General features: G+C 41.4%; 1 pseudogene; it reads left to right on the top strand.

The window, feature by feature from the left end:
* The first annotated feature begins 24,778 nt into the window (after nt 1-24,778).
* Nucleotides 24,779-42,710, top strand: LOC101532755 (nascent polypeptide-associated complex subunit alpha-like; annotated as a pseudogene).
* Nucleotides 42,711-72,089: the final 29,379 nt, after the last annotated feature.

Genomic DNA, 72,089 nt, shown 5'->3' on the forward strand with positions numbered 1-72,089 from the left:
TGACAAAAGTAGAAAGGAGACCACGCAGCCTGTGAGGGAGTGTGGTCTGCATCCAGAGGTTACCAAGGTCCAGCTCCCCTGAATCCTTGGGATATTCAGTCTTCATCATGGTATCACCTGTTGTTTTATAATTCCAAGTGGTTTTCCTATTCCTATGAAACAAGTTGTGATTAAAACTAGTAAGTACTATGATTTGATATCTTTAGTGTATAGCATGTTTGGGGCCAAAAAAAAAAAAAATGTGCAAGTCACATCTTCTGTGTATGAAAAGAGATCCCAGGGTAGGCTGGAGCCCTTTAGTCATAACAAACCTGAATCTATCTGTTGAAGGCCAATCTGCCAGATACCTGTTTGTCTAACAAATTTCATTGTCTTTTGGGAAAGAATTTGTCATGAGGAAGGAGATAATTAAGGCAGAGAAGTCAGATCCAAAAATAACAGCTATGGAGGTGAAGGGGAAGAACACTTGACTTATTAGTTAAAACGTCAGTTAGGACACCCACATCCTATGTCAGAGTGTTTGTATTCAATAGCTGCATCCAGCTCATGACTCCAATGCATATCGTGGAAAGCAGCAGGTCATGGCTCAGGTAATTGAATTTTTGCAACTTGTGTGAAAGTTCTGGATTGAATTCCTGGTTCCCACCAACAGCACTTGGAGGGTGAACCATCAGATAGGAATGTGCTCACTTTATCATTTTTTCACACAAATAGATAAAAAAGGCTTAAATAAACAGATATTTATTTCAGTTGCCCCTGTAAAAAGAAAAACACTCAATAACGAGCAGAAGCTGAGCATTTTAATAAAGTATGCCATCTGCTACAGAACCAATCCAGAATCTTCTCAAGAAAATTGAAATGGAAGCCTCATTTCAAAAAAGTAATAATAAAACAAACAAACAAAAAATGCAACAAGCAGGAAAACAAACAAAAGGCTCTCCAGTTTTCAATTTTGTTATCCTAGTGAATCATCGCTACACTGAGAGGAGAGATTCTGTCCAAGTCTTTAGCATGAAACCCAGTACAGCTTAAAAGGGCCCAATCCTCAGTCACATTAGCGACAGCCACCCAGAGAGGTATTTATCAAACCTGGGGCCTAATGGCCCCATATCCACCTTGGGAGGTGTCGCTATAGTGGCAGGTGCCCCAACAATAAGGCACAAGTCATCAGCAGCCCTATCATAGACCTTGGAGAAAATAAAGAACATAATGTGGTCACTGAAAGCATGTGGCCCATAAAGCTAAGTGATGTAATCCCAGAAAAAGTCAAAAGTAGGAAAGCAATTGGAAAAGACAGCTTCAAACATTTTTTTTGAAAATTCTCTATTATGTGACAGGAGGATGGTGCTTGCATTGATCTTGTGGTAATCCCCCCTCACCTTCATGTTTAAACTACAGTTTGTGTCACCCAAGAAGAAAGATTGTATGTTGCAAGAAAATTTTCATTTTCATTATGCTTCCACTTTTGAAAAACATTCATTACCCTTCTGTTGGTCTTGGTTTCAATAAATAAGAACACCCATTGATCGTGCAATGAAATTGCTCAACTTGGGTGTCCGGGCCTTGGGGTTGGGGGCGCATGTCAGCTCCCCAGAGTGTGGCAGCTGTAGGGGGTGCTCCTGCTGGACCAGATCCAAGGCTGGGGACTCAGGCCAAACCACTGCCAAAGTGTTAGGTACCATTACCCAACTGGGTGGTGGAGTGGTCACATTTGGCAGGGTCAAGACACTATCCAGCACGCGAGAGAACTTGGTCTGGGGGTAGACTCTGTGGGGTTGTGTGGGCCCAACCCTATGGAAATGCAAGTCCCCCTGGTTAGCTCGCAAGCTGGGGTTGGGATGGACTAAGTTAGATGTGACCATGCCACCTACCATTACTCACAGATAAAGGAACCCACAACAGTCAGGGCAGGTCAAGGCAGCAGCCCCTGAATGTGCATCCTAAAACAGGATGTGGGCTGGGCCGGGCTGCCACTGGAAGGGGGCATAAAGGGCAGGGCTGAACAAACCTTAACTCACAAGAAACAACAGAAATTAAGTTGGAGCACAGGTCACGCCAAGTAGGTCCTTGCACCTATCGATCTGCATGAGACAGGGATGCTAAGCCACAGCATCTAAGGAGCCAGGACAAGTGCGGGGCTCTGCCAAGCTGAGTCAGAGCAACCACTGGCCTTCACGTGATCTAAGGCTGGGAATAAGCTCGGTTGGGGAGCTAAAGAGACACCCTAGCTTGGTTGAGTATCCCACCAAGGAGCGCATGGGCTGGAATTGGGGCTGCGTTCTGATCAGGATATGATTGTAAACTCACTTAGCACAAGTATGGACTGTGACTGGAAGCAACAAGCCGGACCAGGCTCCAACACTGTCTGGTGATCTGGAGGACCAGGGGAGACGTGGGACAGACTAGGCTGGGTCTCAGTCCTTACTGAACCATGTGTGAGCTGTATGGGGGTATGGATGAGCCGGGGCAGGGCTGAAACATCCAACAGTAAGAACCAGATTGGGTTGAAGGCCAGTCAGGAAAAGCCACTGTTCCTGCTAGGACAGGAGGTGAACTGAGTAGGGCTGGCTCATGAACCCACTGGTACATGCGAAATCTGGCACTGGGGGAGTTTCTAATGAAGGAGCCTGGGCAACTTCTCTGGCAGGACACAGTCCCTGTAGGTAAGCACAATAAGAACAACAGCAAACGGCTCAGAACAGGCCATGGAAATTACCCCACTGGCATACACATGGCATGGGTTGGGGGCAGACCAGGCTGAACCTGTTCACATCACCCGCTGGTGAATTCGAGCACCAGAAGAGAGTATGGGTCCAGCCAGGTTCGGTTGCAACACATACCAGTACACATTAAGGAATGCCAAGGTAAGGTGAGCCATACCAGATGTGACTGCAGTGCCCAAACAGCACACATGAGAACCACGGAGGGGTTGGGGGCGGGAGGCAAAGCTGGCAGGGGAATGTGGGCTCCCCTGCTAGACAACCACTCCCACTGGAGAGCATGAGTTGGGATGGAGGCAGACCAGACCAGGCAGGGTTACACAACTGTGGGACTCATGTGAGCTAGATTGGGGAAGGGCCATGGTGGGCTGACTGTTCTGACTGGTGCAAGGAAAAATTAGAGTGGGTGAGGGTTGGTGGGGCTTTGCCACATCATCAGATGGCAGAGGCTGGCACTGGGGGCTAAATCTGTTAAGTTAAATGCCTGAACCGCCTGGAGAGTGCATAACCCAGGAGTGGGAATGGCCTAGTAGGGAGATAGTGGGCACCTCCTTCTTGGGTTACCACTCCACTGGAGACCAAGGAAACCAGGACAGGGGCAGGGGTGGCTAGACAAAAAGGCACCTGCCAATATGGGTGTGGGCTGGATAGTAGGTTGGTTGAGTTGAACTAGGCTTCAATGCCCATTGACAAGTACCAGAGCTAAATATGAAGTGGGACAGGCTGAACAAGCCTGCGGTACATACTGGCATGCATGGGAACCAGGGTAGAGAGCAGGCCTGGTGGGGGTTATGGGGAGTCACCCCAACTAGACTACAGCTCCAACTGGTTTGCGTGAGGATCGAGTATGAAATGGGTAGGATAGAGCTGGACTACAACACCCATTGGTTCAAGTGGATGACAGGGTTGGAAACAGAATGGACCCAGCAATTGCAATGACTAGCATGTGCATAAGCTGATTGGGGCGATGGACTGTGCCAGACCCTGTACTGACAAGCACATACAAGAATCAGGTCTGGGATCATCTCAGGTGAATTTTCTTTGGAGATCCCTCCAACTGAACTGCTGATCTTAGAACCCCAACCATGAAGAGACTGTCAGCCAGTGGACTCTGAATAAGTTTCATTGTGATTGGAAAGGTGAGATTGGCAGCAATTCAGACCTGTTGAACTATCAAAACTGCTTGAGCAGGACCCTCGGAGATTGCCACACATTGAGGACCTGGGATGGGTGGGAGGCTGGGTGGGGCTTTTTCCTTTGTTTCTCCCCTGACCCCAGATTTAGGGGGAAAAATGGTATTAGTGTGGAAACAATGATATTACCCACTTGCCTGTAGCCCTTGACCCTTTGTACCCTAATCAATTAAGTAAGATCATTTAAAAAAATTAAATTAATTTTTTAAAATTGTTCAACTTCTGCACTCACCACACTGCTGTCTTTGAGGGCTCAAGTTCCTGATTTACTTTGTTCAAATTCAAAAGAAAAGCTATCACCATAACGGCATAATTAGTCAAAAGACCCATAAAACTGGGGTTTCATTAGTCATCTCAAAATCTCTAGATATATAATCTGTCATGGAATAGCAATATGGCAGGGGAAATCTTCAATTGATTTTAAAATGGAAATCTAAAGTTAGAGGCAAACTCAAGAGCATTTGTAATACCTTAAATATCACTCATAGTTCCAACATAGCTCAGCAAAACACTGAGACATCCACTTTCAGCAAGCAGGGTCTTTCTTGCTATGCCAAGCATATGTGGGGGCCAATGTGAAATTTGAATAATGCTTGGAAAGAATGTAGTTCATTCTGGGAAGATGAAAGCATTTCACAGACAGCATTATCTCTCTAATTCACATACATATCCTCCATGAAGGTGATAGGGAGTCAGTACTTATTCTGAGATTTGGACTCCATTCATTTTGAGTGGTTTACATATTTATGGAAGCAGAAGAACGTCTGAAAATGAGTACAGCAGAAGGAGAAAAGCCCCAAGGTGGGTCCCTATCAGAATGCTATGTTAGCCACTGGACAACACTGTCCATCCAGGGCAATGACATGAAGTAGAACACGTGGGTTTGTTTGTGAACAAACATTTCACCTTGGTTGAAGTTGTGGGTGACTATGGCTAACCAGCGTGGTATGACATAATGGATCGATGGGAGAACTGCAGCAGAGAGGAAATAAGGGCAGGGAAGGGGAAGTGAGGCCAAAATAATTTTTTAAAATTCCTTTGTGTACTAATTTGATAAACCATTGGAAGTTGATGAAGGTATTAGAATAAAGAGTTGATATGTCAAAACTAATTTTAAGGAACTTAATCTGGAAATAGTAGACAGTTTGAAGAGGAAAAGAGGCCAAGAGAGGAAGAAAGACCCAGGCAAGAACCAAGTATTCATCTTGAGTTCAAGGTTCCCGACAAACAGATAACTCCTACTTGCCAAGCAGCCCCGAGCCCAGCCCATAGCTCCTGAAGGTACTGAAGCTTTAGATCAAAAGGTTCAGAGAAGAACATGAGGCAGAGCAAGTGCCAGGGCCAGAACTGCAGGCTTTACAATTGCTAGCACATTGATGCCTTAGATTCAGTTGCCTCATGTACCTTTTGTTCAGTTATGCACATACATATCTATCTAGCAAGCTACTAACTGCTCTATTTTAATTGACTCATAGGTAAGAATGTTCATAAATGAAGATTGCTAAGCTAACATTCTTTTTGGTTCACATAACTTAAATACCTGATAGGTTAGGACTGCAGAGAAATTCCCTACCTTCTTAGGATGTTCGAGGAAATCTTTAAATATACTCCATTAGATCCTAGCTCTGTAGAGCAACAGGCAATTTATAGATGCCAGATTCTTAACTGCCCTGGGCATTAGGAAAAAGTTCCTGAGACTTACAGTGGGACCGGAGAGCACCCTGTACAACGTCTTTAAGGTGGTCACCTGGGTCTTTTATCACAGAGATCAGGAGGAGAATCCCACAGCAAAGCAGAAGGATAAGAAGAGTACTCCTGGTCCCAATGAGGCCCCCAGGAACCGCCCAAGTGCTTTTGCTGCAGAAGCGGTGGACACTTCACCAAGGATTGTCAGAAAAGGACACCCAGGGCCAAGGCTCATCTGCCTAGGAGATCATTGGAGATTTGGTTGCCTTCAAAAGCTAACAATTCTGGGGTCAGCAATTTCCTATTGGATCTCCTACACAGGACTGGACCAGCCCAAGGTACTCTATGGGTTCTGGTGATACATCAGATCAGTACCCAGGAGTCCCAGGTGGCTCTCATAGTGGAAAGGAAGCCAGGAACCCTATAAATTTCCTTCTGGACACAGGAGAGCAGCTTTCTCTGTTCATAGCTCTAGCCTTAGTCCCCTTTCCTCTGTTTCAGTGACTGTAAGAGTCTCTCAGGAGCCTCAAATAAGCTCAGGCGAAGACCACTGTTCTTATAAGCCTCCCTTTGATGGATACAGAGACTAATCCAGAAGTTTGGAACATCCAGGGGAAAGTTAGCCCTTAACTGCTAAGTCTGGTCATGCTCCCTACAGGGCTGGGATTGCCAAGCTCCTTTTTCAATTTTTTTGCTAGACTTCACTGGGATAAGATACTGATTGCTCCAATGCATATCATGCCCCCTCACTTGCTAAATTATGGAGATTTCTCTGCTTACCTATTTAAGACTCTTCTGTTCTCCAGTTGTCAATACATGGCTTGTTAGAACTATAGAACGATTTGATTATTTGCCACTGTCTGTCTTAAAGTGTATAAAGTTCTGTGAGATCGTGCTAGAATGTTATAATCTGCTATGTTACTATAAATCACAGCTAGTTAAAATCCTTTGTGATCTACAATATGATTCATAAAATTCTTGTAACAGTGTTTGAGGTGCTGTGCTCTGTGTTGTAGGGTAAATGTCTTCCTGAGAGTTTTAGGGTTTACAAAAGTTGGTAAAGTATAATTATGTTAGAGAATCTAACTCTTGCCTATTTCCTGCCTAGATGCAAAAGCTATTATAGTCTTTTCAAAATTTAAATAAATTTAAATGATTATGGTTTAAAATTCTATATGTTTTCCCAAACTTTGAAGTTAAATATGTCCTATGTAATAGGACAACCTAATGTAAATGCCAATCCTTTCATTGTTTTTGTTCCTTCTAACCAATCTAGTCTAACAATTTTGTGCAACTCAGAAAAGTTTTTGCATATTCCATTTTCTTTATTGAGTTTAATTACGTCAAAACTTTGAGCCTTAAAACAGTAAAGTTAAACTGACATAAATCTACTCCACAGTCTTAAACTGAAGTGCTCAGGTCTAACATGTACTCTGACAAAAGTTTAATCTTTTTTTCATATTTTTTTTCTTTATTTTTGGCATTCTTTACATAGCTAATTAGAGCACAAAGGTTCAATGGATACAGAAAAGTGGGTAAGACTATTATTTCCACATTGTTTTTGTCATGTATCAGGGGTAAAAGAGGAGTTAAAGGGAGAAGCCCCACCCAGTCTCCCACCCATCCCAGGTCCCTGATGTGGGCATGCTCTGAGGGTCTTGATCAAGTGGTTTTGATAGTTCAACAGTTATGAACTGCTGCCAATCTCGCCATTTTAAGAATGATGAGGTCGTTGAAAAATTCACTGATTGACATAGTCCATCATAGAGTCTCCGTTTGCCCAGTTTTTCACTTGCAACATATGGCTGATGTAGTTGACTGGCAAGTTCTGTCCTCTGTCTGTTCATGGTTAGGGTTCTGAGTCCAGCAGTTCGATTGGGGAGATCCCAAAAGAAGCTTTGTCTGAGGTGATCCCAGAACAGATTCTTGTGTGTACATGCAAGTACAGGGTCCTATACAGTCCATTGACCCAATCAGCTGGTGGCTGCGATTGCTGGCTTGGTTCTATTTCCAGCCCTGTCTTTCACGTGAACCAATGGGTATTGCAGTCCAGCCTACTTCTGCCCAGCACACACTCGGCCTTCACATAAACCAGTGTGAGCTGCAGCCTAGTCAGAACGACCCACAATAACCCCCTTTACAGCAGTTAGGGTTTATTCTTTTGGGGAAGTGACTGTGAGGAGTTAGTAGGTATTTAGGGTCTCTGATCCCTTGTGAGGTTACCTTTTAAAATATAAAATCTTGCTTTTCCCCATTTCTTACCCTTCAAGGAGCATATCTCCCTAGCTTCATCCCACCACCAAATCCCCTTAAGGAAAAAGAAAGGGACAGAATCGACATATCAATTCCCATCTCTTAGAGTTGTTCTCATGACAAAAGCCAAGGAGACAACCTCCATCTCTGTGTTACTATCAAAGAGAAGGTAGGAGGATTTTTAGCTTATTGTAAAAAATGGGAAGAGGAAGACACCAGTCACACCTTTATGATGTCCTTTTTGTCCTGAACATAGTGCCATGTTCCCTCCCCTCTTTTCTCTCTACCCTTTATCCCTGTCCCTGACATGGCGCATAAAAGACACCACTTGCCCCATTTCCTTGAGTCTTTCCTTCCCTGGAGCCCCCGCCTGTCACTCTGGCAGGAGACTTCTCTCTCAGTTTCTTAAATAAACCTTGGCTCTGCACACTGAAAAAATATATATCTAGATGTCTTGACAGGCCATCTTATGAAGATCTACAGCCCAAATGACCTCCTGTCTCTGTCTACCCTTAAATTCCTTGACATGATGTGTCCTTGTCTCCTGTTTCTTGGGTGGTTAGCAGAGTTGGTCTCCTAATACAGACATTACAGCCACAAGTGAACTACTGAATTTAGCAAAGATGTATGAAACACACTAGGCACCAGTCATAGCAGCACAAACATACAAAAGCACAGTAAACAGACTCAGATGCCCTAGGCTTCTAGTAGTTGTAACCCACAGGTCTGCAGATGCAAGCTGTTTGACCCACTTGATGCTCAAAACTACTGCATCCAGCAAATCTAAACAAATTATACTCTATCAGGTCTTCTCATGACACTTTCTTTGCTTTACTCATCCTAAAGAGGTATCCTGCCCACTGTAGCAAATGTTTTAACATTCTTGGTCTCTACTTATCTGTGTCTATGGAACAACCCTGCCTCCATTTTAACAACAAAGAATGTTTCCAGACATTGCTAAACGTCCCATGAGGAACTTGGGTAGGGGAAACAAAGTTACCTATGAATAAGAAACTGTTTTAGTACAGCCACGGAATTTTATAAATATAGTCTTCATGGGATCTTGGCCACCAAGGTAAGGCTGGAGACATGGAAGATAATGTCTGTAGACCCTGGACATTGCTTCCTAACCTAGACTGGGAAAGAAGAATTTGGGGAAGCATACCTTGATGAGAGCTGTCAGTCATCTTCTGCCCTTTCCTCCTGACTGGATCTCAACCCTCATGGCTGAAACTGTTCTTGTCATCACTTTCTGTAAGTAGAAACAGTCTTGACTGGCAGGAAAGAATTGACTTTCCTCATCTACTAGGAAGAAGGACCTCTAGAGGCTATCACATCTTTTTTTTTTCTTTCATTTTAAAATTTCCTAAGGTTCTTTACACAAATTATGTCAGCAAAATCTTACAGAGTGCTTTTTATGTGTCAGGTTCTGTGCTAGTAAACAAACTAACAAAAAAGTATCAGGGAGTTGCAGCTCCTTGACTCCAAGGCAGAAGTGAAATGATGGGGAATGAGGATAGCACATCCAAAAGCCACTGCCATTTGCATCCTAAGGTGAGCATGTTGTCTTTCAGTTAGAAGACATATTAGTGATGCTTTGGTTCCTCGGAGACTCATATAGGTATCAAGGCCCATGATCTCTGTTCCACTTTACAGACTGAAAAAATACACATGTCAGGACTCCTGATGTGGCTGCAACCAGAAGCACCAATAATAATTAAACTCACCAGTGAAAGATGCATGAACAAGGTCAACACATTTATTTGTATCTAAATAAAATGAGGATTGTGCATTCTAGGACCTGGAACATTTTTGTCTGTTCTCCAGGCTACCATTTCTTTACATTTAAATTTTTAAGTATCTTCACACAAATTCTATCAGCAAATTCTCAGTGCCTTTCCTGTGCCAGGTTCTGTGCTTGGAAAAAATGATTGAAACAAATTTAACTCTGACAGAAGTTTATTCTACTTAATAATTATAAGCTTCCTTATTGACTAGCAATTCAGAGAAAAAAAAGCGAAATAGCTTTAAGAAATAATTTGACTAAAAGGTCTAGCACCATAGCCTAGCAGCTGAGGTCCTTGCCTTGCACATGCCAGGATCCCATAGGGGGCCAGTTCTAATCTCGGTAGTCCTGTTTCTCATCTATCTCCCTGCTTGTGGCCTGGGAAAGCAGTCGAGGGCAGCCCAAAGCCTTGGGACCCTGAACCCACCTAGGAGACCTCAAGAGACTCTGGGCTCTAGCTTTCCAATTGGCGCAGCTCCAGCCATTGAACCCCTTGGGGAGTGAATCAACAGGCGGAAGAGCTTCTGCTTTGTCTCTCCTCCTCTCTGTGTATCTAACTTTGCAATAAATATTTTAAAACTTTTCAAGAAATAATTTCAGTTTAAAGGAAATGTTGATAGGGCCCGAAGCAATAGCATAGTAGTTAAAGTTCTTGCCTTGCACTCCCTGGATCCCATATGGGCGCCAGTTCTAATCCTGGCTGCTCTACTTCCCATCCAGCTCCCTGCTTGTGGCCTGGGAAAGCAATCGAGGGCAGCTCAAAGCTTTGGGACACTACACCCGCATGGGAGACCTGGAGGAGGTTCCTGGGTCCTGGCTTAGGATTGGCACAGCCCCAGCCGTTGCGGCCGCTTGGGGAGTGAACCATCGGACGGAAGATCTTCCTCTCTGTCTCTCCTCCTCTCTGTATATCTGCCTTTCCAATAAAATTAAATAAATCTTTTTAAAAAAAATGTTGATAAGCTATTTTAAACTCACAATTGGAGAGACTTGCTATCTGTCTTTGAATAGTAATTTTTAAGCTTTAATAAAGTCTAGCATCACCATTTTCTTGCTTGTGAATAAAGGCAAGTTGTCATGCCTTTGGCAACGGCAGCTTCTTCATTCCCACAATAAGGTGGAAGCATCTTTTTGTGTACTCTCTAGCAGAAGGTTATTGTACATATGGATGAAAGTACATTAAACTAATAAAGGGGCTGTTGGTAATAACGGTGATGGTCAGTAGCTGCCAATGTTCCGTTTACTTTCATTCAATGGATGATTTTTAAGTGCCTGCTCTGTCCACTGGCAGCTTTAAAAGGAAACTGGACTAATGCAAATATTGCAGGCCAGCACCGATTTCTGTGAGTCTGCTGATGTAAAAGATAGCAGCAATTTATCATAGCACTCTAAAGCGCCATTTATTTTATAAGGGCACACTGAGGATCTACCAGTATAACGTATTTGTTTACAGAGTATAAATAAAAAATCTAGGCATTACTTCCATGGATCCAGTAGCAACAAGCCTTGGTCCTTCTGCATGGTTTGCATAGATTTAATTGCTTATAAATTCTTTCTTGATTTATTGAGTGTATATATTGATATTTATACATATATACATATGAGTTTATTGATGAACTCTTAAGTGTTTGGAAAGTTTTGAGACAATATTCAGTTGTTCTTCACTAAGAATAGTTTAAGAAAGGGGCAAAAATACTATCAGATTACACACTTCCTAAAATAGCAGAGAAAACATTTTTAGCAAACAAAAATAAACCCCTCTCTCCTCTCAAATTCCATTTATTTCCAACTCATTTTAAAGGGATATTAGTAAACTTCAGAAAGTCTTACAATATTACCCTGTATTAAATTTCAAAGATCTTTAAGTGCCATTTTGCTGCAATAAAAGGCAGAGTGGATTAATTCAAAAAGGAACATAAACTAAGAAATTATTTTTACAGTTCAGTTTTTCTTAAGAAAAAGGCTGAAAACCTTCCACAAGAAGAGGTGGCTTGGCATCCAGTAGGTTTATTTTCTTCTCCTGAATGTTCAGAGAGAGATGCTGATGTTTAGCAGGACATGGGTAGGTCACAATGATTTAAAGATATGTCACACAGTGCATTCTCATACGCTGCCAACTACCTTCAACCTTATGTCTAAGTATCATGTTCCCTGTCAAGCAGGTCATTGGGAAGGGGATAATATAGGACATAAAGGGGGCCATAAATCAATTGTTATTTACTGTACTGCATTGGATTCCAATTGAAATGGGGAGGGGCACAATTTTATTCCCCAGTAGGTGTTGGTAATGCCTAGAATCATTTTTGAATGTCACAATATGAGAGATACTATTGGCACTTGATCAGTAGAGGTCTGGAATGCTGCTAAGTGCTGTAATATAAGGCTAAACTTAGTCTCCATGATGAAGAACTATTCAGCCTCTGTAATACACTGAACTGACACTCAGAAAACCTGCTAGAGGGTGCTTCTTTTTTCTATTCCAAGCCCTGCCCTCCTGACAATGAGCTCATATGTTAGTGTTTGCATGACACATTAAACTCAAGCCCTTTAACAAAAAAATTCTCATTAGTTTGTTATTTTTTCCAAAATATATTCTTTAGTTATCTTGAGTGAAGGCATCAGTAACAGCATATGGATATCTTACAGCCACCAGCTCACATGAAGGAGAGTAAGAAGTAGCCATGCTGTCTGGAGTGCAGTCCAATCAAATTTCAGTATCTTCCATGGCATTCTCATTGTCTCACTTTGCCAGGCATGATAGGGCCGAAAAACAAGTCCCAGTGGAATTTTATCAAATAGATCTTACCACTTGAGAAAAATCACAGAGACATGGATGATACAATATTAATTGTTATTTAGGAAAAGAAAATGAGAATGTCCACCAAATAATTCAGCTCAAGAGCAGCAAAGGAAGAGAAAATGATGAGAGAGTTGACAAGGTAAATGAAGACATCAAGATGCGTGAAGTGGAGATCACAACACTACAGTGGCATCTGGAGTAATTACATCCATCTTTTTCAGAGCAGGACAGACTTTCCCCCCGCAAAGTCCCAATCTGTAAATCACTCTCTTCTGCTGATCATCTTTGTTTTCAAGTGTGCAGCTACTGTCTAGCAACATGGCTTGAGCCAGAACAATGCTTTGCAGCTTTCCTGCAGTTAACTAAGCAGGCTTTATTTCTCTTCCGTGAATTCCATCTGGTCAAATAAACATTTCCATTGTAAGCCACATTTGTTGAAGAGGAAAAGGGGCCAATATGAATGTGCAACAGCTTCTCTGCTACCTGTTTTGTTGTATTTTGTGCACAGATGTTTTTAACTGCTTTACCTCTAAGAAGTGCTGTTTAAAGGCAATTTCCGAGTGTACTACAAGTCTCTTTCTTCTTCAGCACATTCTTGCTGCATGATTTGTTTCCATCCAATCCCCTGTTGATATTTTCATGGAGAGGAGACAGGCAAGGAGGGAATGCAGCTAACTTGCTGCATCTAATGCTGAATTTATTTACAGCTGAGTAAGTAACTGAGTTCTGAGAGTCGGAAGCCAGTGCAAGGATCCACATTTGAAGATCAGCCTATGCTGTTCTGATGTCTTCCCTTTGCTCAAACTCCTGACAACCAAACCACACGCCTATAAGCCTTGGTACTCATTAAGTGACTGATCATGTAACACTATCTCACAATGATTCTTCCTACAATTCTATGTGAAAGTGGGTATTATTCTCACAGCAAGTCGAAAGACTACAGGCTCACTTTCACTTGTATGCCTGTGGAGTTTGCTCCACATTGGCATCACCATGCTTTTCCTGGACGTAGAATATTATTATTTTCTCCCTCTGGAATCCCAGAACCTTCCTGTGGTAAGCATGCTCCCCATGCCTGGAAGCATCAGGATTTGTATAAAGGAATCTTAAGAAAACATTTTTTTCTGCCATCGCTTCCCTGAAGGCCCTGAAATTTAACCTTGCCTCCTGGATGTTTCTTCTTTAGCCTCTGAAGCATTACTTTAGCTTTACCCTCTACTTCTGTCCTGGTAATGGAAACTCCAACCCATCCTGTTCGGTCTCCTCCATGCTGACAGCAATTAGGCATGAAATCCTTTGTGGCAATATGACTATGTATGATTTCATCGAGGCAGTCACATTTTCCAATTCCTTTTTTTTCCCCCTAGTATCGTGTCTCCAGCACAAGTGCTGCCTGATAAATACCTGGTACAAACATTTTTGTCACCCCAGAGATTCACCTCCTTTATTCTGTCATCATTAGTTAATCACCAGGTATCAATCAGCCATGTGTGTTTACAGTCAAAGTGGTCTCTAGGCACTTGGAGAACTTAAGAGAGAAGCAGACAAAGAAAGCCCACAGCCTAAAGGAAGCAGTGTCAATCAAAAATTGGATGAAAAGGTACTGAAGAATTCATCAAATTTCTTCTGCATCCCAAGCCTGGGCTGGGTCTACTATATGTTCAGGGTCATTCTATATACAACAGCCACGTAAAAGCTCATGTTTTCTTGTTTCAAGGAGCGATCAACAGACTTGCTCAGATCACCTAGCAGGAAATTGCCTGGTCAGGAACAAGCCAGGTGATGTCTATTTCAATTTTCTCAGGCTGTTTCTCATAATTAGTACATTCCAGATGGATATCAAATTCCAAAGCACAGAAAGCTTATATAGAATAGCAACAATGAGCTCTGAATAGAGCCTATACACAAAAACACCTCAGCAAGATGACCATCCATTTCTACCTCTAGATTTATCTGATGCATGTTACTACTTTTGAAGACAAAAAATCTCCTGTTTCATGCAATGAATGATGTGTTAATTTCAGATTTCCCAATAGGCAACACATTTCCTTACCTAGAGAGAAAAACACACATCCAAAAGACAAGAGATGTGCTATTTTCACCCTTATTAGGTCCCAGCAAGTTCCATGATCTTTTCAACTTTGAGTTACTCAATGGTTAAATTTAAATAGACTCAATAAATAATGGGTTTTTCCCAAACATTATATTAGATGTTGAGAATATAGCAGTGAACTAGACAAAGATGCTTCCCTACAACCCTTACATATGTTCTACAGGGCAAGAAGGGCAATGAGCAAGTAAACAAAAGTAGTGATTTCAAAGAACCATATGGTCTTCGAAACAATAGAACAAAGTGACATATAATGAAGAAGTATTCATTTGGATGACCATAAGTCATGTTTGTGCTGCTTTGGAGTGGCCAGAGAAGGCTTTTTTGAGCAGAAGGACTTGCAGTTAAGAAGACAGCCTTTGAAAAACCTTGCAGAGGAGTACTGTCTACAGGGAAGCCATTGTAAAGATCCTCCGGCAACAATCGGAGTGATGTAGTCAAGAAACAAACAAAAAATAAAAAGGTCCATGTGGATATAACCTAGAAAGCAAAGTGGGAAAGCAGGAGAAAAGTATATGATGGTAGATATTATAGCCTATAGATTTTGTGGGCCACTGTTAGAAATACTACTTCCTGATCTGACAGTATCATTGCAAGGCTTGGATTCAACACAGGTGCAGATTAGGAAAGTACTTCAACAACAACAGCCTAAACAAATTATGTACACAACCTTAGGTCCTGAAAACATGTGATATATTTCCTATTGGTTATCAAACTCTTTACCAGTGATGCTTACGTGAAATCTTTATTGAATCACTCTTACCCTTGGACTGCTTTGAGGAATGGAATTGCTTAATGGAGATTGAGCTTAGATATTCTAATGCCTTTTAATGATTCTGATACTATTTTCTGACTTGGGTGAACAGAGCAGGGACTGTGGATGCAGGGTGCAGATATGGTTCCAGTCCCCAAATCCATTACAAACAAGCAGCAATGCTAATTGCTAAACACACCACATATGATCTTGCAGGCTTCAAATGATTCATGGAAATGGAATTTTAAATTTCTGCATAAAAGATTTGAAATCCATGCATATAAGGGATTTTCAAGAAGTTCATGAAAAATGCATGTCACAGAAAAATCATGCATGGATTTCAAAAAACTTCTGCAGCAAAAAAAAAAATTCATCTCTTAATTTCATTTTCCAGTGAACATTTTGAAATCCCTTCACATATCTACTTTATTGTATTTGCAAATTGCTTACAGGTTGTTTGAGTTTTCTGATTTGGAGAATAAATAAAACATTTTGAGGAAAGAAGGAATCTCTATATCCTGTATCTTCTGTGGAATTTAAAACTCCTGTGCAGACAAGGAAATAGGTCAGCTGTCCTCTGTACCCTTGAAGGAACACAAAGCAGAACCTCGGCTCCTAGGGTACAGGAAGAACTCTGTTATTAAAAATGTAAAACAAACCCAATAAATACTTGTGGTTGTCTTTGGGACATTTTGTTCTAGACTTTGTATGTGTTGGAAAACAGTACTGCAAATTCCATAGTTATTTTAAGATACAAAATTATTTAAATTGAATAATGAATGCAGACCCTGACACCAGTCTGCATAAATCTGGATTTGTTGGTGTGCTCTTGCACAGAGAAGGGTGGGGCTTGAAATCAGCTTTATGCATTAGCAATATTATCTGCAATTTTTTTCTCCTCCTTGGCCTAGTTAAAGACATAATGTTCTAACCATATGATCATCTGCAGGCAAAACTGAAATTTGCCTTCACATATGTTAGTTTAATCCACATAACTGATAAATACATGTATATATACACTCATATATATGTGTGTGTGTATATATATATATGTATAATCTGAAAGGCTAAGTATCTTTTCTAAGATTACATGGCTAGAAATGGTTAAATACTTTCTTAAATCTAGATTTTGTGTTATCAGATTCTCCCTCCACTATTTTATGACATTGGAATGTTACCAGTTAAAACATTGTGCTAAAGTGAGGGTCAAGTAATAAGGGAGACTTTTTTTCTTCACTTTGGAGTCCAGCCATTTCCAGGAACAAAATGAAATCTAGTCAAATAGCAGCTGTACATTGAAGCCTTTCCTTATTCATCAATGTGTCAGATTAGTTTTTGCTAAGGCTTTCTCCCCTCCCTTTCCCTCTCCAACCTTTCTACTACAAACTGAGCTGGCCACACATGGTTTGCATGCTCACATTTGGCCGTCATCTCCTTCCAAGGGCAGTAGGTCTTGTGGGGGCAACAGAATTCTCCGGCAACTGTCTCATTTTGGTCCTTCAGGTTGCAGCTGCCTGGGTGAGATGCTGCCTCTGCTGCCCTCAGTTTTCACTCTAGAAATCCTTACATTATTATTATTGCTGTTTTCTAGCAGAAGGTATAGATTTTATCTACTCAGGAGAGCACATAAACTAAATTAAAAACACAAATACCCACTTATTTTTCTCCATTTCATAATCATTAACCTTATCAATTAACATTTATTTAGTACCTGCTGAGGCATAATACCAAGAGGATTTCAGATTTCATTGCTTCCGAATGGTACAAAATAGCTGGGATTCTATTCCACAGGCAGTAGAGAGCCATTGTAAGGGGTTTGCAAGAGAGTGGAGAGTAAAGCAGTCAAATTTGTGTATGAAATGGAATCTCTGCTGGTATACAGAAGGTGTGTTTAAGATGAACAAAACTAAAGACAAATTGGCATGTGTTGCCTCTCACTGAAGAAACGCATTAGAATTACCTGCAAAATATTTTGAAGTAGAGATTTTCTCACCTTATTCTATTAAAAAAGGGAAAAAAAGAAAAAAGAAAAAAAAACTTGTTTTGACTCACCACAAAAATTCTGAAATATACACTTGGCTAAAACCGCTAAGCTGGGAGATTAGATTGCAACAGCCCAGTAAGCATGAAGGAGGTTGTGCCTAGGACCATGGGGGTGGGAAGCAGATGATGTGGCAGATCTGAGAACTGTTTAGGAAGCTCAAATAGTGGAAACTAGGATTGTACTCATTGAACAAGTATGAATCAAGCACTGGCTGGGTGATAGAAATTCAATGAGGAAAAAAGCTCAACCTATGCCATTAAAGATTGTACAGTTGAGTGCAGAACTTCTTCAGTACAACACTATTCTTTTTGGCAACAGGAGAAACATTGAAAAAAAAACCCATTCCTGAGACACTGTATCCCTGATCAGCAGCAGGGGTGCTTCACACAGAGAATAGTGTTTAAGCACCAGACAGAACAAAAGCAAATCCTCCATAGAAAAGGATTTTTATACCCGAAGCCTCAAAGAGTATTTTCTAACAAAAATGAGCTGCACATAATTACAAGAATTAGAAATTACTAAATACAATGACAATGGGCACACTGAGAAGAAGCAAACCTATAGAGACTTAAATTTTAGACATGTCTACATGATTATATGTTCTGACAGCTCTTAGTGTTTAAGTATCTTCAAAAATCAAACAAATTGAAAATCTCATCATGGATAGGAGGCTATAAAACATGACCTGCTAAATTTTTACGAGTCCATTTGAAATGAAAAGTACAATAGCAAAGATAAAAAACAGTGTAACAAATTCAACAGCAGAATAAATTCGGAAGTGAGAATTTGGAAAGTTGAAGATATAACTTTTCTACAAGATAGAGGTAAACCTTTTTGTAAACAGTGAGATAGTAAATACTTTAGGTTTGTATATCATGTAGTATGCATCTTAACTACACAGCTTTGTCACTGTACTATGAAACCAGCCAAAACAATCTTTAAACAAAGCAGTACAGATGTGTTCAAATAGAACTCTATTCACAAAAGAGCGTGTGGTACAGATTTGGTTTAGTGATTCATCAACTCTTTTTAAAAAAGATTTGCTTATTTTTTTTCTTTGAAAGGCAGATTCACAAAGAGAAGGAGAAAGAGAAATCTTCCCATCCACTTGTTCACTGCCTACATTATCTCAACAGCTGGAGCTGAGCCTTTCCAAAGACAGGAACCAAGATGAAAAAGAATATCAAAAAACAAAGAGAAAATTAAGTACAAGAGCTTTTAGGAGACCTCTTCTAATGAGAGGTCCTAAAACTCAGGCTTTGTTTGCTTCATGCAACTCCTCCCCTGAAGGTACAAAGACTCACTCCTCTCTAGTGTCCTAGCTGTTGTGTCAGTCTTCCCCAACAAGGGCAGCAAGATGCCTCGCTCATGAGTGATCCTGGAGAGCCAGCCCAGTGTCCCTATTCTCCCATCCTTGCTCAGAGATCTGAATGAGCCCAGAGGGAATCCTTAAACTTGGGTCTCCATCACATCTCAAGGACCTACAATATAGTGATTTTCAGAAGTCCTGAACAAAGTATGAAGCATTTAGCACACACTCACATGTATTTTGACACTGGATCTGTGCACCCTCTGTGTGCCCAATTTGACTGACTTCTGTGACGTTTCAAGTTCCTTTGGAAAGAAAAGAACTTGAATTCTTTACACATTTCTGCATCCTCACTGCCTTCTTCCTCACCCAAGCCCTCACCGCTCCACAGTATCTAGACTTAGCAGCACATCCGGACCTCGCTCTGGATGGTACACTGCTACCAATACTTAGCATAAACCTATCCTCTATCCTCTACAAAAGGGTTTTTTTCAGTTGTCACTCAGGGGATGTAGTCATGTTTAAAAACAGTAAATGATGACCTATGTAAATGTCTCCTTTTGGATCCAAAAATGAGCTAACACTGGGACATATCCCTTGTGTCTTTGTGATCTCCAGCTCCCTGGTTACTAACAACACTTCAATGGACTCAGAAAATAATACATCCTTCACATGCATAGTTGCTGTTGCTGCTGCCACCTCTCCAAGCAAGCTGTTCTATGAAAGAGGTTCCTAATAGAAGCCACAAGTGGTTACAGCCCTGCCATAGAAATGCCTGGGGGCTCATCCTATGCTTTCTGGCACAGAGCATATCCCATCAATCACCACCAACCAGAACCTTGCCTGTTAAAAGGAGCCACTACCTCTAGTGCTATGTCCAGCACTTCATACCAATTCCTTTTCTTTCAGCACACAGTTTTGGAACCCTGCAGACTCTAGGTGCCATGTAGAACAGCCACCACTACTTCACATTTCCTCCTGAGCTCCTTCTGAGGACTCCAGTGCTCTTGGGGAATCCAGTGCTTCTATTTTTCTAGACTCGGAACTCCTGCAAGACCATCCAGATACGTCGCTGTCCTGATTGGTTAAAGCTGCACATCAGTCTATTCAAAAACAGGAAAACAGTTCTTAGTTAAAAAAAAACAAGCTCCTCTGACTGACTTTGGAGACTCCCTACTCTAACTGTACCTTCCCTTCCACCTGACCTCCCAGAAAGCTCTAGTCACCAGCAACACTGATTTTGTCCTGCATTTTTTAACACCTGACTTCTTCCTAGACTCCCTCAAGTCATCTCTCTGCCTCCCATCACTGAAAAGGCCAAACCTTTTCAGGCCTCCTCATTCCTCAGAGACCCCTGACCACTCTAACCTATCTTGACCTTGACTTTAGTTCTGAAACATTTGAAGTTCCTATTTGTGAAATGGGTTACTTCACAGTGCCCTGCTCAGTCTTCACTGGGTAATTAGTGTGTGTGTGTGTGTGTGTGTGTGTGTGTGTGTGTGTGTGTGTGTGTGTGTGTGTACCTTTAAAGATCCTTAAATTCTGGAACTTTCTGGAGTTTTGGAAAGCTCCTGAGTGATTCTGATGCACAGCCAAGGATTAGAGACACTGCTGTGGAAGCATGATGTCTTGTGATTCATGTAACGCCTTTCATGTCTAAGATGTGTTTCCCCAAATAGACTATAAATTTTTGAGTCCAGAAGTTGTGCTGCCAATTTTTCCATATCCCCCACGTAGTTTTGCCTACCAGGCATACAGCAGACACTCAGTGACAATTGGACTGGTTGACTGATTGATCAGCATGAACTTAGATAGCAAATCTTTAGTTCAGAAGTAAAACTTGAGATCTGTTCTTGACTCCGTGACCAGTAAGCCACTGTCCTCCCTATATTTCTATTTTCATACGTAAAATGAAAGTGATGATTAATTAGGTTTCCAACTCCTGGGAACTCATAAATTATTTTTCAAATCTCAAAAAGTCATTGGAAGTTATACATTTTATATCATCTTTCAGATTAATGACCTATCAAAATATATATTAATTACTGATACCCAGGAGAAATAGTAAAAAAAATCTTTTGAAAAGTTTAGAACCACTTTAAGCATTATAAGATACATGATTCCAACTGCCTGGTATTTATGATCCAGGTTCCCAGCAAGAGAGTACAACAAAATAAGAAATTTGGAATTAAACCAACCTGGGTTCATATCCCAACTCCAAAATTCTGTGTTGCCTTGAGAAAAGTATGAGTCTGTCTCAACCCATTCCTTCATCTGTAAAATGTGCATATTGATAGGACTCATCCCATGTATTTTCCAACAGGATGAAAAGATCAATACATGGGAAGCTATTAACACATTGCCTAGTGCATAGCAAGTGCTCCAAAAGTGGTAGCCATAGTGACTGTGAGTGTTCCTGTGATTAGAGACACTCAGATCTAATTAGAGACACTCAGATGTAATGATCCCACCGAAATCAGAAGCGAAAGAATAGTCAAAGTCATAAGAAGTAATTCTTGCAGCTAACAGTGTGTCTCCCAGGCTTGGAAAGGTTCATAGCAGATTCATGCTTAGGGAGTAGCTCCAGATCATAGGGCCAACATGGGTGACAGCAGTCACAGAGGAGCAACATAAATTATGGAAAATGGAACTCCCAGGGGTCACAGCGTCTCCCCTAGACCAGATTTCTTTATTTCCGGACACATCCAAACTACCTGGAGCACATGGCAAAGTGCTAATTTCCAGGTCTAATCATCAGGTATTCTGATTGAGTAATTCAAGACATTGTAGTTCTGACTTCTAATAAGCACATAAAAACATGGCTCTAAGAAAATTATCTCTAAGAAAATTTAAAGTCCATGAAAAGGTAGAACATGTATTGGTGAAAATGGTTGCGATGGCACAATTCCTACTGGAGAATAAGTGCTAGAAGTGTGTGTGTGTGTGTGTGTGTGTGTGTGTGTGTGTGTAAATGAGACCAAGAAATATCAGGGCGTTTAATGGCAAGAAGCAGAGAGACAAGGCAAGGCAGAGTGATGCAGGATGGGCAGCAGGAGCGTGGATATGGACACACAGTGGGGGGTAGGAGACAGGATGGGGACTGGCACATGTACGACTGCATTGAGAGCAGCACAGGCTGTGCTGCAGAAGTCCTGACTGGGGTGGCAGGGTGCCTGCATGATTGTTCAGAAGCCTAGAGGAGAGCAGATGAGTCACAGGGAGCCTACAGCTTTGTTTGCCTTCCATGTGGCTTTGTTTTCTTTGGGCAGATATTGTTTTCCATTACCATCATCTCAAGTAGAAGTATCTACTGATTATTTGCCCAATGGTCAGGGTATTGAGGGTGCTAATGATGTTAACTGTGATATTGTTCTGGGCCAGCATCTGTTACAGCATCATCTGCTATCAAGACCTGAAAAAGGGCAGCATGACCCAGCAAGAGGAAGCCACTGTTTTCATCTCCCTGGACTACCTTGCCTTATTTTTCTTTGTCAATCTGTTACTAACTGAAACTTTCCCCTGATAACTGATTGCTATGATCACAGGAAGACAAACATGATAGTTTCTTGATTGTTGTATGCATGACACAAACCTTGTTTGCCTCTCTAAAATGTACTTTCCCAATTGCTGTGGGCCTAGGTAATACTGAAAAACAACTCTTAGCCCCGTGTTTTACCTTCACCCCTAGCCATTAGGGCTTCTACAGTTCCCATATTTACTTTGGTGGGTACTTTTCCATGCCAGCTTGGCAAAGAAATGTCCCTGAGTTGAAATAAGAACAGAGCATTATGACTTCTGAATTCATTCTCAACTTCCATCTTCGGATCCAACTTAAGAATTTTATAAAGCCAAACAGGAAAACCAGGGATAAGCATTACAAATTTTTCATCCATGGTTCATTTTCATTTAAGGCTACCAAAATGAAGCTAGTACTGGTTAATGTTCAGATCAGTCAGATGGGCAGGGCTGTGCACTCTGTAAGTGGTAAGGGAAATGCCAAGGAGAGCATATGCCTGCAAAGACTTGCTTCCTTCTCATCCCCTGGTTTCTACTTTGACTTCACATGCAGATTTCTTCCATGCCCTTTTTCTTATTCATTAACACAGGAGAAGAGCTGTTAGTCTGTTGTCCAGAGCCTGCGTTCACATTTAAAAGTTACAGACAAGTGTAAACACCATGTCTTGTATTTGTGGATGACTTGGGAAGGGCCTACCTTCAAGGACAGGTCTGGAGTTCCTGAACTTCCTGCTGCTTTTCCAAACCCTGGGTGGTAATCAGAGCAGTCAGGACATTCTGGATTGATCAGAAAAAAATCTTTTCAATCCCCTTATGTCCTTAAACCTTAAGCCACATCTTCCCATGGAACTCAGCCAAATACACCTTGCAGGTGGAGTGGTAATGTCATGATGGGTACTGACTCAGACATAAACAAATCTAGCCAGTATTTCTCATTTTGCTATGGATCTTTTAGATACAACTCCCTCAGAAGGAGGAATGATTCTTGAGATCAATTTATCAACCTTGAGTGTTTATTATAAATCATTCCACAGTGATTGCATGTTTACTAATACTCAATTTGTAACCCTTAGATCCTATACGCTTTTTTCAAAATCTACACTCTATGGACTGACACAGTGGCTTAATAGGCTAATCCTCCACTTGCAGAGGCAACAACCCTTATGGGTGCTGGTTTGCGTCCTGGCTGCTCCATTTCTGAACCAGCTCCCAGCTTATGCACTGGGAAAGCAATGGAAGATGACTAAACCCCTGGGTTCTTGCACCCTTGTGAGAAACCTGGAAGAAGCTCCTGGCTTCAGGTGGTTTCAACTCCAGTCATTGTGTCCATGTAGAGGGTGAACCTTTCTCTCTCTCTCCCTCTCTTTCTCTCTCTTCTTTTCTCTCTAATTAAAATTAAAACGTCTCCTGCTTATCCTTTTTCTCTCAGATCCTCAGAACTGAATTAATACAGATGAATGGAGAACTCCACTTTCTGAAAAGTCTTTAAAACAATCTAGCCATCTTGGAGTGGGGGCAAAAGTAATAGGTAATTACAGGTTTAGTAGCAAAAAAATCATTTATATTTCCTTGCTCTGTCTAAATCTGCTCTTGCCCTGTACTCTAGAAATAACTGAGCATTGTCATTTTCTGTAAAAATAACTCATCAGGTACTGAATATATGTCTTTTTTTTGGCATGTATGTTTTTAAAGTGGCTGCATTATATTCAAAGTATTCTTTTCTATAAGATAGAATTCCATAGTAGTTCCAGCTAAATAATAACTGAGTGGAATGTGTGAGCATAGTGAATCTTCTAGTATTGGAAATAACTCGAGCCTACATAGGCCCCATTGTATTTTTGTTCCTCATATTTCTGACCTACCTTACTCATCATCCCAGCTGTTTATGCAACATCTGCATACTCTTCCCAGAGTACTCCTAAGCAGGTGGAATTTTTGCTTTTTCTATGAAACTTATCTCCTACTCTGTTATTTAACCAGAGCATGTTGTTTCCCTGGAGAGTTAAACTGGGATTTGCTCACCAGTGCCCCCAAGTCCCCATGAGGAGAAGAGCAGGGGCTCCCTCTGTATTCAATGGCTGATAAAACCAATGGACAGATCAAGGAATCAAACATACCAGAAACACCCAAATAACACCCTAGCCTGTGTTCAATCAAACCAGTTAAGAATATATTTAACAGCTGCTATTATTGCATTCGTCCAAATAGATGTCGCTTTATACATAATATGTCTTTATGTTTACAATCCCTGTCTACAGTAATTTGAATTAAGAAAGAAGATAAAAGATTTTTAAAATGACTGTAATGCCTTTATCTTTCAGTGTCACCTTATCTGCTTGGTCTTGTCTTCCTCCCTGCCTCCATGCCTTGTAATCACAGAAGCCCTGCGGACCATACAGATTTTTGTGGCCCTCACAGGGAGCATTTAACACACCCAGATTGGTGACCTTGCATTAAATCCTCCTCCATCCCTTTGCCCTGGGCCTAAGGCCTGTGTATTCCGGTTCCCATGTGCCACCTGCTGGTCTACAGAGTCAGTGCTTCCAAAGTGCCAACTCACATCTAAGAGGAGAGGCCCTATTTCCAGCACACATATGAAAGGAGCCCATGCCTCCAGACCAGACTCCTGCGGAGCCAATCAGTTCCTTCTTCACTCACCTCAGAAGAGGAGATGAGGAGCCAGAGACAACCAGGGAAGTAACTCCTCCTAGAACTGCAACCTGTGTTCAGAAGGTCCTAGCCCTTCTGAAAACATCCTTTACCCCAGGCATTCCCCCCATTTACTCACAACAGGAGGCCTAAAAGTGAGAAAACAGCTGTGTGAGCCACTACTCTACCCACAGCCATCTCTGCCTTCCTCACAGGCCAGGAGACTGAGAATATAGAAGAGTAGGCAGCTTTATAGGTCGATAGGTCTGGAAAAGGCAGGGAGCAAGGGCAAAAAGGCCAGATCCAACATCCTGACATGAAGACATGAGATCCACTGCCCCACTGGGGGTATAAGTACCGTGTGTGCTGTTGGAAACAGCTTCATGAAAACTCAGAGGAGGTTAAAGGGACATGGCTTTAGAGCCCCTTCTCACTGTGTTTACCATGGTAGTCCAGTGTTGGGTCTTAAGCCCAACCCTTCATGTTTTCCTCGTGACTCCGGGGGTGGCGGGGAGGTTTTGAGGCAGTGTCTGAAGTCTGTCATGTCTGGAGCCAGACTGGACTCGTACCCCTCAGGTTAAGAACTAAGTGGTGATTGCTGGTCTGGTTGGATTTGGCTTGTGGAATAAAATGAACACTTGGCACACCAGAATGTCACATAGTTTGAGAGTGAAGAGGTTTCTGATGAGAAAAATGCCTGGCGAAACAGAGAAACTGTCCCTGCTCCTGAGCAGCAGCTGCCGCAGCCTCAGGCTGAGACCAAATCTGGAACAGAATCTGACAGGGATGAGTCAGGGAGAGAGCTTGAGGAACAAAATTCCACACGATAGACTCTGCTGACCGCAGTAGCCGAAATCACTGAGGACGAACCAGTCAGTAGAGCAAAACTCAGAAGAGAAGGCATGGGAGGCTGTGTCCAAATTGGGTGTTGGACAAACCATAGGGGTTGCTAGAGTCACTACTGAGAAACCTAACAATGTCTTCTTCATCATCGCAAAACTCCATAACAGCCCAGCCTTATATTCCTTCATCATTTTGGGGCGAGGGCAAGATTGAGGATTTAACTCAGAGAAATTTAGAGTTCAAGGTGAAGCTACCTTAAACTTTCAGGAAAACACACAGACTCCAACTGTTCAGGAAGAGAGCGAAGAGGAAGAGGTTGATGAAACAGGTGTGGGAGTGAGTTGGTCACGTCACATGCACCTGTGTCAAGACAAAGGCTAATGATGCTGTAAGTGCTATTATGAAATTAAGGCAATCATATGAAAAACAAACACTTTTTGGTGTTTAAACAGAATAACTGCAACTTGGCTTGAAATTTGTTCTGTTTCTTTCATTAATATACTTATGGCTTCTTGTGGGATGTAAAAAAAAGAAAAAAGAGAAAGCAAGAAAAATGTTTGCCTTTACATCATGATAAATACATGTATGGAACAAACAGGCCAGAAAAATTGAAATCTGAACTGAACATTTGTCGAACATACACCAGTCTCTGTGGAATAAAATAAAAAACAGAGAGAAGGGAAAGAGAAAAAATATACTAATATCACCAAAATAATATTGCTTAATAAAAATTTATTACTAAGCAGTTGCTAATTAAAATGTCTAATATTATTTTTTGCTAGAACTAGCCTTTCTGGAATTTTGCATGGAAATAACAAACAATAAATATTGATTGAAAGCCTGTTAAAAACTAGATGCAACCACCAAGCTAGAAGTGTATCTAGAGACAATGGTATCAACCCAGTGACAACAATGCTTGGCTCCTCACTTTGGGCAAACAAGCTTTAGCTAGGGTCGTCTGAATGTGGACTTCCACCTTATCTAGTTCGCATTCTGGGCTCAAATACAACATTAATGATTTTGTTCAGGGTATTCTCAGGGCTCTTTCCATATATTCTTCATGTAGATAACTTGTAAGAACATTTCAAAACTTTTAAAGACATGTGCTCTTGCCTTCTGTTGGAGGAAGCATTTATTTCTTGCACCCTGTTTCTGCCAAACATCACTTTTATGTAAAATAATTTCCTTCGTGAATAGCTCCTCCTGCACTCTTTTCCTGATCCTCAGGCTCAAAACATTGTAAATGGAAGACATGTCAAGCAGTGATTAAAGAACACTTTTCATTTCTCCCTCAAAGGTCTGAGGAATTTGGAGAAACAAAATTAGCCTAAGCACTCCCCTTGCCTGGACTCCCACAAATTCCACTTGTTCAGACACAGTGCTGAGCAACATCTATAAACACAGGCCCTCAGGCAGAAGCCTCATTAGCATATTTTAAAAACTCAACCAGAAAGTGAAGATTACAGTTTTTTTCCTTGACATTATACTTGGCTTTTGAGTTATCTCAAGAGTCCTCAGATTTCTGTTTACGTTTTGGTTACTCTGTGTTTAAAATGAGTGTATGGGGTGGCGGGGGGTCGGGAGGGGTAGCAGCACAATGGCATAGCAAGCTAATCCTTCACCTGTGCTTCCTGTTTCCCATATGGGCACCATTTTGTATCCTCTTTAGTTTCCTGTTTATGATCTGGGAAAACAGCAGAGGATGGCTCAAGTCCTTGGGCTCCTGCACCCACAAAGGAGACCTGGAAGAGGCTCCTGGCTCCTGGATTTGGATTGGTCCAGGTCTGGTCATTGAGGTCACCTGGGAGGAGAGGTAGCGGTGAACCAACAGATGGAAGAGTTTCTCTCTTTCTCTCTCTCTCTCTCTCTCTGTCTCCCACTCTCCCTCCCTCTCTGTAAATCTACTTTCAAATAAAATGAAAATAAATATTGTAAAAATTAATAAAAATGAAATAAAACAGACATAAATACTGAAATTAAAATATTGATAATATTATATAGTCATGGTTGATACTGAATGATGACTGTGTTAGACATTAACAATGATTGGTTAAGTTATTCAGTTCTCATAAAAGCCTATGATACAAATACTTTTATTGTCCTCATGTTATAGGTGAGGACTGCTGACTACAATGAAATAAAGTACCTTGTTTCATGTTTCTTGAACATCCATTCTTCAATGCAAGTCAACATCTGTAATATGCTAGCAAACAGGCTGCATGCTGGAAGCTCAAGTCTAAACATAAATCTGACACTTATATTCGAGTTTTCCGAAGACTAGCAGGTACATCATCAAAACAGACCAAAAGGCTCAGTAGGGCTTTCCAGAGGCTTGGGAGAAGGATAAAACAAATTGAGTGGGAAATTTGAGAAGAAAATGGAGAAATTTTGAAAGTGGGGAAACCAGGAAAGTTCTCAAGACACCAGTATCTGAGAGAAGCCTTCAGCAGAAGAAAAACAATAAGCTACAGAAACTGAAAATCACAAGGAACCTTTCAGAGCACTCACCCAAAATGTTATGTTTCCTGATGAGTATTCTAAGACACTAGGTGGGGTTCTCAGCTGGTCATTACGCACATCTATGTCAGCAGCATGGGACTGTGTGTAGTGTTGGCAGAACAGTGAATGAAATGGCCGCTGAACTGAGCCAAGATCTTAAGACTGAAGAAGGAAGCACTAGGTAAAAATACAAGGGTTTGTCAGGACAGTGTGCTCACAGAATTCCAGCCAGAAGCACTGGATGATCTAAGCACACCAATAGCAGAGTTCATTCTGCTTGTTTCACACACCACAGTGAAAGACACAAGGTTTCATACTTCAATAAACTGGTGAGACACTGGGACTTGGGATACATATTACAACATAAGTGACGCATAAGGATGTTACTGAACTGCCTCACCTTATGAGAAAGGCTTATGATAAGTAGTGAAACTATATAGTTAGAGAGTGGTACCAGTTAGGTCGATAGCTTCCTTTCCAGAGAAAGAGAAAGTATGAAACTCAATATGGTGTTCCCATGTTTTGCTATCATATAAGGGCCAGTGTGAGAGGACATACCATGTATATTTCTATTATATAGCCTCAAACCTACCATCCCCTAAAGCCCAGAAGGAGCAATCGGGAAAATATTCAGCAGGACCTAGCTTTGAAAATTAAATGAATGATCTATATTGAACTAAGATTTGCCTGTCCTCTGAGTGACCTGAGACGGCATGTCTATGTTGAGTAGATTTTTCATAAATAATAATCTTATTTCATGCTTCTAGGGGAAAACATCAGGGAATTTCTGCAAGACATTGGCATTGACAAAGACTTCTTGGAAAATACTCCCAAAAGCTTAGGCAATAAAGACAAAAATGGGTAAGTGAGGTTACATTTACACTGCAAAGAAAAACTTAACAAAGTGAAGAAGCAACTGACAGAATAGGATAAAACATTTGCAAAATATGCAACTGATAAAGGATTCATATCCAGGTTCTATAAAGAGCTCGAAAAACTTAACAGCAACAACAGCACAAAAAAATTCAGCGAAGAAATGGCAAAACGACATGAACAGGTAATTTTCAAAGGATGAAATACAAATGGCCAGCAGACACATGAATAAATGCTCAAGTTAACTAGCCATCAGGTAAATACAAATAAAAATCACAATGAGATCTTATCTCACCCAAGTTAGAAGGACCTATCATTAGAAAAAAAAAAAAAAAAAAAAAAAGCAAATAATAGATGCAGGAGAGGAGGTGGGGAAAAGTTACCAAAATTCACTGCTGGTATGAAGAAGTGCACCCATTATAGAAGTCTGTATAGAGATTCCTCAGAAATATGAAAACAGATCTACCCCACGGCCCATGCATTACACTCCTAGGAATTTACCCCCAAAAATGAAATCATATGAAACAATCTCTTGTATTCCTATGTTTTTTCAGCTCAATTAACAATAACTAAGATCAACATCAACCAGATGTCTATCAGCTGATAATTGGATGAAGATAAGGTGGCACATACACTCTATACTATTCAACTATTTTTTAAAAAGGTTGAAATCCTGTCTTTCCTCATCCCCCCAAAAATGTAGATGCAACCGGAAATCAATATGCTTTGTGAAATAAAGCATCCTCAAAGACAAATATCATGTTTTCTCTGATATATGGCAATAAAGACAGAATGCAAAATCTCTATGCAAATAATTTGTACAAAGGACATAGTTGGTGATGGTAGAAGCTATCTTGGGAATCGGGTCTCCATCACCTCAGAGTTTGGGATTATTCTTAACTGAAATGCCTGTCTCTCTACTAAGGTCATTGGTTTCCAAATAATCCCACCAAAGATGTCAGATTTTGAGCAGAGGATAAAGAATTAAAACAGGTTCCCACTAAGAGAAAAATACTTCAAAATGCACATATTTTTTAAAGATTTACTTATTTTGGGGCCCGGCGCCGTGGCCTAGCGGCTAAAGTCCTCGCCTTGAAAGAGCCGGGATCCCATATGGGCGCCGGTTCTAATCCCGGCAGCTCCACTTCCCATCTAGCTCCCTGCTTGTGGCCTGGGAAAGCAGTCGAGGACGGCCCAAAGATTTGGGACCCTGCACCCGCGTGGGAGACCCAGAAGAGGTTCCAGGTTCCCGGCATCGGATCGGCGCATCGGCCCGCTGCGGCTCACTTGGGGAGTGAAACATCGGATGGAAGATCTTCCTCTCTGTCTCTCCTCCTCTCTGTATATCCGGCTTTCCAATAATAATAATAAAAAATCTTAAAAAAAAAAAAAAGATTTACTTATTTTTATTGAAAAGTCAGATATACAGAGAGGAAGAGAGACAGTGAGGAAGATCTTCTGTCCAATGATTCATTCCCCAAATAACTGCAATGGCAGGAGTTGTGCCAATCCTAAGCCAGGAGCCAGGAGCCTCTTCCAGGTCTCCCATGCGGGTGCAGGGTCCCAAGGCTTTGGGCCGTCCTCAACTGCTTTCCCAGGCCACAAGCAGGGAGCTGGATGGGAAGCAGGGCTGCCGGGATTAGAACTGGCACCCATATGGGATCTCAGCACATTCCAGCCGAGGACTTTAGCTGCCAGGCAAACACATCAGGCCCCCAAATGCACATCTTAATAACAGTGCCTCTGCCATATCCCTCTGTCCCTGGGGATGGTGTAATATCCTCAATAGAAGTGTAATATACTCAATTGATAATCTTTGCAGTATACCTATTTTATGCAAGACACTAAGCTGACAACTCTGTATACAAGTTTTCATTTAATCTTACCACTATCTATTATATACAAGGTTAAATAACTTACCCAAAGCCGCAGGGAGAACTGACGCATCAATCAATTCCAAAACCATGTTTAGTGACTATATTTCTAACGGATACCCTTGACTGCATCTTGTTATCTGAAACGTTCTGCCATGAGAAAGCCAAGCTTTGTGCTTTGTGAATTTTTTTGAATTCTAATTTCCAATTCTTGTTTCTGTTACCTGTGTGGGTGGTAATAGCCTGAAGTGCTGGTTTTAATAAAACAGGTCTCACATCCCCTAAGCAATCTTGAGGGCTGTGATGAACTCTAGTTAGAGCAGGGTAGACCGAACACTTTGAATTGGAACATAAAAAATTATTTGGGCGTATAATCAGAAGAGAGAAAGATGGACTTTCCGAGGGCCCACTCTCCTCCACACACCTTCACATGACAACATACCACCATAATTCTTAATGGAAAGGATTCAAATGCCAGAGTCAGGCAAACCCAGTGTGAAGCCCTGGCTCCACTCCTTGCCAGCCCCATGACCTAGCTCAGGTACCTTCCACTTACTAGACATCAATCTCCTTATTTGAAGTGTTTGACACTTGGTAAAGGATCAATTACACATTCATTTGAAAATAAAAATAAGGAACAGGCACTTAGCCTGGCATTGAGGATGTTAGAACTCCTGGGTTTCATCCCCAGCTCTGGATGTTCCTTTAAAAAAAATGTAGTTATTTAGTTATTTATTTGTTTGTTTACTCTTTATTTATTTCCATCCACTTGAAATACAGAAAGACAGAGACCAACAGATCGTCCACCCACTGTTTCACTCTCCAAACACATGAAACAGCTAACAAAGGGACAGAGCAATCCAGGAGCCTAGAACTCCACCTGAGTCTCCCATCTGTGTAGCAAGGGTTCAGCACTTGAACCATTTCTGTCTTACCCCCCAAGATGTGTTGGCAGAAAGTTGGCAGAAAGCAGTGTATCTGCACTCTAGACCGACACTCTGATACGCAATGCAGACCTCTCAAGCACCTGTTAAGCCAGCTGCACTGCAGTGCCTGTCTCCCACTCCCACTCCGACTCCTGGCTCCAGCGTCTTTCTAACGAAGACCCTGAGAAGAGTGTTGATGATCAAGTCATCGGGGCCTTCCCTCCACAGCGGTGACTGGACTGAGTTCCCAGTTTCTGATTCCGGCTCCAGCCGCAGCCACAGCCACAGGCATGTGCAAAATCAACCAGTGGATGGGAATGGTCCCCTTATCTTGCTCTCTTTTTCTCTCAAGTGAATAAATGAAATAAAAATAAAAATGAATGTGTTTCAGGGTCATCGGGGAGTCCCTGCCCACCTGGCTGTGCTTGCCTCTCCTGGGCCACCTCCAGAGCCTGCATAGTTGCCACATCCTTGGAAAAGCTACGATAGGTAGCTTTTCTTAGTCACCTCAGCAGAGAACACCAGACAGCAGGAAAATGAATCCTGGAAGCTCGTGAGAGCTGACTTTCACCATCCTAAGCGTCTCCAGGCCCTGTCTCCCTCCTGGAACTTCTGCTTCTGACTGAGAAAGCTCATTTCTCATCCATCAGTAGGATGGTCTGTGGGGAGAACGAGAGGTCGAGAACAGATAAAGCGACAGCTCTGGTCTCAGAGTTGACGGCTTCAGATCCCACAGGGGTTCAACTGCCTCTAGATTTATAGGCCCATAACAGCAGAAAACTGCTTCCTGGCCTAGCCCGACGCCTCCACAGGGCCCAGGGGGATCCTGGCTGATGCTGTTTGTGAACCTCTTTATCTCTCTAATGCCATGTTCCCTAAATCTGTGGTATTAAAATGATGAGAAAGGGCGGAGGAGGGTGATTCATGCCCCGGTTACACTGACAATGAAATTCATAGAAATCAAATTTCTGCTAAGCATGCCAACAACATCCCGGCTGGTGCCTGCCTTGGCTGTAGGACTGGGTTTGTTTGGTTTCTACAATTTTTCTTTTTAATGTCATTATTTTTATTAGTTAACCTAATGTTTTTATAATGTGCTTACTAAGGAGGTTGCTCTGAGCCAGCCAACTCTCTGGAAAAGGGGTGCACCACATGGATTGACCCCAGACTGTTGTGCGCATCCTCCCAACCACATGAGAAAGGAATCTCCACCCTCTCCCCCTCCCCAGTCAACACTGTCTGGACCGGAACAAAACAACGCTAAACATAGAAAACAGTAATCCTTCAGCCCCAGCTGAATTCCAAAATTAATGAATGAAGCAGGCAAGCCCCTTCCTCTTTCCCTCCTACTCATTCTCCAATTGCTAATGTGCATCCTTCTAGTCACAGATTCTGCCTCCATTTGCTACTGTCCTGCCCTGAAAAGTCAGCATTTGCCAATTTAAAATGTGGTATTCATCAAGGATGAATAAATTGTAGCACATTTATATTATGGAATATTATGTATGCATTTTTAAAAATACTACAGACTGACATCAGATTTTAAAACACTAGAAGTACTAGAGTACAAAAAAAAAATCCTGAATATATACCAACCTGAAAGCGATGTTATGAATCCTTAAATGAAGAAAGAAGGTTGGCGGGTAATGGAATTTTTTAGGATCTCTTCTACAAAAAAAGAAATCTTAGGCAATTCTGACAAAGACCTTATTTACATGTATATTGTTATGCTATGCCGGTATCAGCTTGAATAACAGTGTGAAATGATGCTTACCTGGTGAGGGGGATATTGGAAGAAACAATAGCATTTTTGTGAATACATCTATAATGTTCCTTTAATTGCAGTTGACCCTTGTCACTTTTTTGAAGAGACCTTCAATTAAAAAATGCAATTGACTCATCAAACTCAAACAGAAACTCATCATACATGTTTCTGTTGTTTCAAATGTGACGGAGACTTGGAGTTGTGCAGATGTGGTGGTTCTGTGCAGGGCCAGATGGGAATGACACTGTGCCTCTGTGCTTGTAGGGTAATTTGCCTGTTGGAGTTGTCATGAACCAAAAGCCCTTAGTGCTTTCATGAGAACTGCTACAAAAATGTCTCTTCCTCCCATTCTAGATATTGTCCAGACAGATTTATATGCCCCACAAGTGCAAGACCTTAAGATTTTTTTTAATTAAATTTTTCTTGTTAGTTTTGGTTTTTGTTCCACTTGTCAAGAGCTCTTTAAAATCTGCGCTTATCTAGCCTGTTAACCATTCTGGCCAGCTTTGTGCCAACTGCAAATTTGATCAGCAGGTCTTTTATGTCTTGATCCAAGTCCTTGATAAAAATGTTCAACAAGACAGAGCCAAGGACACAGTCTGTACTTGCCCATTTTAGATAAACAAATACAAATATTTTTACCCATGTTTCAATGTGTTCCTTTCAATGTGAGCAAGGTTCCTAATGAACCTTTGGATTGGGTAAATCAATAGCCATCATCATTATCTGACTTAGTGATAATAACAATAAACACTATCCACAATCCGACTTGAGCCAATCCAGAAGCACAGCCCTATTAGAGCCATGGAACATAGGGCTGCATCCACACCTGCTCTGAGGCTTCCAGGTGGAAGTGGGAGGTGGCCAGGGTCGGTGGGGAGCAGATTGTGGGGGAGGGAGGCGAGATCAGGAAGCACCAGAGGTACACAGGCTTCTGCATCAATCTCCACGATTGTGTGGTTAATGTGCAAGCAGCGCACAACAGCTGCTGATGGCTCCCATCCGTGATAGTACAACTGTATGACAAATACTTCCCGTCATACTTAGAGAGCTGTGTCTTCTGCATTTTGGTTAATGGGCTTTTGACATGCTGACTCAAATCACTTTTCACAGGCCTTATGAGTCTTTGTCACCAATGTGTGGTGATTGTTTTCCCCCTCTATGGCTGTTCCTTGGATGCTGTCGTGGAACAAGACGTGGACAGCACCACTCCCCCAGCCTTCCAGAAGCCACACTCTCCTGCCCTAGAACCTCTCTCTGTATAAAAGAATATTCACCTGACCCAGTCCTTGCTGATGGCGTGTAGTACAGCTTGAAGCAATATTTAACCTTTTCTGTGCCTCAGTTTGGCCAACTACAAAATGAATCTCATGACTATAGCATTTTTACAGGAATAAATGAGATAATGTGTGGCAAAGAGGTGGATGCTCAACAAAAATCATCTGAATCAGTCTGTCCTACAGAAGACACAGGCATGTCTTACCCCAAACCTCTAGCTTCAAATATTTGTAAATGTGGGTAGAGCTAATGAGTGGCTTTTGCAATCCTCAGTGTTTGCCTCTGCTTTTGGTCTCCTAACAATATGTGGAGGAACTTTGGCTGGATTATCAGATTTTCAATGGTTCTTTTATTCACCCAACATTTGCCCATTGTCAACTCTGCCAGACCTGGGCTGATTACAGCAAAATCTTGGCAGACAGGCAGCTCACAATGCAGCCCCTGTAACAAATACCCTCAGATCCAACACACACACACACACACACACACACAATGTTGACTCACAGTTTTAAAAACTCCACTCTGGGTTGGATGGATGCGCTAAGTTCTATTATCAACATTCACTAGTTTCTTATGGGAATGCCAACCTAGGAACTCCTGGGCTATCTGAGAGAATCAGAAGGCTGGAAGCATAGTCAGGTCTGCGCAGGGCATTTGGTGTTCCTGGAAAGAGAAATGCATGGAGAAATGAAACCATCAGCATGGAGAAAATTCACCAAGTTTTGAGTGAAGAACACAAGAAGCTCTGGGGAAAGTAAATGACAGATAAGGCTTTAGACATAGTGATATTTCTTAAACACAAAAAATTAAGAAATCAATGACAGCCAATAGCTACCTTTAAAAAAAGGGCATAGAACAAATCCTCTCTCAACCTCCAGAAGAAACCAACCTGATCAACATCTTGATTTTGGCTTCTTGTCTCCAGAAGAATAGAAGAGCTCATTTCTATTGTGTTAAGCCACTGAGCTGAGAGTAATTCTAACAGCAGCCTTACAAAATAGACAACACCCCACTTAGTTGCTTTCAGCGCAGTTGGGCAGAGGAAGTGTAAGTGGCTTTTCTTACACAAAGACAGCTTGCCTCTTCTTTCCAGTCCATTTCCGCTGGAGTAGACACCTCCTCAACTGGGTCTCTGTTCCTTACCTTTTCTTTGCTCATTTTCCATGGAAGCTGCTTTTCTTCCCAGCGTGGATGCTATTCTGAGCTCAGGATAGTAGTCAATTAAGGACTTTAATGAAGTCCTACAGTGTACAGGATGCTAATGGCAGCTTGCAACTTCAAAATGTGATAAGAGACCAGAAAAGCACAATTTTCTTAGGCATTTGGTAAAACATTGAGAGAATATTGTCAGCTTGAATTCCTTTATCCCTACCTGTCATAAAATACATGTTATCCATCTTAAATTTTCACCTACTTAATCTGCAACCCAGCTGCTACTGTAGTTACCCCTTCTTTGGAAAAATTTCTGAAGAAGGCTATAACCGAAGCCATTTGCTATCCTGTATCTTTAATTTGTCATGTAGGGACTGATACTACATAGCATGGCAATAATTGTAAGATCTGAAATGTGTCTGAAATAGCTTCTCTGGAAGCTGGAGCCCTCACCCTGTGCTAAAGCTCAGTGGGTCTGGATCATGGCAGTGCAATGCTCTTGAGATATCACAGCTTTCACATTTCCATTTGGAAATCTAATACTACACAAAGGGTAAATATGCAATGTTTCAAAAGTTCACAGTACCTATAAAACTGTCACATAATGCAATGTAATTAATTAAAAATAAATAAAGAAAAAAAGAAAAAACGTTCACAGAAAATGGAATTAAAGAAAACTTATTTGGGAGCAAAAATGAAATCTATGCATAATAATTTTATATACGGTGTATTTTTCTTAAACTTAAGCAATTTTTAAACTCATTTGAAAGGCAGATAAACAGAGAGCAAGAGACAGATTGAAATCTCCCGTCCTCTGCTTCACTTCCCACTGTCCAACAGCCAGGACCAGGACAGGCCACAGCTAAGAGTCAGGAACTCAATACAGACTTTTCATGTGATTTCCATGAACTTGGTAAAGACCCTTTCTATTTCTCAAGACTGCTTACGTTCATTGAACCTGCAATTTACAGTGAAGTTGAAAATTTTGATGATTCCTAGAATTAAAATGTGTCTTCATTTGTAGAATTAAAACTAAAATGAATGAAAGGACTAAATAAAATCCCAACATGGCTTTGACCAAGTCATTCCAACATGGCCTTGACTGTTTGTCTCAGTTTACTTATTTATGCATTATAGAGAGATGGTAAAAGGACATCTTATGAATTAATTCATTAACAACTAAAAGAGGCTTTTAAATTGCTATGCAAATTATAAGCATTATTGTAAAGCCTGTGGAAATCTGAGACAGAGCAGGGTGCCAAACTCCAAATTGAGGATTATAACCCAGAAGCAAATGTAAGCATTTTGGAATGTGAAAGAACTAGTAGTATTGGTTTTTACTAGGATGTATTCGCTTTTTCTAATCCAGATAGAGAGATGGGAAATGTTAATTTAGTTTTAAAATCCATGCAAGTCCAGACACTCTCCAAGTGGTTACAGTTCAGCAAATGCCTGCACATTAAAATAAAATCAAAAGATTGAAATAAGCAAATTGGAGAAACAGATGCATAAAATAAATGCTGTCAACATATTGTGAGCACAAACAATTCCTTGTGCCCACATACGTCATATTATTAGAATTTGCATCTATCTATATATACATGTATGTGTATGTGCATGTTTATATATACACATATGTATTAAATTCTGCAAAAATAAAGCCTCTTAAATCTACCTAACTTTAATTTTGCATTCATTTAAGATAGAAAACCTCTTTCAAATCACTAGCCTGTGGAATTCCTCTCGGCAAAGCACATTAGTTTTCTGTTTCTAGCCTTCAATGAATGGACCTCTGACTTTATAGGGCCCTGGGGTAACCATTGATCTTTATAATTGTCAAGAAAATGTGGTGTTAATTTATCCTTTAAAAATTAATTCAAATTAAGCTATTGAGATGTGACTGTTGTGTCCCCAAATGAATGAAAACCCATCTTACTAATAACAATAAAAATGAAAAAGCAACTCATTTTTATTTCATTTTAGCAACTTTTAGCCTCCGTATTTGCAGAATGATTTTGTAGATGATAAAAGCAGCCCTTAGTATCCAACTCTGATTTAACTCCTGTTTTCCTGCCTGAATGGTCCTTTAAAGTTTCCAGCATTATTTGGTCTTAAGTTTGTCAAGAGTACACATTTCTAGAGTGGCAGTCTCTCCTTTCCGAATTTCCATGGTCCAAGGGTAAGCAGCAATGATCCTGGAATTCAGGGCTATGAGTTGAACTTAGGAAGCAAGAGAGAAAGACACCAGAAACTTCTTGTCTTCCAAAACATTACCTTTTAAAATGACAACAACTTTTTGCTCTCTTACTCCTATGCTACTTTTGCTTCTGATTCCAAATTATGATAAAACAAGGATTCAGATGGTCTGGACAAACAGAGATCTACCAAAATGCAAACTACACACAAAAAGAAACCGCTGCTGTCTTTATATATTTATGTTATTAATTACATGATAACAGTACTGATTGCTCAAGAATTGCCAAAGGCTATTTAATAGACCTGTATTCTTTGGGCACAATAATTCAGTTGTAGCATTTGGCCTATAGAGGATTTTTTTTTTTGGTAGCCTACATTAGTTTGTAGAAATCTACTTCCTTGCAAAAAAAAAGGAAGAACAAACAAAACAACAAGAAAGAAAGAGGAGAGAAAAGGAAAAAAGGGGGGGAAGCAAGCAAATATGGACAGTATTTCTAACAAAAGACACTTTTTTATTATCTTATTCTATAATCTTTCCTAATTATTTTTAAACTGCTTTATATATATATAAATATATATTTATTTATTATATATATATAAAGCAGAGAAACATAGCATGCGAATTCCCTGCTTTACTCTCCTTCAGATGAAAGGAGGAAGGAAACAGGGAGAATGTCATATCATCATATTCTTAGAGTTCTTCTTATGAGCTATGTTGAACATGTCGAATCTGTTCTCTTTATAGTAACATCACTTTAACATTAAAAGCAAAGTGAAAAACAAAGATGAACTTAAAGACCCACCTATCCTTTCTGTCCCGCCATCTCACACTCCAATTCTAACACTCGAAATCAATGGTACAGAAATATTTTCCTAAGACACTCAATCACAAAGAAAGAAAATTCATATTATCATTCAGAACAGCATTAATGTCTTCCCTTTATCCTTTCTTTGGGAGCACTCCCTGCCTCCTCACCTCTACCATCATCTACAAATTTTGTCTCATTGAGCTTCCTGGAATCAGAAACTGCCAATTAGCAAGCCAGCTATCGGTTAAAAATACTTAGCCACAAAAAGATCTTGCTGAATGTTTCATTTATTTATTCATTCATTTAACAGATATTTATGTACTCCCTTTAGACACCTTGCTAGACATTCAACATTCGGTGGTGAATGCAACCACATACAGCTCCTTGACTTTTTACTGAGTTTTGATTCACCAGGGTACAACCCATTTGTTCAACAGAGTTGCTTCTCCCTTTATTCTGGGTGGACAGGAGCCCTACTTTTGTTTAAAGGCATAAAGAAAGCATTCCCTAAATGAGCTATCATATAATCAATGATTTAGATTAAGATGCCTTTAATCCCAAGTGTTTTGGGAACAGAATTGCTGTAGCATGAGACAATGAGATAGACATTCAAGGGGAGGATCTTTCAAGTTGTTTACATTCTCTAATCCAACCATCAGAATGTGAAAGTCAGAAATTATCTAGCCACACAGACATTTTACAGATGAGGAGACTGATGAGCAAAGACGGGACATGTCTAAAGTGAGACATGTTCTTGGAAGAAAAAGGCAAAGTAAGCTTAGCACACTGCCTGCTGATCTAGGCTCTCTCCACATAACCCTGCTACCATTAAAAAAAAAAAGCTTACCTTCTAATGTCTGGTTCCTAAGTGTTCAACTATGGCTATCAGTCCCCACCAGCCAATGCCAACTTAATTCGATATCCTCTGTGTATCCTTCTTTGGAGCTCTCATTCAGAAACAATCTAATAAGCATGGCACCTACAGTTGACAAGGCTCCATATGACAGAAACCAGCATCCCTCCTCTGGAGGAAAATGTGAAAATCCATAAACAGTGACTGAGGAGTTGGCATTTGGTCTAGTGGTTAAGATGTGCTTACTTCACATCAGAGTTCCTGTAGTCAGTTCCCAGTTCTAGCTCCTAATTTCAGCTTCCTGCTATGCACACCCTGGGAGGCAGCAAACATGGCTCAAGCAATTGGGTGCCTGTCACATATGTGACAGATATTGATTGCTTTCCTAGCTTCTAACCCCAAATCTACCTCAATCACTGCAGCTATCTGGAGCATGAACCACAACAAGGGAAACATTCTCTCTCTCACCCTTCTTCTCCCTTTCTCGCTGCTTCTCAAACCAGTATAAATTGCTTTCACAGAATACAAAGCAGTGTGTATAGCACACTCCTTCCAAACACACTTGCTTAAATAAAGACCAAGAGAAATAAAAGCTAGCAGAATAGTGCACTGAAACAGTCACTCACAGAATACACTTCACAAAGTACATGAAAAAATGGTAGCAAAATGTAAGTTTATTTTGTACCAGAAAAAAATCTGAAATCCATGCATTCAAAAGGGTTTTTTTTTAAGGTTCACAAGAAATGTGTATTCTTTTCTCTTCCTGTTGTTGATTCTGTTTTGTGGCTTTTCATTTAAGGGGATGTATAATAACTGTGTAACAGAGACTATCATATCCAGCGGCATGTTATTTAACTTCATGGCATTGTAAATTTCTATTTTTCTTCCTGTTATTGATTTTGTATTGCAGGTTTTCGTTTAAGGGGATGTATAGTAACTGTGTAATGGAGACTTACATATCCAGATGTGAGGATGCAATGCAGTATGCATCTCTACTTCCAGACAGAGATGGACTTAACAATGAAACTGTTTACTATATCTTTACAATAGGATGCTGGACTCTCTGCCATTGTCTGTGCCCACAATGATGGACACATGACTGTGTATGAAGAATTGTATGTTAGTAATGATTGTATGTCAGTAAGGAGGAAGGAACTGGGGAGGGGATGAGGTTAAATCCCAGGGCCTATAGAACTGTATGATAAAATGATAATAATAAAAAGAAGTAAAAATTTTTTTGAAAATGTGTATTCTTTAAAAAGCATACTGTATAAGCGTGATTGAAATCCAGCTTATCTATGAAGAAAGTACAAAAAAATAGCAAGGAAACTATAGCAGAATAGTTTCAGAAAATGTATTTTTGTATTTTTATTTACTAGCAGGAGAGGAAAGTGTACATTGTACAATGACACAAAATATGTGTCATACAAGATTATAGAAGCTGACATTTTGGCTTTCTAACATGCAGCTCTTCATTCATTAAATAATATTAGAATACACAATTTTGCATTAGAACTTTAAATTTTTACATATTTTACTGATTTATACAGCTGAGACCCATATCCCAAAATCTGCAAAAATTTAAAAAAATATTCACACCACTGTTTCATTATATAGGAGACAATTCTGAGAAAGATAACCTGGATTTGAAAGAGTTTTCTAATTCCAGTTTTGTAATTTTATTTTTTTATTTTCATTCTTGTTATCTGACTTTTAAATCCTATTCTTAAGGAGTTAGTATAGGTTAAAGATCGCTCTACCTACCAGTCTTGAAATGTGCACACACATGCTTTAAAGTTTGTATTAGGTGCTCTTTTATTACCTTTATGTTCAAATCCCTGGTGGCCGCACTCCATTTTTAATAAGCTGAAAATCCTGTAAAGTGATTGTTCAATGGTTGCATTTAACTAGCAGGCCAGTTGCTGAGCCAAAAGGTCAACCCTGAGCTCACTGAGGAAGCTGCAGAGAAAGCAAGCTGGCACAGCCTCCCCATTTTAAATGAAGGCCCTTTCATTGTGCTGCTCATTCAGAATCAAAGGGATTTCAAAGCTCATTCACCACCATGGGAGAAGGGGGCAGAGGGGAACGTGCAGTTTGCTACTTGATCTCAAGAAAACAGAAGGCCACTGAGCACACACATTCTTCTCTCTCTCTCTCTCTCTCTCTCTCTCTCTCTCTCTCTCTCTCTCTCTCTCATTATTTTGTTGGAAAGTCAGATTTACAAAGAGAAGATACAGAGAAAAAAAATCTTCCATTGGCTGAGCTGAGCCAATCCTAAATCAGGAGCCAGGAGCTTCTTTGAGGTCTCCCATGCGGGTACAGGGGCCCAAGGCTTTGGGCTGTCCTCAACTGCTTTCCCAGGCCACAAGCAGGGAAGTGGAGCAACGCAGACAGGAACCAGCACCCTTACAGGATCCAACACATGCAAGGTGAAGACTTTAGCCACTAGGCTATTACGCTGGGTCCTGAGTACACACATTCTTAAGTCTGTCTTCTGGAGTATTCTTACATTTTACTCTTGCTTTTGAATATGGAGTTTTATTCATAATAATAAACAGGTCCCTTAGCCAAGATTCCAACAAAACCCAGTAATATTTTCCCTGTTTAAGCAGAGTCTGCTCTCTATCCTGCGCTCTCTTAGTTGGCTATTCATGGAACAACCTGGACCGGAGAGTGGGCAGAGTTCAGGAGCGCCTCCCAGGGGTCCTGAACAAACCCAGGCCTTAGTGTGCCTGCCACTAGTGAAGGAGAAAGGTGGAGAAGCTTCCGATTTGGAAGTCAATGGGAAGGGACACAAAACTACTAAGCTGGAGATATACTGATCTGAATGACTGGGTCAGGGAGAACAATGATGATGGGAGATGTAACGTCAGTTCTGATTTATACTAAATGTAACCAAAATGCACCCTTCTTTGCTGAAAAGGATCCATTTCTTTTAGCACTGTGCTGCAAACATATCACTATAGCTGTTTGGGGGAAACCCTTGGATGTGGAAGATGGTGCAAATCTAGCTTAGGTAATGAGGGAATTCAAAGATAGAGTTAAGATGATGATGTGTTGGGGAGCACAGAAGAGAGAAATGCTGGTTAATTTTGGATGTGATAGGCATTGAAGATTATGTAGAACTTCTATCTTGAGGATATTTTCCAAAGCAAATAACTCTACCAACAGAATGGTCTTCAGCCATGGAGTAACATTTGAAAAAAGACAATTCTAACTTGAGAGTGGGGTGGGGTCAACCCTTCAAATTCCCCAAGGCATTTTATCATTTCTCCTGATACAATATATTACAGGAGGTAAGAGCCTTTGAGGCAGGGAGGAGAAGCATCCACTTGTACCACTTAAACTGTGAGGGATAAGAAAGGAAAAATTGGAGGAAAACAGGACACAAAACAGCAACCCTACCTGTTGCTACTCATTACTCCTCAGGAAAGCCGCTGTGTTGTGAGGTGTTCAAGCTCAGCTGGCCGGCCAGAATCTGGATACCCCTTGCGAAAACCCACAGAGTAGAGTCATAAGGAAGGATCAAGCAGTCACCAGTTGCACTGCTGTTCACCCATATGTAAACTTTTCTTCAAGCCCAGCACCATTTGTGCTCTGGGATGACTTGTCAAAAACTTCACCCATCATAATTTCCCCATTCTTCGTTTGCTGCTTCCCCTTGGGAAGTTTTTTTCAACCAAATAAATGCTACTTTTATCTTTAAGTACCACCTAAAATATTTTAATGTTTTTATTTATTTTTTGTTTTTTGAATTGGAATTACGGAGAGAGAGAGAAGCAGAGGCACACACAGAGACAGTGATTTCACTCCCCAAAATATCCACAACAGTCAGACCAAAGGCAGGATCCAGGAGTTCTATTCAAATCTCTCATATGGATGGGGGTGGTGCCCAAGCACTTCGCTCATCTTCTCTGTTCCAGGTGTACCAGCAGGGAGCTGGATAGGAAGAAGGGTTACCAGGACCTGAGCCGATGCTCATATTGGATGCATCACAAGCACCACAACATGGATTCTACCTAAGTTTTCTAACAGCATAGTTGAAATACAGTTTGTTTAAAAAAAAATATATCTTTGTCACCTATTAAAATGTATTGGTTTTTAATCTGTTTACTCAGTTGTGAAACTGTCACAAGATACCTTATGCCTATTTTTACCTTCATTGCGTTGCTTAATAAGTAGCTAGAAGTAACAGTAAGATACAAGGCAAGAGGAGTAACAAGGCTCCATGAGTGAAAGAATATCAAGAGATAAAAGATTCATGTGGCCCACAACTCCCTTGGATACCGTTTGGAGTGCATGTGAGTGGGAGCAATCGTGTACCATCCTCACTAGAAAGCTGTGCAAGAACCCGGCAGCAGTTGGGTGTAATGTGGCTGGTGATAAAGTGTAGAAGACCCCTTCTTCCAGTATGCTCCACACTTGACAATTGTATAGACACTCTTGGTGAATGCTGAAATAGATTGAGGAAAGGGCCTCCTCATGGATATTTGTCACTCAGGATACTTTCCAATTTTCTGATGGCCCTGCAGTTGCCTTCTTACTAATTGTATCACCTCACATGTGGTCTTGAAGGAATGATAATTCTAGATTTCCAAGAAACCACTCTATCGAATCTTTCTGCATCCCACCACAAAATAGTTAGGGACAAAAAAAAATGTCATTTGGATACTCTTTAAACCAATGGCACTAGGTCAGAAGGTATGATATGACATCATTCATGGCACAGCTGTCCTGACTTCACCCAGCTAGAACTTACTCTATTGTTTTCTGCCTATTGGCCTTCACAAACACCCTGTTCCCACATATTCACAAGTCCAGGTGTCCAACCTACTGCTGATTCTGACTCTTTTCAGTAGTTCTTCTTTATTATCCAGAATCACTTTCTGTTGTTTGAAATTGGGAAAACCTAAAAGCCCGCACGCCCTTCAAACCTATGGTAATGATCCTGCCATGGCTTCCACAAGATACAATTCAGGGCAAAAATCATGGGACTAAAGAGGTTAATTTTGGGCAAGCAAGTGAGAATACTCAAAAGTGACGAAAGTTTAAAATAATTTACACGTGTTTCTGCCACAGAAGGTATTCAGTTATTTGAACTTACCCAGGTGGAAGAAGAAAATTTATTGCACATTTCTTACAACTGGACCAATAGCACAGACTATTTTAAGACCTAACATATGAGGATGAATAATTTTCACATGCTTTTTGCTTTGCTGAGCGAATAACCAACACGGCTTGTCAAGCAGTTGGTCTCACTGCTCAACCTCATGCACGTGCTGCCTGGGCCAGTGATTCAGTCTCCTGTTGTACTGCTTCCTTCTGAATCAAAGATCCATGATTATGAGTCAGCTCTGCTCAGAGCCAAGAGGCATTGATTCAGTGTGATTTTCTGCTTTACCACACAAGGTTCAAAATGTCCAGTCTCTTTCCTTTGGTGCCATTGCCCACCTAATTAGAAGTCCCAGTTCAGAACTGCTTTATCAAACATTTTTTTTCTGAAAAAAAAAAAAGGAAAAAATGAGAAAGAAAAAAATCAATCAAGAAAACAGCGAAATGGCAAGTGGCACATTATAATGTGTTCATGTTAAATGCTAACTTCGTGGTTCAATGCCTTATGTATTATGATAAAAGCACTAGGCAGAAGACAGGTGTCAGATGAAATGAGGACTGAATAAATGTGCTGCTTTATGAAAACTATGAATTTCCATGCTGTCATTGAATAAAAGCTATAATCATTTGATAGATATACATTTCGTTAGTGTTCCTTCAAACTGATACTTCATCAAATTGCTATACCCCTTTTGAGTGTGAGAATCACAGAGCTTCCTTGGGGGAAACCATGGCTTACTGCACAGGAGCTGAACAACAGAAAAAAAAATTACAGAGCAACAGCTTATTACTAAAAGGCTGTGTATGAGAGACATGTAAATGCATTTCACTTGGAAAGGGTGGCTGACCTCATCCCAAGTGCAATCCCCCCAGCCAGAGCTGAGAACTTCCAGTTACAAAGCCCTCATCAGATAATGCACAATGCTATTATATCACATACTAATGCTATGGTAATTCTTCTAGTATTTCAAAGACTTGGAATCTGAGCCAAGAGCAGAAACAGATTAATAGAGTTTATTCAGTTGATGCCCGAATACTCTCTTCGCCCTCTTTAAAATGGAAATATGTCATCACAGTTCAGTTTCCGAGGTTGCAAAGATAAGACAATATCTACTTTGATTTCAAACAGAATCATTTATAGAAAAAAAGGAGGCTCCTCTGTAGAACAAAACAGCTTTTCAAATAGCCTCTCCCCACATTTAGTAATAATTTATGCTTGGTGAACAGGAAAATATGCTGAATTTATTCATTTTACAAAAGGGCAAGCTGATAAGAAAGAGTGGGGGTGGGTAACTTATTGGTATTTTCAAATCTGATATAAAAGCTTTCTGTTATTTCTCCTGACTTCAAGAGAGAGCATCAACTCTCAAAGTGGCAGAACAGAAAATTTCCATTTTTGCCAAAGCCAAAGGTTTCTGGCATGTCACCACAAAGATAATTCTAAAGGCTGTTTCTCCTTTATTCTCTAAAATAAATCTTTCTCCATTTTCAAACCCTCATCAAAAAATTACACCACCCAGATAATCTCTGCTTGCGATCCTGGAGTCTGGCCCCATTTCAAGGCCATGGTCCTGCCCCATAGTCTTTTCACAAACACCTCTCTCAGCCGGGCAGCAGCTTGCTCTCTTCCTCTGCCAACTCATCCACTGGTGTTAACCAGCACATGTTCATTCTCAACCCGAATTATTCCTGAATTGCAACTTTATTTTCTTGCATGGTGTCCGGATATGTTTTACTGTTCAGGACTGGGAGCATAGATCTTCTGGTGCTCTCTGTGCTGAGGAGGTGCTGAAACTCTTCCCATTTAAACACCACCCAGAGGATATCCATGGTGGTCTGCTTCATGTAGCAGAGAGAGCATTAGGTACAGCTTCAAGTTTAGGAAAATGATTTGAATTAAACCTCAGATAGCTATAAATTTTAACTCATGTGCCATTCTCTCATGATACCAGATAATAAAGTCATTATAACAAATTACAAGGATAGCATGAATTTGGGGCATTTTAAAGGGAAAAGATTCATTGGAGCTCAAAATTTAGCAAGTTCATTATGTAAGCCTGATATGTAATGATATGATTATTATTGAAAAACATCACCAAATTCTAGCTGAAAACAATGAGATAATATATTTAAATGATGCCATCTATTTATAGAAAGTTATAACTTGATCATGGCATGCTGTGAGAGATACAAGTTTCTTTCTGAGCCCAATTCTCCTTTTAAGCTTTAATGGAGCCCAGGTAGTGCCATCCAATGAGAATTGTTGGTGGTAGCTGAGTTAATCCTCAGATTTCATAATAATCATGCTAAGGTACAACCCAAGCACATCCCGGATCCCAAGAACCAACAAAATCCAATGATGAAAGTTTTTCTTCACTCCCCAGAAATCTTTGGTGAGAGGAGAACTGTGTTGCCATAGTTACTGATCCCTTGGGTTTGTACTTCTTCGACCTTTATTTCCCTCATGTGAAACCTCCACATGCTACCACCGCATCATGTGCAGGCTCTGTGGAGAACCAGCCCAACTGTGGGCTCCATAAAAACACTTTTTTCCAAAAACATTTCCTCTCCAGAGGCCCAGGCCTCTCTTCCCACTAAAAGACAGTCACAAAGCAGAACTAGGCTCCTAATGACATGGTTGTTAAAAAAAACCTTACAAGTAAAATGTAGGCAAGTAAACCATGATGTGGAAATACATTGCAGTATGAATCTCTACTTCTGAATAGAAGATGGACTCTCAATGAAACTGTTAAATATATCTTGACAATAGAATGCTGGAGTTTATGCCATTCACTACACCTACAACTTCATGATACACTTAAATAACAGAATGATGGACTTGTGATTCTTGTTGAGGGACTAAACTATTGTTACAACATAGGGGAAAACAGTTGGGGGAAGAGGGTAGGAGAGGGTGGAAGGGGAAATCCCTGAGCCTAAGAAACTGTATCATGAAAAATAATTTATCTTAAAAAGAAGAAAACAAGAGAAAAAAAGGAAAGGAAAAGAAGAACCTTACAAGTAGTAGAGGATGCTGAATCAGATAACATGCAAAATACCACGCACTCACGCCTTCCCAAACCCCCCTGATAGTCCATACATCAGTACCAGTCAACAAATGAAGGACTTGGAAATTTTTGTTTTTGTTTTTGTGTACTTGATTGTTTATCATCAAATGCTTACCTAGAGATGGAGCCTGGCCCTGTTATTACTCCTCCTTGCCCTTTTTTCACCATAGGTCAGAGAAATCCTCACTCCATTGACTTCCTTTTGCTATTATCTTCACTTCCTTATGAAAGATTTAGAGAAACTCCTGAGCTATCCAAGTACTTGCAGCTTACCTGTCAGGCGTAACTTGTCACAAACGAACACTTAGGGCTGGTTCTCATCCATCATCACACGTTTTCTTCACTTACTAAGGAATCATAGCATACCTGGGAAAGCTCTGGCTTCAGATAAAATTCATTTAAATCCCAGCTCCTAGATCCAAACATAGTTTGATTCAAATATCTTGAGTAAATTACTTCCATCTTTGAGTCTGTTTCCTTAATTACAAATGGCTGTTATGAAGAGGCAATGTGATATGAGCACATAACACTGACCAGGCCCAAGCTAAGCATATGAAAAATGTTAACTGTTATTATTGTAATTCTGTTCATGGAGATGTGCGCAGCATTAAATGAGACAGCATCTGTGCAAGATCTGTAAGAACTCCATAAGAGTTAGTTTCTTTCTCCCTGAGTAACAAGTAAGGGCTTTCTGAATCTGCCTGAACCCAAAGTACTTCCTGCCACCTAACAACACATACCTCACTGCCTGCCTTCAGCCTCACGGGGCACCTCACTGTGCCTTTGGACCTCATTATACCATCTTCTCCCTCCCTAAACCTTTTGGTCCAGTTCTTTCAAGTCAACTAGACCTCACTGTCTGGGCATGTCATAACACTGAGACATTTTTTCAATGTCTTCCTATCCTCTGGTTTCTAGGTAAAATCACAAACCTTGCCCATTCTACACTTGCCCTCTCTCCTCTACTACTGCTCTGTGCTCGCCCATCCATCCCTGAGGCACTCACTTCCCAAGAATCATTTACAATGACAAAGTGAACACATTTGCGTTTAGATCGATTTTGTCTTAGTCAAACTGGGGTACATTCATAAAACAGAGATGGGGCAGATTGGTCTGTTTTATCACAAGGAATTAAAGCTATTATCCACAAATCCGATGGTTGTGAGCAACCAAGTCAAATATGTTGAATGATTTCTTCACCTAAATGGTTCTGTTGCCTGAATTTTCCAGACAAGAGCCTCACATGGCAAATTCTCCAACAGAATATTATATGCATGCCAGACTTGCATTCTGTTTTGAGTATAATTTTGAAAGAAGATATCTGATTCTTGGGGAAAGAATAGTAAGTAGATAAGTATGAATAAATATCCATATTTCAGAAGAAAAATTATAAAAATGGTAACAATAATAATATAATGACTGTAGTTTTTCAACCATCTTCAGATCATAATTATAACGCTCAGACAGAAGAGATGAATTTGTTTTGCTCTTGCCTTATGGCAGAAAGAGCAAAGCATACATGATTTTTACGACCTGGCTAGTGATGGGTCCCTTCAGGGAGCTATTAACACTATCCTTGTGGATGGTGCCTGATCCCTGTCAAAATTAAAAATTGCTTAAAACCAGAATAAAAGCATTTCATTCCTAAATAGGTCATTAGTGATATTGGACAGTTTGTTATCCTGTAATGCAATATTGAGATTCCTAGAGGCAACTGATTTTCCATAGTGAATTTAAAAATCTAAAGCTAAGCTGAGTGTTTGAAGAATGAGTGAAAAGAATCTTGGGTAGCTAACATGTCAACAACTGACCTTTGGAAAATAAAATCATTAGCTTGCCCAAGACAACAAAATGCAAATGGGGATGGTATGGTCGATAGAAAAACATATGGATAAAAAAGCATGTCTATTTTGATTGGGGGTAGTGGATGAGGGAGTGTATATGAAATGAAACATCAGAATGACTGTCATCCTTGAAAGAAAGTAAGTAGATTAAAAACAGCTATGCACAGCTTTGGTCCTTGTAAATGACAAGCATTGATGCATGGCGTAATGAGAGCAGATGTGTATGGCAGGGTTTTTACTTTGAGTATGTGCCTGAATATGCTGTCCCTGCCTCACAGCACAGCTAATGCAACTTTTGACAACCTTTTTCCAGAAATGTAGCATTCAAAGACGAAAGCACATAAACAGAATCTGTCATTCCACATCCAATGGTTAGATAGAGGTTGATTTACCGGCTACATCTTAAATTACATAAAAAGAATTCCATTGTTTTCATGCCTGTCCCTATCTTCAGGCTTTAATGTAAATACTTGTTTGAAAGCCTTCAGGTAAAATCAATCAGGAAAGTTGAATGGTTCAACAAGAGCTCTAATTATGTAACTACAGCATTATATGTGCTTAAAGGCTTGTAAATATTAACTTATTCTTTCTCATTTGCATCCAAAATGCCCAGCGACTCTCCTTTTGTTTAATATACCATTGGATATTTTATTGTGGTAAAAATCATAATACTCATCCATGCATCTTTAAATTGATACTTAATTCTTTTCTTGGAGTTATGATAATTATTTCAGGAACTGAGCTTTTTGTCTACAATCTTTGTTCTCATCAGGACAAACAAACTCTCCAAGGACATTCTGATATTTCTCCTGGCTGAACTCTGGGGATGTTATCAAATGCATGGTACAACAATATTTCATCAAGGATTTAAAAAGCCAATGAATAAAACTGAGAGTGTTAAGAATCACATTTAGGTTAAAATACTAAATTCATAGGACTGTACAAATGCATAGATGACTCGGACACTATGTATAAATCACAGCCTTTCCTCTGCAACTGGTCTGATGGATTGAGTTTTCCCATTAAAATTGGCCATTCCCTTCCAAATATAGGCAATATATAATTCAAAGTTGAGATCAGGTCCCTTGAGTTTCTTTTGATTGGATAAATGTCTCAAAACATCAGCAAATAGGCCTTAAAGTGAGGTGGCAATCTATAAACCATCCTGATGACTTGTCAATAGAAGGAGGGAGACAGGATGAGACTGTAAACCAAGCAACCTTCTCATGACCTCAGCCCTCCCCCACCCTCAGAAAAGTAATAAGCAATGTTCCTTGGGCTTTTGTTTGAGAAGCTGAGAGTAAGTATTGTGAGCTTTTGTGTTCCCATAGAGACTTCAAGTAGCCACAACCCCTTCAGATAAAATTGCTTTATATTTTGTGACCTGAAGTTCAATTATATAAGATCTTGCCATGTTCAAAAATTCAGAAACAATTTACACTATCATCATTCCAAGCAAGATAACCAGCCAGGATTAGGACAGCACATGGCTGGCAGGGGCAGACAGCTCACAGAGGCACGTGTTCAAGGTAGTGGGTGGGCTGTGAAATAAAAATGACTTGAGTAATCTACAGAACTCTGAAATTCTGGCTGAAATGAATAAAGAGCACCAAAGCAATGTTTTTAGTCAGCTCTGATGCAAATTAGCTTCTTAATGTTTGCTTATTTATTTTTGTCTACTTTAAGAGAGAGTGAGAAAGAGCAGAGATCTTTTTTCTGCTGGCTCACTCTCCAACCTACCTACCACAGCCAAGCCAAAGTTAGGCCAAAACCAGCAGCCCAAATCTTCATCCAGGTCTCTCATGTGGGTGACAGTGGCCCAAGCACTTGAGCCATCACTGACTGCTTCCCATGATGCATTAGCAGGAAGCTGGATCAGAAGCAGTGACTCAAACTGGCACTCTGGTATGGGAGGCAGGCAGTCCAACAGACAGCTCAATCTGCTATACTACAGTGCCTTTCCCTGCAGTTTATTTTGCTACTTGGGACAAGTTCCTCAAATTTTTCTGTGCCTCAACTTTCCTATTGACAGAAACAATGTATAAGTTATTGTTATCTCCCAAAAGCCTACAGTTGTGCGATTGTTGCTTATAGCACAAAGATAGAAATAAACTGATGTTGGTTACTCAATTCTCTATCAATTAATTCCATAATGTTGTAAATTGTTGCTGATGTTAGGTTGGGGCTTTTAATTGATGGGGATGATACTCAGCCGGCTCTACCTTCAGACCAGAGATGATCTCTCCAACAAGCCGTTGAATTTGTCTGGACAATAGGATGCTGGAATCTATGCTTGGTATATGCTTGCAATGAAAGAATCTCAACTGATCTTGAACTGTGATAATGCAACAGGGTGGAGGAATCCACCATGGGGGGAGGGTTTGGAGAGGGAATGGGGGAATCCCAGTACCTATGAAAATGTGTCACATAATGCAATGTAATTAATAAAAAATATATACATATATACATATAAAAAGAAATAAACTGATATTAATGATAATCACCCCAGAGGAGCTTTCTCAGCTTTGCTAGTAAAACTGGAGTAAGACAGTCAGTGAGAGGCAAGGAGACAAGTCAGGATCTCAAACTACTCACAGGTGAAAGATTTCTGAGCATCACCATGGAGACCAAAGGAAGATGGCCACAGAAAAGGTTAAAGACATGGCCTGATAATAGATTTCTAACAACTCTTCTATATTGATTAGCCACTTGTAGAGTTAAAGCCTAACTGTTTTCTAAGAGAACCTCCCTGAAGAGTGGCAAGCATACACTGCTTCAGAATCACTGAGTTCCAGAGACAGAATTTTCGAACTCATACCCATAGAGTCAGAATCTTAGTAAAAAGATTCGAGAATTTACATTGCTAAGTTCACCTGATATTTCTTTCACATAAAAAAAAATTGAGAGCTGATGATCTAATTGATAAGCAGAGAAGAAATTTGGAGGAGCATTAAGAAAGAATGCTTAGGCCCCAGTCCCACCCTTCCTGGCTCCTCCCCCCAGCTCAAGCCACATGGCGAGCAGTAGGGGAGGCCCAGACTCGCTACACAGACCCCCGGGACTCACCCAGAAAAGGGCTAGCCATCGAGGTCCCGGCAAATCTGGGAGCAGCTCCATAGCACTAAGCTTTAATACCCATTGACAAGTATCAGAGCCAAATGGGATGGGGGACAGACTGGTCTTCTGCTACACATACTGGCAAACCAGGGTAGGGGGCGGTCTGATGGGGGTCGCCCCGACTAGGCTGCAGCTCCCACTGGTTGATGTAAGGGCCGAACCAGACTGGACTGCAACACCCATTGGTTCCAGTGCAACTCGGGACTGAAAACAGAACCAACACAGCAATTGAAACCACCAGCTGATCGGGGTGATGGACTGTGCCGGGCCCTGTGCTTGCTAGAACATACAAAAAACTAATCTGGGAATACCTCAAAGTGTCTTTGGAGATCTCCCCAATCGGACTGCTGGACTCAGAACTCTAACCAAAAAAAGACAGAAGACAGAACAGGACAATCATTCATCTCAGCTATGTGTTGGCAGCAAATTATGGGGCAGGCAGAGACTTTATGATGGACCGTATCAATCAGTGGACGACCTCATCTAGCGAAACTGGCAGCGATTCATAACTGGAGAACTATTAACACCACTTGAGCACATATCTCAGAGCATGCCCCACATCCGGGACTTGGGGTGGGCGGGAAACCGGGTGGGGCTTCTCCCTCAATATCCCCCTTTACCTCAGATACATGATGGAAACAATATGGACATAATAGCATTACCCACTTTCCTATCCCCCTGAACCTTTTTTTTCTTTCTTTTTTTTTTCTTTTCTTTTCTTCTTTTTCCTTTAACTGTAATTAACTATGTAAAGATTGTCAACAACAATACAATAAAAAGAAAAAAAAAAAAGAAAGAATGCTTAACATACTCAACAAATACCCATGGATATGGCAATCTACTCATAATAGTGGTTGACTCCAGGGAGGTCTGAAGCTCACGGAGAAGAAATTGATTTCTCTCTATAAACTCTGATGGTATTTGTTATCATGAGAAAATAAATACCTCTAATCTTAAAAATCTTAAAAATACAAATTAAAAGTTGGTATACTTTCCTGAGTTGGGGAAATAGAACACTCTTTTATACATAAATTTAAAGTATCAACATAAAAATTTTTGAAACAACTAATGACTTCAAAAGATTTAACCAAATGGAGCCTTAGATTGGTATTTTATCAAAAAAAGGATAGAAAAGCTTTGGAGAAGGGTAGTTAAGAAGCAGTTCCCCTTCAGTTCAGTTGATATCTGGTTGGAGTCCTTAAACAACAACCTCATATCTTACATACCATTTGTTTTCTTGGATGACATGCAGATCTTAATAATTAACTCATTAGATCTTCACAGAGTCGTTGAGTTTGGTCCCTTCGTAGTTCTCAAAGTCCTTTTCACATGGCATACTCATGGTGAAAATCTTATACTATGTTTCTTTATGTTAGCAATGTAACCCGCCTCCTCTCTCATGAAAACTCTGTAGAGTAATTCAATTAAGCATCCTTCAACGCCAAAGTAGGCCATACATTTTGAGTTCCCCCAGTTTTAAAAGGAAATATTTAAGGAGACTATGGAGAGAGGGTCAAGACCAGAGCCTAAGGACTATTTTCACATAAAACGTGCAGGACCAAGAAAATCTGCTTAAGAAATTCCTAGAACTAAGAGGCCCACAGCTGTGAATGATAATTGGAGGAGATATTCAGGATTTCCACCAAAGCAATTGCTTTAAATTAGCACCGTGCATTTACATGAAACTCATTAGTAAGTATACTACCAAGATGCAGTGGTTAAGATGATTCATTGGGAAAGCAGCCCTGCATACATATAAGAGACCCAGATGGAGTCCTGGGCTCCTGACTTCAGCCTGGCTTAGCCATGGCTATTTCAGCCATCTAGAGGAAGTGAACTAGCAAATGGAAGATATTTGTCTCTACCACCTTCTCTGTCTCCCTCTCTCTTCCTTTCTCCATACAAAGTCTTTCAAATATTTACATTTTTTGATAAAAAGTTTTAGGGAGGTGCTGTGGCATTTCAGGCTAATTCTCTGCCTGTGATGTCAGCATCCCATCTCGTCATAAGTTTGAGTCCTGGATATACTGCTTCAGACCCAGCTTCCTGCTACTAGCATGGGAAAACAGCGGAGGATGGCCCAAGACCCCCTCCCACATGGGAGGCCTGGAGGAAGCTCCTGGATTTGGACCAGTCAGGCTCTGGTTATTGTGACCATTTACTATGGAAACCATCATATGGAAGCACTCTCTCTTTCTCTCTCCCCCTTTCTCTCTTTCAGTCAAAACTGATTTTTTTTAAATGCTCCACCCCACTGTCCCACTATCAGAGGCATGAGAGAACCTTGTGAGAACAGTTGGATGGGCAATGCCTGCTATACAGTTTACACAATCAGGACTTCCCAGACTGTATCCCTAAGCGCTTCTAGAGTGATCAGCTTTCCCCTACCCCACGTCCCTGCCTAAGACAGCTGGAAACAGAGCTGTGAACACATTTGGAATGCAGGTCAGTTTTCTGATGGGAAGCAGAAGATGTCTCAGTGGTTCAACAGTAATAGATGAGGGGTTTTGCAGTGAGCATAAGGCAGCTATTTTGTGCAAACTGAGCATCTGCGCCATTGGAAAACAACTGGTGTTTCCCAAGAAAAGCACCGTTAGCAATCTTGATGATTAACCATATTCAAAATTCACAATTCTAATTTTAATGGCACATAGTTGTAAATACCTCTGGAAAGCAACTGCCCAAACAATGATTGCTTTCCCCACTCCTGTGATGTGTAAATACTTGACTTTGCATGCTTATTGCATTAACATATATGATATGAGTAGAAATTATTTGTGTCACTTCTAGATGAAGGTTTCTAAAACATTGTTGCTTCTTGTTTTGCTTTTTTTCCCCTCCCAAACTACTAACTGGATACAGAGCCACAAAATGGTAGAAACTTTGGCCAGAATCATTTCACAACAGAGACAGGTACCAGAGAGAAATCTCCATTTTGGACTGCTGTCTTATACCTATAACCTGATTCTGAATTTACAGGGCAAATATAACTTCAGATGTGCAGGTTTATGTGTATGTGTGTGTAATATAAATAAATAAACTTGAACTTCATTTTAATATGAAGCTTTTTTTCAAATTTTGGCTTAAAAATGGAATTAGGAATGAAGTTTGGTATGCTGTGGGAGCCAAATCGGTGAGCCCCAGAGGGCATCCTGTGGGTCCTTTGGCCCTCATATAAGGTGAGAGTTGGGCCATTGAGCGCCAGGAGAATCCAGCAGGGCCTGATCACCTGTCCTGGGTCCCTTTGTTCCATGTGCACTGTAGGAGATGGAACAGTGAGTCCCAGACCGGAGAAATCAGGTGGGGGAGGGAAAGTCCGGTGGGATCTGGATCACCTGACCTGGGTTTTGGACCATGTGCTTGGTTGGAGTTAAGCTGGTAATCCCCAGAGGGAATCCAGCATGGCCCACGTCTCCCCCCATTGGCACCAAGGATCACTCAGTGTCATGCTTGTGGGGGACTTGGGTTTGGTCTTGTAGAGGGTCTGGGGGATGGCATAGGTAGTGGTATGCAGGAACCTGAGGGATCACCTCTGGGTGAGGCATGACCTCTGAGAGACTTGCATCAACAAGGCTAGTAGTTCCTGCAAATCTAAGCCTCCTCGGTGTCTTAGAGCAGTGGATGGCATACCCAGAAACACAGAGAAGATATGGCAGTCAATCGGGGCCTGCAGAGAACATCTGACACCATATCAGAGGAGGGAGGACAGATTGCCCAGGGAAGGGGATGAGGAAATGTGTGGGAAGGAGGACCAGTAAGGGAGTATGTTGCAGGTGAGGAATGACTTCTTCTAATGAGAAGGCCACTGTACTTGCAGGTAAGTGAGCTGAGATTGAATGCTTTGGAGGGGGGACTTTAAGGGTCAGACTGATGAACCAGCTCTTGTGGGAGACCTGAGCTGGGCTAGTTAGTAACAACCATCACCAAATACTATTCACTGTCACACACTTAAGCTAGAGCTGGGAACCTACCCGGCAGGGTTAGATCACAATATCCTCCAATGAGAGCTGGAACAGGAGATGGGTCATGTTAGGCTGGGTCATGACACTAACCAGCACATGAAAGAATCAGGTCTGGGGATAGATTCTGTCAGGGAAGTGAGTGGACCCGCGTCTGTAGAAATGAAACTTCCATTGGTTTGCGTAAGAGCTGGGGTATTGATGGGCTGAATTAGGCATTACGGTGGAACCCTCTGATACTCTTGGATACTGGGGTTGGGTATAGCCTGAGATGGCCCAGGCTGCAGCACCCAAATACACACCCAAGAATAGAGTGTGGGACATGCCAGGCCACGACATCCACCAGCTCATACATAGGCCAATATGGAGGGGCAGACTAAGGCAGGTAAGGGTCTAGCATCCAACTGGCATATGCAAGAGCTGGGTCTGAGTGTGGGCCTGGTGACAGAACTTGGAAAATTTCCCTGGTGGACCACAGTTCCCTCTAGTGAGCATGTAATTCAGGCCTGGGTGTTGGCCAGGCTGGCTAAGGTAGCTCCACCCATTAGCAAGTGTATTGCTTGCTTCTCGAGTGGGCAGTGCAGATTAGGCAGGCTCATACCAAACCTTAGCACATGGGCATGTACAGGAGCCATGCTGGGCTAGGCTATCAACCTACCAGTTTGCATGAGCCAGGAATGGGAGCAGACTGCATAGAGCTAGGCTTCAGCACTCACAAGCAAGAGTTGGGACTGATGGGCGGCTTGGAACAGGTCAGGCTGCAGTATCCAATGGCAAAGGCCAAGATAGGGCATGGATTATGACAAGCTGAGTCAGAGCAACCACTGGCATATACAAGATATGTGACTGGAAATAGACCTAGTTGGGGAGCTAAGAGGAGAGCCTGCTGGTATGTGCTCCCCACTGGTGAGTACAGGAGCCAGAATAGGGGGTTCTGACCTGGGCTGGGCATGGCTGGGTTACCTTTGGAAGGGTGTGGACTGGGTCTTGGGTGTACCAGACTGGGCTACGCTCCAGCATCCACTGGTTCTCATGAAAGCTGTGGTGGGTGTAGGATGGGTTGAACTAGGTCTCAGCTCCTGCTGAACTATGTGAGAGCTGTGTCTAGGTGAGGACTAGTTGCAGATGGGCTGTAATACACAGCAGTAAGAACCAGAATGGGTGTGGGCTGCTTGGGCAAGGCCACTGTTCCTGCAAGGATAGGAGATGTACTAAATCAGGCTGGGCCAAGGATCCACCAGTGTGCACGAGATCTTCCACTAGGCAGTAACTTGATAGAGGAGCCTAGGGAAGCCCTCTAGCACTACACAGTTCCTGCAATTGAACACAAGAACCAAGGAAGGCAGGGAGCAACCCAGACCAGGACAGATTACAATACCCACTGGCTTACATATGGGTCAAATCTGGGGGTGAGCCAGCTGGGCCAGTACATAATACCCACTGGCAGATATGAGAACCAAGACTGGGTGAGGGACAGGCTGCTTTGGGCTACAGCAGCAGCCAATTCACATTAAGGTCGAGACTAGGGGCTGGCTGGGCTGGGCTAGGTTACAACAACACCCACAGGCAAATGCCAAGGTGAGGCAGGCCATGACAGACTGGGCCACAGCATCCACCAGTTTTCCTGATACACAAAGGGAGGGGAGAAAGCTTTATAGGGGAGCAGTGAGGATTCCCCTGATGAGCCAATGCACCCAGTGGCAAGCATGAGAACTGGGACCAAGGGGCAGTCCAGGCCGGGCAGGACTACAACACCTGTTGGTTTGCATGTGAATTGGGTGAGGGGAAGAGCTAGACTGGGCTAACTGACTGTTTCCACTGGTGCATGCATGAGCCAGAATAACTGTAGGTTTGTTGGACATTGCCACAGCATTGGCTAGCAAGTGCTGGGATTGGGGGCAAATCTTGTCAAGCTAGACTTTAGAACCACCTGGAGAGTGCAAAATCCAGAACTGGGAGTAGGGCCAGTAGTGAAATGATAGGGCATATCTCTGATAGGTTGAAACTCCCACTGGTGAGCATAAGAACCAGGGTTGATGGCAGGCCTGCCTAGACAAGCAGTGGTACCAGCTGGCATGAGAGTGGGCTGGATAGTGGGGTTGATTTGTTTGAACTAGGCTGCAATACCCATTGACATGTAAGAGAGCTAAACGGGATGTGGGACAAATTGTACCAGTCTGCTGCACACACTGGCAAGCACAGGAATCAGGGGTAGGGGCTGGCCTGGTGGAGCTTATTGAGGATCACTTCCATTATGCTGTAGTTCCCGCTGGTGTACGTGAGGGCCGAGTGTGTAGTGCTCTGGGTTGGTCTGGGTTGCAGCGTCAATTTGTTTGGTAAGGGATGGGGTTGGAGACAGAATTGACCCAGCAATTGCAATTACCAGTGTGTATGTAGGCTAATGTGGGCGACAGACTGAACCAGATCTTGTATCAGCAAGCGCACACAACAGTCAGGTTTTGCATCACCTCAGATGAGGTTTCTTCGGGGATCCCCACAACTGAACCACTAGACTCAGAAATCCAACCATGGGGAGAATCACAGTATCAGTGGACTGATCGCAGAGTGCATGTATCATAACTGGCTTTCCTCAGTGGATAAGACAGAGCAGTGGGCAGCATGTCCAGATGCACATGGAGGATGTGGAAGTCCACTGGGGCCAGCAGAGGACATCTGGTACCATAGCAGAGGAAGAAAGGCAGAACAAATTGGACAACTACCCCAGCCAAGCAATGACAGTAAATATCTGGGTGAATGGAGACTCTGTGGTGGACTGTGTCAGCCAATGGACCTTGGAAATATTTCCTCAGCCTTAGATCAAAAAGATCACATTTCAGAACTATGGAAATCACTTAAGCAGGGCCCTCAGAGTGTGCTTCACATCAGGGACCCTGGATTGATATCAGATGGTCACTTCCTATTCCTGGGTACAGGGGCAGTTGGGAGGCTGGGTGCAGCTTCCCCACTTGACTCCCCTTACTCCCCCCAAATACAAGAGGAAGAAAAAAGAAATTTAGAAAGAATGATCTCACCTGCATTCCCCAACCCTCCATCCTTCCCACCCTGATCAACTATGTTATCATCAAAAATAAAAATAAAACACTAAAAAAGAAGAGTTACATTTATTTTGATATCAAAAAGTAAAATGAGATCTGTGCATAGGAGAAAACTTCAGAATGTTCACGAAGGTTTCCTGTTGGGAAATAAATATGAATGCTTCAAATTTTTCTGCAACAAAATAAACTTTCCTTTCATTAAAGATTTATTTATTTACTTAAAGTAGGAATTACAAACAGATAGGGAAAGACTGAGAGATGTGCTGATTCACTTCCCAGATAGCCCCAATGACCACAGTTGGGTCATGGCAAAGTCAGGAGTCAAAAGTTTCATGAAGTCTTCCACATGCCAGCAGGGACATAAACACTTGAGCCATCTTCCACTGCTTTTCCCAGGATATTAACATTGAGTTGTATCCAAAGTAAAGAAGCCAAGACAAAAATCTGCACCCAAATGAGATACTGGTATCAAAGGCTTAACCCTCTACACCACAATGTTGGCCCAAAACTTATCTTCAATTCCATTCTTCCACAAACTTTTGGAAGCACCTTGTATCTGTAACAGAGGCTAATGTTATTACCTATTTGGCTAGACCAAAGGTAAATATTGGAGTTCCTGGAGTTTGGGCACTGGATCAGGTGTGGTTGCCAGGATCCTGGAGCCACATCACCCTAACTAGGTGTGTTCACAGGACAGAAGACTCTAGTGATGAGTTTTTCTGGGCTTCAACTGCAAATGTTTCTTGCGTTTTCCTGTTTTCAGAACACACCTAAGGATTATACATGGAGTATTAACAGTTCTCTATTCCTTTCCTCATGGCATGCCACTTAGAAAGGTTTGCATTCCCCAAATTAGGAACTTTAGGGTGGGTCTCAGGACGGGACATCTCATGCCCGGATACCTGACGCCAGCCATCACATGCACATGGTGAGCTGTCCCCAGGCCTGCATGGGCTCCGGGGGCTGCTCCCTTTGGGGTGAGTACACTGACCGAGGGGTGAGGTCTTCGTGACTGGGCAGGCCCGGGGCTCATCCGCTGCCCTTATTGAGCAGGTGTGGTGGATGGGATTGGGGAGGGGTGCGAACTTGGGCCTGGGGGTTTAAACTTCCTGTAGCCTGCCAGCTGCGGGTGGGTCTCAGGACGGGGCATCTCGTGCCCAGATCCCTGACAGCAGCCAGTGCACCATTTGACGCCAGGCTCAACCTGCTAGCCACCTGGCCAGGGAGCCCAGGGGTTTTGGTTCCTTGAATTGCTACTTAGGTAGCTGCAGGTTGAACCCACTGTGATTCTGGGATGTGAATCAATCCTAAAGATTCCCAATGACAGTAACTCTTCCTTTGAAGAACTTGTAATCATTTAACAATGCTGAGCACCGAACACCAGTCCATGCAAAAGCTAAGGCTCGCTGCTTGTCCAGGAGGATATCCTACTCCCTGACATGATGATGGATCAGCAGACGGGTCACATTTGACAGGGCCATGACATTAACTAGCACTCGAGAACCATATCCGGGGGTAGATTCTGTGGAGGATTTGTGGAGCCAAACCCTGTGGAAATTTTAGCCCCACTGGTTAGATCAAGAGTAGAACGGGTGATGGACTAAGCTAGGTGTGGCCAACGAGTCTGCCATCATTCATAGGTACAGGAACCAGTAACAGTCTGAACTGGTCAAGGTAGCAGCATCCAAATGTGCATCCTGAATAGGGTGTGGGGTAGGCCGGGCTGCAACGTTCACCAGCTTATACAAGGCCAAATGGAAGGCCAGACTGCGCTGGGCACTGGCCTAAAACCCAGTGGCATGTATGAGAACTGGGTCTGGGAGTGGATCAAGTGGATGAACTTTTGAAACTCACCTGGTGGGTCATAGCTCCTGCTGGTAAACCTGTGGTCCAGACCTGGGGGTTGGACAAGCTTGGCAGAGTAGCTCCAACATCTGGGTAATGTATGAATTGGTAATGGAAAAGAGTGGACCGGGCAGGACTGAGCAAACCTTAGCCTACAAGCAAAACTAGAAATCAGGATGGAGCACAGGTCATGCTGAGCTAGGCTCTTGCACCTACTGGTCTGCGTGAGTCAGGGCACTAAGCCACAGTGTCTAAGGCAGAGGCTGGGACAGGGGAGGGGCTGAGCCAAGCTGAGTCAGAGCAACCACTAGCATTCACATGATCTATGGCTGGGAACAGGCCCAGTTAGGGAGCTAAGGGGACACCCTAACTCGGTGGAGATTCCCACCAAAGGGCGCCTGGGCTGAAATGGGGGCTGCGTTATGACAAACATACAGTTGTAGTCTCCCTTGGCACAAGTGTGGGCTGGGACTGGACTCACCAAGCTGGGTCAAACTCCAACACCGTCTGGTGATCTGGAGGACCAGGGTAGATGTGGGAAGGACTAAGCTAGGTCTCAGCCCCTACTGAGCCATGTAGGAGCCATATGCGGGTATGGACAAGCCATGGCTGGGCTGAAACATCCAACAACAAGAACCAGATTGGGTTGAAGGCCAGTCAGGAAAAGCCACTGTTCCTGCTAGGGCAGAGGTGAACTGAGTAGGGCTGGCTCATGGACCCACTGGTATGCGCAAAATCTGGCATTGGGAGAGATTCTGATGGAGGAGCCTGGACAACTCCTCTGGCAGGACATACCCTGCAGGTAAGCCCAAGAAGCATGGAAGGAAACAGCCCAGAATAGGCCATGGAAAGTTTCCCACTGGGCTACATTTGGCATGGGTCAGGGGCAGACCAGGCTGAATCAGTTCATGTCAGGCATTGGTGAATTGAGCACAAGAAGAGAGTGTGGGTCGAGCCAGGTTCGGTCGTGACAAAAATCAGTGCACATTGTAGAATGCCAAGGTGAGGTTGCCTGTACCAGATGTGACCGCAGCACCCAACCAGCATGCGTGAGAACCAGGAAGGGAGGGGGCAGAGCTGGCAGGGGGAATATTGGGGTGCTCACTGCTGGATGACTACTCCCACTGGAGAGTGTGAGTTGGAATGGGGGCAGACTAGGCCAGGCAGGGCTACAACACCTGTGTGTCTCATGTGCACTAGATCAGGGAAAAGCCAGGCTGGGCTGATTATTCCTACTGGTGCAATCTACAATTAGAGTGGGTGAGGGTTGTTTGGGCTTAGCCGCAGAATCAGCTAGCAGAAGGTGGCACTAGGGCTAATTCTGTCAAGTCAAACCACAGAACCACCTGGAGAGTGCATAATCTGGGAGTGGGAGTGGCCTAGAAGGGAAATAGTGGGCTCCTCCCTCTTGGGTTACCACTCCCATGGGAGGGAATGAAAACCAGGACAGGGGCTGGGGTGGCTAGACAGAGAGGCACTCAACAACATTCGTGAGGGCTGGACAGTTGAGCTGGTTAGATGGAACTAAGCTTCAATACCCATTGACATGTATGAGAGCCAAATGGGATGTGGTACAGACTGGAGTAGTTTGCTGCATTACTGGCAAACCACGGTAAGGGGCAGGCCCTGTGGGGGTTATTGTGGGTAGCTCTGACTAGGCTGCAGCTCACACTGGTTTATGTGAGGGCCGAGTTTATGCTGGGCAGAATCAGGCTGGACTGCAACGCCCATTGGTTCCAGTGGAAGTCGGAGCTGAAAACAGAACCAACCCAGCAACTGCCACCACCAGTTGATCGGGGCAATGGACTGTGCCGGGCCCTGTAATTGCTAGTACATACAAGAATCTAGTCTAAGAACACCTCAGACAAAGTTTCTTTGGGGATCTCCCCAATCAAACTGCCAGACTCAGAACCCTAACCAAGAAAAGACAGAAGATAGAACAAGTCAATCAACCACCTCAGCTATATGTTGGCAGCGAAATACTGGGCAAATCGAGACTCTATGATGGACTATGTCAATCAGTGGATTCTTCAAATACCTCATCATGCTTGTAGTGGCGAGATTGGCAGCGATTCATAACTGGTGAACTATCAAAACCACTTGAGCAAGTATCTTAGTGCATGCCGACATCCGGGACTTGGGGTTGGTGGGAAACTGGGTGGGGCTTCTCCCTCATTTTCCCCCTTTATCTCAAACACATGAAGGAAACAATATGGAAATAATAGTCTTACCTACTTTCTCATAGCCCTTGAACCTTTTTACCCTAATTAACTATGTAAATATTGTCAGAAATATAATAAAAAAAGAAAAACAGAACAAAACAAACAAAAAAAATTAGGAACTTTACCTTGCTGCAAGACAGCTTAATAGATGAGTTTCCTTTTATAAAAATAATTCCCCAAAAAGTATAAACTGAAGGAATCCAGCCCAGAAAAATTAGAGGCTAGAAATTTCTCTGAGAGTGTTGACTGACTTGTGTTTGTGTCAAATACAAAAATAACCTTGAGGATTCAAATAGGGCTTATTTCTCACACACACACATACACAGAAAGAGAGAGAGAGAAAGGGAGAGAGAGAGAGACTCAGGTTATATCTACCAGAGAAAAAAGCCTTTCAGTTAACTCAAAAAACAAATAAGACACGGTTCCTGACTTCCAGGAGCTGAGAGGATGCAACTGTTACCTAAGTGTTAACATGGAAGAATGTAGAACATGCACTAAGACCAAAAGAAAAGAACAATTAATTCCACACACAGGGACCCAGCATGATAGCCTAATGGTTAAGTCCTCACCTTGAACACATGGGATCCCATATGGGCGCCGGTTCTAATCCCTGGCAGCTCTACTTCCCATCCAGCTCCCTGCTTGTGGCCTGGGAAAGCAGTCGAGGAGGGCCCAAAGCCTTGGGACCCTTCACCCACGTGGGAGACCCAGACAGAAGTTCTTGTCTTCTGGCTTTGGATCGGCACAGCACCAGCCATTGCGGCCACTTGGAGAGTGAATCATCGGACGGAAGATCTTCCTCTCTGTCTCTCCTCCTCTCTGTACATCTGCCTTTCCAATAAAATAAATAAATCTTTGCAAAAAAAATTCCACACACAGTACCCAGGCAGCATTCTTAGAACAATAGAATGAGCATCACACATGCAGAAGAAGTGCCCAGAAGAGAAGACAGAAAGAAGAGCTCCAGCACAAACTGAGCAGGGAGAGGATGGCAAGTTTGCCCACACAGCATCCTCTTGCTTGCCAAAGGATTTAGTGCAGTGAGCTCAGGTCAAGGAATTGTACACCCTTAGTAACTAGGCTTCTTAGTTGTTACTTTCCAAAAAGATAGAAATGTGATTTCTACAGAATAAACTGCACTTTGCACTACCTGGAATATTGGGTAGATAAAGGTAGGGGCATATTTTATAGCAGGAAAGAACCAGATGATAAAGGAGCCTATCAAATCCACAATTTGCCAAAGAGATGCGCATGAAGGCTGGTAAATTCCAACAGCTTTTGAGTAAATGCCCTATGAAACATGGCAGAGCCATTCTTCAGTGGGGCCAGACACCCTATGCTCTCAATACTTGCTTGTTGAATGAATAGTCTGTACTAGGTACATATGCTTTGCCACAATAACCTGTGCCAGGAGTATATTTGGTGACTCATCTTCTGTTTCTCTCACTCACATGCAATCAGAACCTTGACATGTATGAAGGCTAAGCTGCCTAGCAGTTTTATTGTCTTGATGTTTTAATGTGTTAACTCTAAGCCAGGTTTCCCATACACACCAACCAATGTTAACCATTCAAGGTCCAGCTCTGTCTCACTTTCTCAACTGTAGAAAGGAGAGATGGAGCACATCAATCCAGATAACTATACACCTTTTCATCAAGAACAATTTAAAAATGTCTGGCATGGTGAGAACTATAAAATGATTTCCATGCGTACATCTTTAAAGGTCTATGCATAAATTAGTTTCCCATAGTGCTACAGAGCTCTAATTATTTTTTAATTTATACAAATACATGCAATTAAAGTGCAATTACAATGCAATTAAAATGCCAGTATAATTAAAATGCAGAAAGAAGAAAATTTATAAATCTGCTCATGAATCCCCTGACTTCTTTTGGAGTTCAATTAATGCCACTTATGATTTACAGATTGTGAAAAATCTTATTTCAGTTAGTAAGAACACCCCATCAATCCATGTACCTTAGCGTGTGAAGCCTCATCTAGACTCACAAGGTGTATCTTTATGATGAATGTTGGACAAGAACTAGCCCAAACAGAATTGCCTACAGAGAGAAAAGAGGAAACAATGTAAAAGTGCCTGTCTCCTAACAAAGGAATGAAAACTGTATGCAAAATTCAGAGCATCCTGTCTTTCTGAAATGTTGGCAGGATATATTTAGTTATTTCTCTAACAAGAGCTATGTTCCTCTTTACCCGAGTTTTTGTTGAAGACATTCAGTTAATTGAGACTGATCGGAAACACCAACCATGCAATAACAGACTGAGAATTACGTCTTCTGAAAGACTCTGTTTTTAAAGCTTTTTGCAGATAAGAGCTTTCATTGGGAAATGGGAATTTAGGGGAGAGATACACAGCAAGCAGTCTAGTCATATGCTCGAAATTGAAACCTAAAAGGCTAAATTGGATTAGGTTATCTTTTAGACAACAAACATTTATCTAACACTTCTAAAATAACACATGGTCCCATTCCATTGGGAACTATGGTTTGGCATGGAGAAAACATATGTAGAAAGCTCACTGCTAAACAATGAGGTAAATATTACCATGCTCCCAGGCATTTCAGGAATACAAAGAAATAATAGAAAGCTCCTCAGGAAGGAGAAAATGTTTGATCTGGGTGCATACTGAACAACAGTTCTCATCTGCTTGGGGCGGGAATAGGGGGTTTTCCTGCTCTCTCAGTGACTGGGATGCTCCTAGCTTTGATGGGTGGAGGCCCAAGGAAACCAACTGCCTTCATGCACAGTCATTTCCCCATACAAACACTTGTCCTGCTTTCCACAGGTCTTTCAAACATAAAATTGTGTTCTAGATGTTTAGAAAGTTAAAAAAAAGAATCTGTGTGTGTTTTTCTGAGTCCAGCAACTCTGTAAGTTTCACGTATAAAACACAGAGGATATGGTTTGTTCTATTTTCTTATGTTTAGAACGCAGCTTAAACACCCAGGAATATTTTTCAACTTGTGGGGAATGTAACTACATTGTAAAACAAGGTAAAGTTGTATTTTGTCTTGGTTAGAGCTTAACACTCTTACATAAACATTTCCAAGTGTATTTGTTCTTTGGTCTTTTGATATAGAACAGAAAAACATTGCTCAGTCAGTATGTTATCTGATAGGACTTACACATGGTATTTCTTGGCTAAACATCAAAATATGCCTCAAACTTCACGATTCAACTTCTTCAAGCTGAAGTTGGACAAAAAGGACAGTTCTAATCAATATGAGCCAGCAAACCCTAGTTCTTCCATTTTTTCCTCCACTATTTCTCCTTTTGTTTTGAGAATGGGGGAAACAGAGGCAGATAAATATCTCATCCTCTTATTTACATCCAAAATCCCATGATGGCTGAGGCTGAACCAGGTCAAACGCAGGATGCAGGAAGTGTAGCCAGCTTTCCCACGTGGCTGGCAGGCACCCAACTATTTGAGCCATCACTTCTATCTCTCAGGGTCTACGTGAGCAGAAACCAGAATCAGAACACAAGGATCAAACTCAGGTGCTCTGATGTGTGCCACAGTCATCAGAAAGTAATTTAACCACAGAGCCGGACTTCTGTCACTTTTTTTTTTTTTTTTTTGAGTGTGAACTTTCTTTTTCTTTTTTTTATTATATTGCATTATGTGACACAGTTTTATAGGTACTGGGATTCCCCCCACCTCTCCTCAAACCCTCTCCCCATGGTGGATTCTTCCACCTTGCTGCATTGCCACAGTTCAAGTTCAATTGAGATTCTTTCACTGCAAGCATAGAGTCCAGCATCTTATTGTCACGTTTTTTTTTTTGCAAATGGTCTCTTTGAACATACTTAAGATTTCTTTGAGATATGCAAAGTTGGGCATTGGAAAGCTCCAGGTATTGTGCAGTGCAATGGCTCTAGTACACACTTGCAAGTGAAGACTAGAGCATAGCATTTATGTATACACAACTACACTTGACATTGCCAAATTTTCCAGAACAGTCATCTAATTTATGAACCCACCAGCTATGATTTCACAACCTCACTAACACTTAGAATTATTACACTTTGTCATTTTTGCTAGTTTCACTAGTAACTTAAGATATATCATTGTTTTGATACATTTCTCAGATAATTAATGGAATTGAGTGTTCGTTATGTCTGCTGCCACTAATTATAAACTTCAACAAGTAAAATGTAGGCAAACAACACTTTTCAGGAAAATAAACACAGGCTAAAAAAACCCATCATATTGCAGAATGACCATTTCATTGGTGAGATGTGTTTCTAAGTGGAGGTATTTTTCTGGTAAACCAGCAAAATGTACTTGTGGTATCCAATTACACCAAAGTCCCTTGGAAAGCATGATGTTGGTTTTCCCAGGGCTTGTGGCATGTCCAGATCACCTACTCAAAATGGCACCTAATGTGCTGTCCGTGAGAGTGATGGGTCTATGATGTGTACTCTACCCTAACCCTGCCCTGGTCTGCTGGGGCTCCGCTGTTGTCTCTCAGCTCTCATTTGAACATGGTCAGCCAGACCCATGATTGTATCACCCGCTACATCTCTGGTGCGCTCCCCTTCCCACCTGTCTCCTAGTGGAGCTCTGGTCCCTGCTGGAAATCTGGCCGCTGTTGCACTGCTCTGCTGTCTCTGCCACTTTCCAGTATCCACGGTTCTCCAGCTCTCTCTCTGCCAACAATCTGCCTCCACCTGTCACCAGGATTGTGCCCTTTCTGCTGCTCCTCCGCTGATGCTTTCTCTTTCCATTTCAACTTCTCTTTATTCCACCATCTTGGTTCCTACGTTTTTATTTCTATATGTGAGTTTCTGGATTCAGATTGCTAAGTTTTCTGAGAAAATTCAGGTTACATTTTTATGTGTTGAATACAAATATTAATTAGGAAAAAAGCGTATAATACTGACTTAACTGTCCAGGAACATATAATTCTCCAGTCATCTAGATATTGTTTATCTTTAATAAATTTTATTATTTCTTTAGTAAGGTTTTACCCAACTTTGCTGGGTTTATTCTTAGGTACCTTTGTTTCTTGTTATTAAAATAAGATATTTTAAAATTTATATTATCTAATTATTTTGGAGGGGCAATTGGTCACTTTTGATGTTCTGGTGTCATTGATAAATTATGTAGTGTTGTTTGCCTTGCTGGTAAGTTGTAGTAGTTGATCAAATGTTATATTTTCTATGCAAACTTTCACATAATTTATTAACAATGACACATGCCAGTCAACCACTTTCTTCTCTTATTCTGATAGCAGCAACTTTTAACGCAAATTAAATGTAGGCAGAAGTTGGAAATATCATTATCTTATTCTTACATTAAATCCTTATCTTTGAAAAAAATCCGTATCTGGAGTATGAAAGATATTTTTATTAGATCAATGAATTTTTGTTCTATTCTAGCTTACTGTGAATTTTTACCATGAATTGGTATTGGCACCTTTCATGAATTTTTTTGCAAATGTGGAAGTACAAAATGCTGTTTACCCTTAACAGCATAGCAATTTTTATATTTTAACTATTTCTATATTCATGAGATAACCATATGTGACAACCATTTGTTACCTATTTTTATGCTCATGTCTGTTCAAAAGTGAATGTAATCTGCATTTTTATATACACATACTATCCTCCTCCAACTCTGCTATCAAAATTATATAATATCAATAAGTAGTTGTGGAATTTCAACCTTTTAGTGATGTATATATACAAGACTTGACTTGTTTTCCCAGTGAAATGTTCTTTCTAATCATAGTGTAACAATATTCTTGGTAACTAAAAAATAATACTTATAATCCTTCAAAGATGCTTTAATTTTGCTTGGCTTAAAATATATTTTCTATCCTGGAATTTTAACCCTCTCTGTCAAGCTTTAAGTGAGCTCTTTCAAGTATTATGTTTCATGACTTTTTTTCATTAAATCTAAGATTATGTGCTCTTAGCTTAAAAATTAGTCAATCTACATTTTACAATATTAAAATATCTCCATATATTTCTACTTATTACTTTAAAGTTATCTTGAAATAAATCTTTTGTATACTTTTTTTTCTTCTTCCTTGACTTCCCTTGATTTGATTGTTTGATTCTTTGTATTGGTTTGGAAGCTATCCCATTTACTGCTTTTTTAATGATTTATTCACTCATTGGAAAGGGAAGGAAGGTTCTGGTCTGTTGGTTCATGCTCCAAATACCACCAACATCCAGGCCAGGTCAAAAGGTAGAAACCTGGGAAATTCTCTGTTTCCCACATAGGTGGTTGGGACTCAGGTACTTGAACCATCATCTCCTGCCTTCCCAGGCACATTATCCGGGAGCCAGATCAGAAGTAGAATAGCCAGGGTGCAAATCCATGCACTTGGACTTGGATGCAGGCATCACAAGTGGCTACTTAAACTGCTACACCACAGCAACTATCCCTACTGTCATTTTTAATAATTATGTTTGATTTTTTTTGTAACATGTATTAGACTTACCAAAGTATACAATTGGGTAATATTTCTTCACTCTTCCCAAAACTAGCAAATGACTTGAAATATCTATGCACGTTATTTGTATCCATTATTGAAATTCCACCTTGCTTTTAAACTTCCCCATTATTTAAAACTTCAATTCAGAGCGTGGCACGGCAGCCTAGTGACTGAAGTCCTTGCCTTGTATGTGCTGGGATCCCACATGGATGCTGGTTCATGTTCTAGCTGCTTCACTTCCCATCCAGCTCCCTGCTTGTGGCCTGGGAAAGCAGTCTAGGACAGACCAAAGCCTTGGCACACTGCACCCACATGGGAAACCCAGAGAAGCTCCTGGCTCCTGGCTTTTGATCAGCTCACCTCTGGCCATTGTGGCTGCTTGGGAAGTGAACCAGCGGATGGAAAATTTTTGTGTCTTCTCTGCATAAGCCTGCCTTTCCAATAATAAATATACCTTTTTAAAAAACTTCAATTCATCTTTAACATGATTATTACTATAAAAGTGGATGTTCCTATTTATTCATATTTAGCAAATTTCTTGAGTCACTATTGCTTTGTGTTTCACCTTCCTTCTTTTCTTTGCAATTAATTTCTTTCTTGCTAAAGTGTTCTCGACTCTGTTTATGCAGTAAAGATCTATTAACGCTAGGCTCATACCATCTTGTTTTCCTGAAAAGGGCTTAATTGTGCCCTTGCTCTTGAAGTAAGGTAATTCTAGATCAAATTTATTTTTTTCAGCATTTTCATAACATTTTAACAGCTTCAGGCTTCACTTACTGAAAAGTCTACTGTCTAAGATCTATTCTATTCACATGCTGATTGATTTTGTTTCTTATAAAATCTTGTTTTTGTTGTTTAGTTCCAAAGTGCATAAAGATTTATTTGTATTTTATTTTCTGATCTGTACTCATTGTGCTTCAAAATCCATTGTTTTATCAACTTCAAAAAATCTTCAGTCACTATATATTTTCTCAAATATTTTAATTCTTTTATTTATGTAAAGCAAACAAATTTCATGTTCTTTACAATACAGATCTGGGGACATAGTACTACTACCCAATCTACCCTCCCTCATGCCTGCATTCTCCATCCAAATTCTTTCCTTCTTTCTTTTTAAAATTTTTACACTGGCATACTTTCATTTCACTTTGCAATCACAGACTTAATGCTCCATTACGTAAAGATTTCCCTGATCTGTGGTAACAAATACAGGACACAGAAAATGTAATCTGTATGAATCAGATTGACATTTTGAAATTTGATGATTTGCAGCTTTTGCCTATACGCTTGAGAAATAGCATGATTTTTTTTCTATTGTCATTATTTCTTTAAGCATTGCCTCTTCACTCTTCTTTTTCACTTTCTGGAATTTTTATTATGCATGTACTGCAGCTCTTTGTTTTGTCATCAATATTTCTAAATTTTGCTTAAATATTTTTCCATTTGAGATTTCTTGTATATGTACCATAGCTAACTTGAGGGTATTTATCCTCAATTTTACTGCAAATTTCTTT

Source organism: Ochotona princeps, chromosome 1 (genome assembly GCF_030435755.1).
Source record: "Ochotona princeps isolate mOchPri1 chromosome 1, mOchPri1.hap1, whole genome shotgun sequence".
NCBI lineage: Eukaryota > Metazoa > Chordata > Mammalia > Lagomorpha > Ochotonidae > Ochotona > Ochotona princeps.